This window comes from Muntiacus reevesi, chromosome 7 (genome assembly GCF_963930625.1).
Source record: "Muntiacus reevesi chromosome 7, mMunRee1.1, whole genome shotgun sequence".
Classification (NCBI taxonomy): Eukaryota; Metazoa; Chordata; class Mammalia; order Artiodactyla; family Cervidae; genus Muntiacus; species Muntiacus reevesi.
Window position 1 is genome coordinate 62,920,973 of NC_089255.1, and position 72,089 is coordinate 62,993,061.

Sequence of the window (72,089 nt, forward strand, 5' to 3'; positions counted from 1 at the left end):
ACCAGTGATAGAGCACACACAGGCCAGCAAGGCCACCCAAGTTTGGGGAGCTCGTGGGGAATTCATATTCTTGTTTCCGGAACTGATTCACTGAATCAATATTTATTGAATTAGGGAAGGTGGCAGAAGAACTGAATTTCTGGGCTTCCTGCAACCCTTCCAAACAACGGAGGGAACGTCTTAATATGGATGCAGAGAAGGAGCCCCAGCAACAGCTCAGTTCACTGACTTGGGTCCTCTCGAGACCTGGAGGACTTGCTGGCACCTCATCCCATACCACTTCCTCTCCCACCAACCACGCTCTCTGCCCCTGCTTGGGAAGCTGTCAAACATCACAGTAGGTAGAGCTCTGGGGGGATTTGGAAATGGAAAGTGTTTCCTGAACTGGTTTCAATTAGCCCATTCACTCCTTGAAACTGTTCACGTGGAGGTATCAGGAAGCCCATTCAACGGACCAGGGAGTAGAGGCTCCAAGACCTTAACAGAGAAGACCTAGCCCCATCACCATTGTGAAGTGAGCCACATGTTTTTGTCTTTGGTGGCCCTACCTTTCCAGGAGTCCCCACTGCAACTCCTAAATCCTTTTCAGGTTCAGTGGCTTCCTCCCTCCACCAAATCACAATCAGAGGAAGAGTGGCTACTTGTGAATTTAACATAGTGAGTCCACCTCCTTTAGGGGTATTTCTATTGGAAGACTTCCATCTAGAAAGGGTAGAGTCTTTCTCAGCCCATGTTCAAGAATGTCGGGCATCACTGAGCTGGAAAGAGTTTTAAGAGAAGGGAGCCAGCAAGTTTGGCCCTATCTAAACAGGACTTAGGGAAGGAAGTGGCGTGACTCCTGAGTGTGTGCTGTGTATAAACGCAAGATAACTCCAAAGATAACCCGAGAAATGAAAAGCAGTGTGAGATCTCAAATTACTTGATTTCTCTATTTCCTTCGTTGTAAAATAATTATATTTGGCTTGCTGTGAGCATTAGAGATCATTACGTTTTCAACAGTCAATGAAAATTGTACTTGATGCAGAAAATGAGTCACTCTCAAAAACCCCAGATGTTTCCTTTTGTGAAATGGGCAGCCAAAGTCAATTTCTCCCCAAACAAGGCCACAAACAGGGGTAGCAGTCATGTACTACAAGCAGAATTTATTACCCAAATCAGTTTGAGGAACTCCAGGCACTGGTTACAGCCTTCCCTGGTCACAAGAAAACCAGAACCTCTTCAAACTCGCCCGCCAACCCTAGCTGACCTGAGGGGTAGGACTGCAGCCCAAATCATGTCCCAGCTACTGTATCCTCATTCGTGACCAGTAACCTCAAAGTCACAAATGGCATGGTGTGTTTTAGACCCCAATCTTACCCAGGAAAATCCCATAATTAAAACAGACAAGGTCAGAGTTATCACTCAATCAGACAGAAAGGTACCAAGACCCTTAACTGGCTCTGAGGAGGGAAAAAGTTTCCTGCTCATAAAGACTGGAACTAGACAAATTGTCTAATAATCATTAGTGAGCTTTGAGCCTAGAATGGCATGCTAATTCTGTGGGGTAAGACAGGTGTACTGCCCAAACTCTCCTGCGCTAGTCTGAACGCAATTTAAGGTCTACCATGAGGATTCCCAGTGTCTGTCCTTAGGTGGGCACCTCCTGGCTGCCTAGTAACAAAGGAGCCTGCAGTGGCTGCCCCCAAATGTGCAAAAGGGTGCAGGTCAGACACATTGGGAAGGTGATTCTTCACCTTGCAAAATAAGTCACACAGAATTCTCAGGATCTGAAGAGGTAATTCTCCAAGCAGTGCTGCAAAGTTCCTTGTCTATTTCTACAATTAAGGAATACAAGCTAGTTTGATTTCACATGAGATTGCAGTTTTATTTGTTTGATTTTTATATGTCCTAGATCCAGGAAAGTGAGTCCCTTATTCTCCTTTTGTCATCAAACCAAATAGCCCTTATTTCAAGGGAGAGGCACTGTGTTCTAAAGTAAAATTGTTCACAACCTTTTACCCTCAACCCGGAGCTGCAGATTTTTGTGAAAATCAGGTTCTGGGTCACTTAAGTCTTGAAGTTGTAAATGGTCTCTTCTTACCTGAGTTACCATTTTCCATCTGGCCACAGTCACACTAAAAGCAGGAACTCAATAGGCAGATTTCTTTCCTTATTCAACTTCCAGGCACTCCAGGAAGAAGGGGAGTTCCCAGCACTTGCCTGCCAAGCTCTGCTCTACTTGAACTTTGATCAGCATAAACAGGTCATCCTGACTACAAGTTCCCCCAAATTCTCCTTACTTGTGTTTTTAAGGCACAACTCCCCAGCATAAGGCTCTCTGCTTACAATGAATTATTTTAATTATTCTAACTACTCAAAAGAAACTTCCACCATTCCCAGTCAACCATTGAACCCCAACATGCTGAGAGTGGGGACGATGACAGAGCTCAAGTCACATCATGGATTCTGGTCGTTGGGGTCACATTTGATCATGACTTTCAACCCCAAACCCTTTTTGGATGTTTCAAAGGCCTCCAGAGCTTTCTCCAGAGGAAACCGATGGGTGACCAAGGGCTTTACATTCACAGACTTGGATGCAAGCATTGAAATTGCCATCGGCCATCTGAAAAAGATCATAAGCATTACACTCAACCTTCAGGAGGAAAAGAGGAAGGGCCCCAAAACTACCAAGAAAAGATCAGCTTAGCCACACTTATATGATTTTTGTAATTCAGGAGTACAGAATCTGTTCTCAAATGCAACGTCTGCCATGAAGCCTAGAATTTCTCTGGCATGAAGGCCTAAAGCATACATAAGCCACTGTGAAAAGGTAGATAGCCTCAGGGCAGCAGCCCAGGATGATCGAATCACACCGTGTAGCAGTTCATTTGGCAGAGTTCACTGGAAAAAAACAGCACTCTGTTGAGGGGACGGGTACAAACTCTAAAATGGGAGAAAGGGCCACTGGTGGGGACGATGGTCCTGGACAGAGTTCCCCAGCAGGTAGAGGACTGAGCCACAAAACATATGTTGGCATTTATTAAGACCCTGTCTCTTCCCAGGGTGGGACCTGGGGACCGGGAGTGGGAACTCAAGGAACTTGAGTTCTTGTGGTTGTCCTCATTTCTTTCCTTCTTCTCTTTAAAGAGGGAAGGTGGAGATCTGGCCACTTAGAAATGGAAAAGAGAGCGCCTGGGCAATGAGGGGCAGACATTCAAGAGCATGCCTCAAAATCTCCCTCCCTCCCTCTCTCCCTACTCTTTGGAGCCTTATCATATCGCATGGCTTGCAATGCAGCCAGGGAGTGCCTCTCATGAATAAATAGACAGAACCTCTTGGTCCCAGAGGCCGTGGAGGGCCTCCCCTGGACTTGCTGGCCACTTGCCAGCCTGATTCACCCACAACATACTCACGTATTGCAGTATCGAAACACGCCCTTGATGTCCACCTCCCTGGTGGCTGCGTGCACAAGGGGCACTCTGGTCATCTCAGAGCCCAGCCCCACCAGCACCAGGGTCCCACCAGAATGAGTGGCCTGAAGAAGAAGTAAGGACAGAAAACTAAGAAAATGAGAAAATACAGGCCCCACTCACAGTAGCCCTGTTGCCATGTGGATGCATGCGTGCTAAGTCGCTTCAGTCATGTCTGACTCTTTGCCACCCCATGGACTACAGCCTGCCAGGCACCTCAGTCCACAGGATTCTCTAGGCAAGGGTACTGGGGTGGGCTGCCATGCCCTCCAGGGAATCTTTCCAATTCAGGAATTGAACCTGTGTCTCTTATGTCTCCTTCACTGGCAGGCGGGTTCTTTACCACTAGCACATGTGGAAAGCCCACTGTTGCCATAAAAATAGGTAAATATCCAGAAATTTCAGACAGTTTGATTCTTTTTATACAGCAGAACTCTTTAGCATGTTAACCAAACTCAACAGAGCAGCAGAGTGAATGCAGTCTCCTTTAAAGGTCCTGAATGCACTTTATCAGTGGAGGCACAGTGGGAGCATCTCCTGCTGCCCACAGCACCCCAGGAAACAGCAAAGTTTCTCCAGAGAGCAATGAGGATCTCCCCTGCAACCAAGGCTGACTCTTCAGCAGCCTCTGAACATCTTTCAAAGCTTTACTTTGTACCAGATGTCAGTGTCAGCTACTTCCTCCTCCAGAGTGCTCACCCACAAGACAGAGGGTCAGATTTCTAAGGGACCACCAACTACCAAACACTATACCAATGGGGAGGGCATACGAATTGTGTGGTTCAACAACTGCCTTAGGGGCTTCCCTGGTGGTCTAATGGTTAAGACTCCCAGCTACCACTGCAGGGGGCACAAGTTCGATCCCTGGTGGGGGAAATAAAAAATCCCAAAAGCTGTGTGGCCAATAAATAATTAATTAAAATGTTTTAAAAAATAAAAACTGCCTTATACGTGAAGGCTGGCAATTAGAAATCTTTGTTCCAGGGACATTCACCTCAATGGTATGTCACAATGGAGTCATCAATTTCCTCTTTGGAGTAGGCAGGAAAGCAAAATTTCCCCTGACAACCTCCATATAACTTTACGTAAGTGCTGAGCCTGCTCCAGAGATTTGGAGGGATCACTGTGCTCAGAGTAGTGAGAGACAGGAAAATGGATAATTTGCTCATGCTAAGTTTTTATTATAGCTAACAGTAGAAAGCACTTACTGGGGGCCATTCTAAGTGCTAACCACAGAGATTTAAGACAGCACATATCACAGCTTGTCTCCGAGGGGAAGGTTACATCCTGGAGAGAAGTCTGCAGGGTGGGGATGACTCCTGGCATTTGTATTTTTGATCTGTGGGCCCCGAGATGGTGCTGTCAGCCATGGTTTCCTCATGTGTAAGAATAGGAATGATGCCTTCCCATAGCAGGGCTGATGGGGTAACAGTCACAGAGGCTGGCACTAGGATGGGCTCAACGCTTAGTTCATTTTCGGTTTTAAATAAGGAGCAGTCACTTACAGACCACCTGTGACATACAAACTCTGTCAGCCAAGGAAAGGGTATCTCATGACTGGAAAATGTTGCTGTCCTCACTGGAGGGGAGGGGTTCAGATTTGGTGAGTGAGCCACGGAATACACTGAGAAACTTCCCAGGAAACCTGCTGTCCACTCAGCATTTCCTCTCTACCTGGTAAGAAGGGAGAGGAGCACCACTGAACTGGTCATCACAAGCTGCCAGGAGGCCAGTAGCTTACTGACCACAGGCAAAGGAATGCTCAGGCCATTGCTTAGCGGGTGTGACTCTCACAACAAGGAGATGATATCAATTCTACCACAAGCATTTGCTAGGTCTCCTTATGAATATTATCCAGACACAACACGGCAGAAAATTGACTCTAAGGTATGTTCATAAGGTGCCTTCACCTAACCTGCCCACTGGCAGAGTTAGCTGTAGCATTTGGCAGCACCTGTCACGCATGATGGCTCCACTCCCAGCTCAGGACATGCACCAGCTGAAGGCTTCACAAGGCCCTCGTGTCACATTTATTACCTCCACACCCACCTTAGGTAACTGGCAGCTGGGCGCCCACCACCACCACCAACTGGAGATGCCAACTGTCCTCAGATGCCCTCTAGGCAGGGCACAGAGGAAGGAAGGCCTTACCCTATGAAGTCATAACTTTTACTGCCTCTCTGTTGAGTGGGGGGGGTCACTGACCTGTCAACGACTCAAAAACAGTAGACATACCTTACTGGTCAAGCCCTCAAGGTGTCTGGCACAGAACCAGGCATATAGCAGGAACCCAAGACATGCCATGGGTCCACCGGTAACACATAGGCTCAATGCCTGCTGGATTTTGGTTTGTTTCAGCTCCATTCCCACATGGTGACGCTGACCACCTCTGACAGTGGAGCCGAGAGCTGGTTGATTCTGGCTGGAACAGGTCAGGGCAAAAGTGGCACCTGCTGCTCCCTCTCCCGTTGCTTCCCTGACACCCCGGGGTCACAGGCATCTTGGTAGGCAGAGGGGAAGGCAGCTCTGCTTGGGTGCCAGGCTCGAGCACCGTGCCACACAGCTTGAGGGATCAGCTTTTCCCAAATGTCTTGCATGGTGGAAAGTGCCCTTGTGCTTGACTCAGTGTGACTCAGAAGGAAGGGCAGAGGCATGTGCTGTTGTGAGAAAGCAGGCTGGGGGACAGGGCAGGAGTGCCCAGGGGTGGCAGCTGCCACCGTTCTCCCCAGCCCAGCCCCTTCCACCTCAGAACTGGCACCTGGCCCCTCAATCTCTTCCCCTCTGGAGCAGCCAGATGGAGCAAGGAAAGCCCAGGTATTGGAGTAGTGTGCTCCAGGCAAGTCCCTGGGCTTCCCTCATCATAAAATATGTAAAATGAGAACTCACTGTCAGGGCTATTATGCAGATTAGGACCATGTCTATAGAGCACTCAGCCAAGAACATGGCCCATGGTGGAGAGCAGAGCCGAGCTCTTATTCTTTCTTTTCCTCATACTTTGGCAGGGCTACTCCTCCCTGCCCCTCCCCTTCCAACATCCATAAATTACTGGTGGGTTGCTAAGGGGTGGGTCAGGTATTGGCAGCTTATTTGTTCCTAGGGAACAGCAGAAGACAACTGTGACCCTAAAAACTCACCTCACCTTTGTAACTAACTGAATTAGTGCCCGTCACCTTGTATCGATGACTCAAAGACTGCAGTTTTCCTCAATAAAACAAGATAGGGATTTCCCACACTCATATAAGGCATGGTTCCCTGTTCCTCCTATTGATTTTTTTCTTTCTTTTTTTTTTTTTTACCAAGAGCACTACTTGGCAAAATCCTATCCTAAAGGTATGAGTCACTTAACATCTTTGAAGGCCCATGTGTATCTGTGGCCTAGTTTGAACATCACAATGACCCAATGAGGATGTTGGGGAAGTGTCATTACCTTCATAAGAGATAAGAAAGCAGATAACAAGGGATTACCTAATTTTGTTTTGCAGGGGGAGTGGGGTGGGGGGGGGGGTGGGTGTGTACCACACAACAAATCAGTGGAGAAGTCTGATCCAAGGAAGCCTTCTACTGGTTCACCACTCTGGGCTGCTTACCCAAAGCTGCCCACTGGCTTCAGCAACCCTTATTCCTACTGGGCCCCTGATGGCTCAAATGGTAAAGAAGCTGTCTGCAATGTGGCAGACTTGGGTTCAATGCCTGGATCAGGAACAGCTCCTAGAGAAGGGAAGGACAACCCACTCCAGTATTCTTGCCTGGGAAATCCCATGGACAGAGGAGCCCGGTGGGCTGCAGTCCAATGGGTCGCAAAGAGTTGGACATGACTGACTTAACACTTTCATCTTATCCCTACTCACGTAGATTCCGGCCTGGATGGAGGTCTCCACCCCTGTGCACTCAATTGTGACTTCTGGCTTGCTGCCCAGCAGACCTTCCACTTTCTTGGCTATTTCCTGAGGGCTCTCGTTGGAGATCTGGAGGATGAAATCAGCCCCGACTTCCTTGGCTTTAGACAACCGAGAGGCTGACAGATCTAAAGTTGAACAAAAGTTTCTTTCACACTAAGAAACTGGACAGTGTATTAGGGAGCCAAAATGAAGATGCAGATTCTGATGGCAAGGAAGCTCTGTGTAGTGGTGTGGCTGAGCCCAACACACACACTCTTTGAACATACACACCCTCACACACAATCTCTCGATAACTTCTCAAACATGCACACTCTTCTATATCCCCATATACCCCCAACCTACCACATAGCTCTCTAGAGCTACACACATATACTCTCTTACTTCCTCATACAAAACACACAGTGACACCCTTCTGCACCCCATTCCCTTAAAATACTCACAACACCCCATACAGCACACAACTCTACACATTCACTCACACACTCTCAGATTCGTTACACACATACATACACACTCTCTCACAGATGCCTTCTCCACATACATACACACAGCTTCAGTTTATACCACACCGCTCTACACTCACATACTCACATATGCTGTCAGATAACCTCTCCTCACACATACACACTCATGTCTCTCATTCATATCACATATCTCACACATAAACATCCTCTTATAAACATATCACATACCCGACTAACTTGACATCACACACACACTCACACACACACACACACCCTCTGAGTTTGGTCAAACAAGGGCTGAGTCTCTTCTTAGGATCAAATGGGTAGTATAAGTATCTGAGATTCACATATAAAGAGCCAGGTTCTCTTTTCTGCAGCTGCCACCCTCTCCTGGAAGCTTAAAAAGAGTCTCCTCCTGAGCCCTGACTTGATCATCCCCTGGAACCCAGAAGAAAAGAGCAGGAGCCTCTCTAAAAACCCAGTACTCCAGAAAGAAAACAGGTATCATGCCCCTGCCTCAAAACTGTAGACCCAGCTGCTCCTGCCTTAAGGAGATTTAGAAAGAAGAAAACCATATCAGTGGTTTTCTTAAGAAAAACTTACCAGTCACCACCACTTGAGCTGCACCCATTGCCTTGGCTGCAAGCAAACTGACCAGTCCAATTGGCCCTGAATAAAAGAGGAAATAGGAGACAATTCCGAAATATCAAACACCAGCTCTCCCCCTTGTCCAGGCCAGGGACAGGAACTGTATCTTCTGTGGGCCTCTAGCATCTCTGCCCCAGTCCCTGACTTACAGTGAGAACTTAACAACTATTTGTTGAGTGCATGAGTAAATGAACACATGAGTACTTGTTCTCTACCTGGAATCTGCTCCCAGTGCTGGGCTCCTGTTCTCTTTGCCCCCTACCCACCTTTTCAGAACCCCTCATGTCTCCCCAAGGTGAGACGTATCCTTTAAGGTGACCCCTGAGGACCTCCTGTCAGGGTGTCCTAGGTTGACCCAGTTGCTCAGGCAGCTCCAGGATTGCTCGGGTGCCTAAGAATCAGCCCAAAGATCACCTGCTTCCCCATTTTATTGGTGTGCTAGATGGTTTTAACACAAAAACCAGACCACAAATAAAGTTATGCAGAATGCCTTTGAGGATTTACTTTTTGTACACTCCAAAAGTGAGTTAGTGAGTTTGCCCAGAAAGCAAAACACTAGGAAATAGCCAACAAACAGGTTAAGTAAACTATAACAGGATACTATACAGCTATTAAAAAGAGGAATTCCCTGGAGGTCCAACTGTTAGGACCCTGTGCTTTCTCTGCCAATGGCATGGGTTTGATCACTGGTCAACAACCTAAGATCCCACAAGCCATGTGGTATGGCAAAAAAAAGAAAAAAATATATGTATGTCATCTAACTATTGACATAGGGCACGTCTGTTCTACACCCTCACCCCTCATAGGAAGCCCTGCAGTCACTTATTTGGCCCTGACAAAGAAAATCAGTCACAAAGTGTATAAGGATTAACTCAAAATGGATTAATGACTTGAACATAAGACCTGAAACCCTAAAAGTCCTAGAAGAAAACATAGGTAGTAAGCTCCTTGACATCAGTCTTGATGAGTTTTTGGATTTGACAGCAAAAACAATGGCAATAAAAGCAAAAATAAACAAGTGGGAAATTCCCTGGCAGTCCAGTGGTTAGGACTCCATGTTTTCACTGCCAATGGCCCAGGTTCAGGCTTTGATCAGGTAACTAAGATACTGCAAGCTGCATGGTGTGGCAAAAAAAAATAAAAATAAAAAATAAACAACTGGGACCATATCAAACTAAAAAACTTCTGCATAACAAAGGAAACATCAACAAAATGAAAAAAGCAACTTGTTGAGTAGGAGAAAAATATTTGCAAATCATATATTTGATACGGGTATTAATCTCCAAAAATATAAAGAACTTACCCAACTTAACAGCAGAAAAGCAATCTAATTAAAAAATGGGCAGAGAATATGACTAGACATGTTTCCAAAGAATACACACAGATGGGCAACATGAACATGAAAAGATGCTCAACATCAATAATCAGAGAAATTCAAATCAATATTACAAAGAGATAGCACTGCACACCTGTCAGCAAGGCTTTTATCAAAAACACAACAAGTAACAGGTGTCAGGGAGGATATGGAGAAAAGGCAAACCTTATGCATTTGTTGGTTGGGAATGTAAACCAGTCCAAACACTATGGAAAACACTATGGAGATTAAATTAAAAATTAAAACTAGAACTTCCATGCGATCTGACAATTCTACTTCTGCTCAGAAGTAGAATCTTATCCAAAGAAAACAAAAGCACTAACTCAAAATGTATCTTCACTCCCATCATCACTGCAGCATTATTTACAATAGCCAAGACATGGAAATCATCTAAGTGTTCATCGGTGGATGAACAGACGGAGAAAATGTGGTGTACACACATACACAATGGAATATTATTAAGCCATAAAGGCCCTGAGCTCATACTTATGGAGACTAGACTGGATTGCCAGAGGTGGTGGTGGCAGTGAAGAAATGGATGAAGAGGGTCAAAAGGTACACACTTTCAGTTACAAAATAAATAAGTCCTGGTTATCGAATGTACAGCATGGTGACTATACTAATAATACTGCATTGCATATATGAAAGCTGTTAAAAGAACAGATCTTAAAGTTCTCATCATGAGAAAAAACTTTTATAACTATATGTGGTGACAGAGGTTGACTAGACTTATTGTGGTGATCATTTTGCAATATACAGATATAAAAATCACTATATTATATACCTGAAACTAACAGAATGTTATACATCAGTTAAACCTCAATAATAAAAAAAAGTGTACACCAGATCACACCCACAAGGAGTGAAGCATGTTGTCTGGGTCACCTGAAGCAGTCAGAAGCCTAGATGATTCAATCTGAGGTTGCCAGGTTTGTTCAGCTGGGTGGAAGCAGAGGAGGAAGAAGGAGCTAGCTGTAAGCCTATGTGGGCAGAGTGCTGGCTCCCCATGGGCTGGAACTCCTTCCTACTGGTCCTAAGTAGTAGCCATCTCATTCTTGGAAGACTGGGAGACCAATTCTCTGGGATGATCTGAAAGGTCCAAAAGATACCCTTCCCTTTAATCCCAAAAATATTTCTGTAGTTTCCTGCCAAGGGTTGAAAAAATAATCCCAAAATGCACTCTTTAAAGTGAACAAATGAGTTATGTTGCCTAGGAAATAACATTAGTTAGCTACCTTGCCTGCAAATATTTATCTAGCACAGTACTTGTCATTGAAGGAATGGCGCACTGTAATCCTAACTAGAGAGATTCGAGAATTGATTTCAGCCCTTGGATGGGGGATGAGATGGGCAGAGGGATCTCACATTCCCCTTTAATGAACTCATAACCATAGTGACATCTGTTTCTTACCAGCTCCACACACAAGGACCTTGTTCCCCAGGGTGACTCCAGCTCGCCGGCAGGCATGGATCCCCACAGACAGTGGCTCAATCAGGGCCCCTTCCTCAAAGGTGACATTGTCAGGAAGCCTGAGGAGTCATTCAACATACTCAGTCCCTCTAGGTTAACAATAATAACAATAGCTAATATTTACTGAGCTTTTATTTATATGCTGAGCAAAAGTGCTAAGCAATTTACATATATTCTCTCTTGTAAATCCTCAGAATAGTTCTGTGGTAGACATTATCATTCCCACTTTACAGACAAGGAAAGCAAGTTTTGGAGGAGTGAATGACTTGCTCCAAAAGTTTAAAATCAGGGAGTACTGAGAATCCTAAAGGGTTTAAATTGGAAGCCAGGTACATCTGATTCCAGAGCCCGTATCATACTGCCTCCCTCTGAAAATGCCATCCAAGGTTAAGGTGCGGCGTGGCTGTCTTTAATAAATGAAAAGTTCATTTCACAAGGGTTTAACTTAACCACATCCCAGCATTTCATCTGCTTCTCAAACTTATAGCCTTTCTGGTTTCATTTTAGCAAACAACCCAGACTATCAGCAGCTTTGCAAAACAGTGATTAGAAGCTGACATCACTCTGTACGTTGTCCCCCGTATTACACGCTCCAGAAGAACCACGTGCTAGCAGCAGCTGCCTGGCTGTCTCTGGACTGGGTAAGATGGGGAAGGGCCTGTCTCCACATAGCAGATTAAATACTGTGTCACCTTCATCACTGGGTTCTTGGCTTTCACTTCCCTGTCCTCTGGCATCTTGACCCTTTTCAGATACCACTGATGAAGACAGCAAATATTTGCATAATGCTTTACAGATTAGAGAGCTTTCTCCTCCATTATCTCATTTAATCCTCAGTATGACCTTATCAGGAAGGAAGGGCAGGCTTTGTTGGTTTTTTTTTTTTTTGGCGGCTTGCAGAATCTTGGTTCCTCATGCATTCTTAGTCGCTCAGTCGTGTCTGACTCTCTGCAACCTCATGGACTGTAGCCCACCTGGCTCCTCTGTCCATAAGATTTTTCAGGCAAGAATACTGGAGGGGTTGTCATTTCCTCCTCCAGGGGATCTTCTAGACCCAGGGATTGAATCCGAGTCTCCTGTGTCTCCTGCATTGCAGGTGGATTCTTTACCCACTGAGCCATTGGCCGTGAACAGGGATTAAACCCAGACCCTCAGCACTGGACTGCCAGGGAATTACAAGGCTTTGTTTTTTATTCTACAGAAGCAGAACTGACTGAAGCCATGAAATTAAAAGACGCTTACTCCTTGGAAGAAAAGTTATGACCAACCTAGACAGCATATTAAAAAGCAGAGACACTACTTTGCCAACAAAGGTCTGTCTAGTCAAAGCCATGATTTTCTAGTAGTCATGTATGGATGTGAGAGTTGGACCATAAAGAAAGCTGAGCGCCAAAGAACTGATGCTTTTGAACTGTGGTGTTGGAGAAGAATCTTGAGAGTCCCTTGGACGGCAAGGAGAGCCAACCAGTCTATCCTAAAGGAACTCAGCCCTAAATATTCATTGGAAGGACTGATGTTGAAGCTGAAACTCCAATACTTTGGCCACCTGATGTGAAGAACTGACTCTGTTCTTAGCACTGGCAGAGACTGAAGGCGGGAGAAGGGGACGACAGCAGATGAGATGGTTGGATTGCATCACCGACTCAATGGACATGAGTTTGAGTAAACTCCAGGAGTTGGTGATGGACAGGGAGGTCTGGCGTGCTGCAGTCCATGGAGTCACAGAGTCAGACACTACTGAGTGACTGAACTGAACTGAGCAGAACTGAAGCCAGAAGACATTAAGAGACCTGCCCCAAATTACAAGCCTAGTGAGCAAGAAAGTAAGAATTTGAACCCAGATCTCCCGATTTCATATCCTCTGCCTGTCCCACATCAGCTGCCTTGTGGTACAAGCAGTTTTGTAGTTAACTATTGCTAGTTCCTTACTGCCCAGTACTTATTCAATGCTCCCAAAACCTGCACATGCAAGAACATGAAATCCCTCAAGTTCTAACAAGAAATAAGCGGAAGCCAAACTATGGGCTCATCTCCATGATCCTTCTGTTCACAACTCTCCACGAGATAAACAACAAGGTCTACATTCGGCCTGACTGGTGCCCACAACCCCTTCTTTCTCCCCTCCCCTCTGCTTCTCTTACACCATTTCCTCCACCCCAACCCACTCTTCTGCTCTGATTGTCATCATCCCTCTACCCGCTGAATCTATCCCACCAATTCAATATTAAGGAAAAAGCTCTGAAGAGAAATAACAACTTGCAAACTCTCTCAAAGACCCCCAGTCACACACACACTCTCTCCAACAGTCCTGCCTCATCACATTTGGGCCTCGCTCAAAGCTGGTACTGGGACTAAAGAGAGGGTGGCCTGTGGTCAGGAACTATGTGCTCTTCTCATCCTCACTCTGACTTCCCTATGACATGAGAATACCAAGGGGAGGGGCTTCCCTGGTGGTTCAGTGGTTAAGAATCTGCCTTGCAATACATGAGACACCGGTTCGATCCCTGGTCTAGGAAGATCCCACATCCCTCGGAGCGGCTCAGCCTGTGAACCACAGCTACTGAGCCCGAGCTGTAGGGCCCATGAACTGCAAATGTTGAGCCCACCAGGCTACAACTACTGTGCTCCGCAACAAGAGAAGCCACTGCAACAAGAAGCCCACACCTGGGACCTGGAGAGTAGCTCCCACTTTCCACAACTAGACAAGGCCCATACACAGTAAGAAAGACCCAAAGCAGCCAATTAAAAACAAACAAAAACAGAGAAATGGGATTGGAGATGGTGATGAGAAAGGATTATCCTGTGGGAGGTTATTCCACTGATGTTGGATATTCCACTGATATTGTTGGTTATTCCACTGATAAGGCAGATGTTGCCTTATCACACATAGTCAGAGCTGGAGTCCTGGGAGCAGCCCTTTTGCCGCAGACCTGGGAAGAGCTGCTGGTCCGCTTTCCCCAACCTTATTAGGTGAAGGCTGAGGGAAAGAGGATAAGTTTCTTACCAACTCTAACTGTTCCTGATTTTCTAAACACTGGAAGCATGATTTTCTAAATAACAGAGGAGAGTGAAAAAGTTGGCTTAAAGCTCAACATTCAGAAAACTAAGATCATGGCATCCGGTCCCATCACTTCATGGCAAGTAGATGGGGAAACATTGGAGTGGCAGACTTTATTTTCTGGGGCTTCAAAATCACTGCAGATGGTGACTGTAGCCATGAAATTAAAAGACACTTACTCCTTGGAAGAAAAGTTATGACTAACCTAGACAGTATATTAAAAAGCAGAGACATTACTTTGCCAACAAAGGTCCGCCTAGTCAAGGCTATGGTTTCTCCGGTAGTCACATATGGACGTGAGAGTTGAACTATAAAGAAAGCTGAGAGCCGAAGAATTGATGCTTTTGAACTGTGGTGTTGGAGAAGACTCTTGAGAGTCCCTTGGACTGCAAGGAGATCCAACCAGTCCATCCTAAAGAAAATCAGTCCTGAATATTCATTAGAAAGGACTGATGTTGAAGCTGAAGCTCCAATATTTTGGCCACCTGATGCAAAGAACTGACTCATTTGAAAAGATACAGATGCTGGGAAAGACTGAAGGCGAGAGGAGAAGGGGACGACAGAGGATGTGGTGGTTGGATGGCATCACCGACTCAATGGACATGACTTTGAATAAACTCTGGGGGTTGGTGATGGACAGGGAAGCCTGGTGTGCTGCAGTACATGGGGTCACAAAGAGTCGGACACGACTGAGCTACTGAACTGAACTGAAACACCAGAAAATGAGAAGGCAACTTGGTGGTTTTCACAGTGGGATTCAGGGAAGAGAAGAGGCAAAGGTTAAAGAATGATCAAGAAGCCAAGGGGGAAGCAGGAAGATAGAAAATAAGGTGGGTAGGAAAATAAAGAAGCTGTGGTGGTGTATAAATCCTCACAAAGAAAAACAAGAGAAGAGGGTGTGGTCCAGGGCTAGGCTGGGGACACAGACACAAAGTACCCTTGCAGAGGAAGAGAAGTGGGGGTAGTGTGTCCCCTGGAGGCCCTCCACGGCCCTCCAGGTGCCATCGCCAACCAGGACACTTCCTTCCCCACCTTTCCCTACAACCTCTGTTCTCCATTTCCAGTGCAAGACTCCTTTTCAGGCCTATCCTGGTACCATCCCCCAGACATAAGGCCACAGCTATGACGCAGTCATGGCACTGTTTACTGAGCTCCTATTATGTGCCAGGCCTTGTGTTGAGTACCTGATATGCTCTTCCCATTGAATTAATGCACTAAAATGTATTAATTCTATGTATTTCATCATATCGATGCTATTATTTCCATTTTACTATCTAGAAGATTGAGATTACAAAGTTTAACTTGCTCAAGGTCACACTGTTGGCAAATAGGAGAGATCAGTGGTTAGTCTCAAGCTTTATCACTAAGCTCTTCTGCCTTCCACGAAAAACTTGTTGGGCACCTTGACTTGGAAAGGGCCCAGGAAAGGTGGGCTGGTTTAGGAACCATTTGCTCAAAGGCAGACTCAGCCCTTGTAACTTGGTCCCTCCTCGAATGCCAACTTAAATTCATCATGAGGTCCCTGGCCTGTGACTCCTCTCAAGGCTTCCAGTAGGCACTAGAAAACTCAGATCTGTCAGACTGCCCCTGTGACGAGTCCTGGCCTCCATTGGACAAGCCCCATGTTGGCCAAAAGAGCCACTCCTGGGGCCAGGCTGGGGTGCGGAGAACACGCCTGGCTGGTCGGGAAGGAAAGTAGCACACCAGCATCCCAGAGCCCCACGGCCAGGCCCGTTCTGAGGTGGAGCACTCCGTTTCTGCCAGACTCAAGTTCCCCAATCACTTTGAAAGCTGAGCCAGGATAGTGAGGACAGGGCAAGAGCCTGAGAATCACAGCCACCCTGTCTGGACTTCTGGCTCTGTTCTGGGTCCAAGCTAATCAGCCTTCTCCTACCTCTGCTAATTCTCACATAATCCTGGGGTCCACCTCACCATCACTCTTACGGAAGTCAAACAAGCCATGCAGAGAACTTAATAGCACAAGGCCAGGCAGGTAATAACAATCACTGCATCTTTACATGCATGGTAGCATTTAATCTCCAGGTGGTTAAAGAAACTGAAGTGAAGGTTAAGTTCATTTCCACAAAGTCACTCACTAGGAGTGAGTGGATCCAGGGTCCCAAAGCTCATGCCCTGTGACTCGACACCACAGTAAACCCTGGTTGTTGCTGCCATTGTTGTTGTTGTTAAGGTTCCTATTGTTACAAGATATCTTTGTTATAACTGTTATAACTGTTATAATTGCTATAACAGTCATAACTGTTATAACTTGTTATAACTGTTAGTGGAAACCAATAACAGAGGACAATCCCAATAAGTTACCTCCAAGATGGCTGGAGAGGAGTGACTGATTTCAGCAATGATTTTCTATTATTGCTCTATTTGAGGGAAAGTTAGACTGAATGACTAAATCTAAGCACTGAGGGTCAGTCCTATCCCTAGTCAGGTGACCTGTCTTCAATGCATCCAAGAAAGGCAGGCCTGCAGAGAGAATGCTTAATGTCTGGAATTATGAGCGTAAAAGAAGGAAAAAACCACTGCAGGAAACCAGAAGGAACACCAAACAAACATCAGGGAAGAGGTCCCAGGGGCCGTGGCTGGGCCCTGGGCACTGACTTGTAGCAGAAGTTAGCATTGTGCTTGTAGAACCGGCAGAGGTTCCCATCATCGGGGGGCGTGGCGCAGAAGAAGATGGTAGGTGACAGATTGTATCGGCCAATCTTGCAGAACTCATCAGTTTCTCGAGGAGCACCAGGCTCGATGGCAACACGATCACCTGGAGGAAAACAAAACATCCAAACAAACAAACAGAGGGGCAGAGATGCTGTTAAGAGTCACGTGCTCATAGGTCGATGCCAGCAGGGGGATCTGGCTGAATGAGCCTCCCTCCCCACTGGGGACCCAGGGTAGTCCAGGAAAGCCCAGCCTGTTGGTGTCTCTGAAGCAAATACCACAGGCGGCACACACACTCTGGAAGAAAATGACTTCTTCCAGAAATGAAGTCAGAAAATGACCTCAGTCCGCTTCTCCACAGGATGCTTTGGCCTGCCTGCCCTTTTTTCGACTCATGGGATAAGACCTCCAGTTCCATAGCCACCTCCCAGCTTAGGAAACATAACTAGTCTCAACAAGCCAGGTTTTGTTCCCATCTCAAACTGCTGCAAAAGAGGTAGCTAGTGTGTGTAATTTGCAGAGCTTTTCCTTCCCTGTTTTGATAATATGCTGACAGGAGCCATAATGATGGCACATCTTGTGTTCAGCCTCCTAGACAATAACTGATTCCTGGTTAGTGGAACCACTAAGGCAAACAACCCATAGAGGCTTCAGAGTCTGTACATCAGAGCAATACTAAGGCTTGTCAACAGCCAGCTCTACGGTTCTTCTACTCCATGTCTCACTACGTCCACTTGGAAACCCAGGCTTAGACTGGCTCTTCTAACTTCTTAGTATGAAAAATTTCAAACATACAACAAAGTCAAGAGTTTGCATGACTTATCCCATGATAAGCTGAGTTTGCAACTTATCCCATGATAAATTGAGTTTGCAACTTATCCTATGAGTTGCAAAACATACAGCAAAGTTGAAAGAACTGTATGATGAACACCCAGATGTTCTCTACTTATTTCTTCAATTAACATTTAGCTACATTGATTTTATCACATATCCATCCCATCTATCTCTCTCTCTTCCACCCATCAATCCACCTTCTTTTCGAATGTATTTCAAAGTAGGCTGCACATACAAGTACATATCACTCAGCTTCATATCATTATACTGCAGCTTGCATATCATAACTACAGTTCAATACTTGTTTATGGTTTCTTGTTAAGGTAAAATTTAGATGCTGACAAAATGCAGACACATACCTAGCTTCTTCAGAGCTAGTGGATCCCTCCTGGTGCAGCCAGGCTCAGAGGGCCTTGTAACTAACACAGGGTGACACCTCCTGAGAACTCTCTCCTTCCCAGAGAGAATCTGTTGTTTCCAGGCTATGAGGTGGTCTCACCAGGAAAAGAAGATTAAAGCCATAGCTGGCTGTTCCAAGACAGCTTGGATTTAATTCACTGTGTTGGGGAACATCACAATCTGCCATAGCTGAGAATTCCTCCCTGAATTAAGCAAATTCCCAGGTAGCTCAGTGATAAAAAATCTACCTGCCAAGTAGACTTGGACTCGATCCCTGGATCAGGAAGATCCCCTAAAGAAGGAAATGACAACCCACTCTAGTATTCTTGCCTGGAAAATCCCATGGACAGAGGAGCCTGGCAGGCTATAGTTCATGGAATCACAAAGTCAGATACAACTTATTGACTAAACTATAGCAACAAAAAAATATCGACGGTTTTCAAGCCATCCAATAAAATCAATGCTGCATGGAAGGCCCTGGTTCTCAGCATGTAGAGATATTCTGTGGTTTCTGTGGCTGCAACATCTTCCCCTCCCCTTTACCTGGCTTATTTCTTACTTGTCTTCAGGTGTTGAATTAACTATCTCTTCCTCAGCTGAGCCAGGGTTCTAGAGAGTAGTATACACTGATCGCACCCTGTATTCTCCTCTGCTGCCCTCAACACAATTTTGATTAATTGTCTGTCCCAGTTGCCTTCCCCTGTGTAAGATCCAAGTATGTAGAGATTGAGACTGTCTTGTTCACTGCTGTGTCCCCAGTGTTTGCCAGAGGGCCTGGCCCTGAAAAATCACACAGAAATATATGTGCTGAATGAATAGACAAATCCATTGGCAAAAGGGCTTTGCTGACCTGGTTGTAGGTGCCTGACCAATGATCCCACTTTTACAACTGTTCCTGAAGCTTCATGCCCCAGCACCATTGGCTTTTTCACAACAAAATCTCCAATTCGACCATGCTGCCAGTAATGGACATCTGAGCCACAAATTCCAACAGAATGCATCTTCAGAAGCACCTCTGAGAAGAGAAAGGAGAAGGAGAAAACAAGTGAGAAAGGGAAGGACCCCTCTATCTCTCTGAGGTGTTTTTCCTCTGGACAAATGAGAGGGTTTGGTTTCAAGGTCAGGTATAAAACTTAGATCACAGAGAAAAACAAGCTAAAAAAGCAGCTTGACTAAGTCTTACAAGGCCAGAAAGCTTCCAAACAGCATATAACTGCATGTGAGGGCTAATTCTACGCATCAGCTTGGCTTGGCTAACGTGTCCAGCTCTTTGGTCAAATGCTCGATGTTGCTGGGAAGTTACTTTTTATATGTGATTAACATTTAAGCACATTCATGTTCACTGCAGTATTATTTACAATAGTGAAGTTATGGAAACAATCTAAGTGTCCATTGATGGAGGAATGGACAAAGAAAATGTGGCATCATATATACAATGGAATATAATTCGGCCATTAAAAAGGAAATCTTGCTATTTGCAACAACATGAATGGACCTTGAGGGCATTGTGCTAAGTGAAATAAGTCAGAGAAAGACAAATACGATACGATTTCACTTATATGCAGAATCTAAAACCGAAACAAAACAAAAACCTACCAAACTCACAGATACAGAAAATGGATTGGTGGTTGCGAGGCAAGGAGTGGAAGGTGGGTGAAATGGGTGAAGGGGGTCAAAGGGAACAAACTTCTCCTCATAAAATAAATGTTAATAAGTCACAGTGAGGTAATGTACAGAACGGTGACTATATTAATAATACCATGTTGCATATTTCAAAGTTGCTAAGAGAACAGATCTTAAAAATTCTCATCACAAGAAAAAAAACTGTACAATAGCTATTTGCGATGACAGATGTTAATTAGACATTGTGGTGATCACTTCACAGTATATACAGATATCAAATCATCATGTTCACCTGAAGCTAATATAATGCTATGTGTAAATTATATAATACTTTAATAAAACAAACATTTAAACCAGTATATTTTGAGTAAAGCAGATTATCCTCCATAATGTGGATAAACCTTCTCCAATCAATTGAAGGCCTTAAAAAAGTCTGAGGTTTCCTAAAGGAGATGGAATTCTCCTCAAGACTTACCTGAATTTTCAGCCTGCGGGTTATCCCTACTGATTTCAGACTAAGCAGCTCCTCTCTCTCTGTTTCTCTCTATATAATAAATCTAATAGAAATCTAAATAGAAATCAGTTCTATTTCCCTGGAGAACTCTAATACACCAAATAAAAGGTATTAGTAGGAAGAAGTGTGTCAACCACCTAAGAGGAAAAAAAAAACTTTTTTGAGGAGATAACTGTTTCCAGACAATTAATATGCTATGCTTGATTCTTGAGCTTCCCAGGTGGTGCTTCAGTGATAAAGAACCTGCCTGCCAATGTAGGAGATTCAGATGTGGGTTCGATCTCTGGGCTGGGAAGATCCCCTGGAACAGGAAATGGCAACCCACTCCAGTCTTCTTGCCTGGGAAATCCCATGGACAGAGGAGCCTGGTGGGCTACAGTCCATGGTGTTGCAAAGAGTCCAACACAACTTAGCAACTGAGCATGCATGCCTGATTCTTATCATCGTGAGAAGGAGGCTGGTACAATTCAGGCTTGGCAATACTTTGTGTGCCATCAGGCTGAGTTCTTCATGCTTGTTTTGCTCAAAAGTGCAGCTTTAATTTAAACCATCCCAAGATTTCAACTGGCATTTCTCCTTCACAGGTTTGAATACAGTGAGATTTGGTGATATTGTTGTTGTCAGTTTTCCAAGTTTAAAATAACGATTGACCTGAGCCCCTTTGCTGAAATAAATCCTAAAGGATTACTGGCCTAGTGTGACCGAGTTTACCACATTACAAAGTATCTCCCTGAGAAAAAGCTCTGCCCTAGAAAGACAAAGAGCCCAGAGCTCTGCTCTGCACTTGGATGTCTTACACACTGCCCTTGTGACAAACCATGGGAGATCCACCAGGTGTGGCTCCATAGAACTTTCTCATCCTTGGTGAAGAGAGTAAGAAGTGGCAGGGCACATCCTGGGATCAAAGATAGGGAAAAGTCATTTGAGTCATGAAAATTATCTCAGAGTTTCCTCTCTGAAGTTAGCAATTTATAACATGAGATTACATTTGAGATGCTGGAACGCTAGCTGAAATTTACCATCATTTCCCTTTTCAACTCAAGAGTGGCAAGGGATAAGAAAGTGAGAGCAGAATGCTACATCAGAGAGAGAAAGTGAAAAGGATCCTCTGGGTCCAGAACAACCCTTTTCTTTTCTTTCTTTCTTTTTGCCACTTCTGGAAACCACATCGACTTTTCAGAACACAATGAAGTGCCCTTTCACTTCTCTGAATATCATATCTCGGTAGACACACTTGAGCCTTAAATATACATTACTTGCTTAACACTGATAAAAACGGCTATTATCTGTCTTCTTATTACTATAAATCAGTAACCCAACTGACCTTTGAGTAACAAAACTCCAGAGGCTCCAGGAAAGCTGCCTTCAGTCTGATGTTCACACAGAAGCTAGAGTTCTGGGGTTAGGCAGGGAAGCATGCATCCAACTCATCAAGGACAGAAAGAGACCCAAGTGACTGGGTATGGGATGAGTGATCTATAGACACTTTGCCCCTTGCCACCTGCCTCACTTCCTGCTGTGGGACCCCAGGGAGGAAAGGAATGGGGAAACTGTCAGTTGGAAGCTGCCACAGCTAGGAGGGTGGCATGACCTCCCCAGGTAGAGACATCACCCCGGGAAGTGTGCGGGTCAGCTCGGCTGGGCAGGTTTGGCCAGAAGGAATGGAGCAAAGGTGGCAGGAACCCTGCCCCAGTGTGCTCACCCACTTTCTGCTCCTGTTTGATTAGGGTAGTAGGGGAGGGCTCTATGCAGCTCCTCCCATCCCCACTGGACAGAATGTCCTGGTCTTCAGAGACCATCCTGGATGTCCCCTTTTGTATTTACAAGATTAAGATCTATAGACTCACGCCTTTCCAAAGTTTGGGTTAGAGTTAGGACATGATTTGGCCACCCAAATGGCAGTTTATAGAGGACAGAATAACCTAACTCTGTCATTAGTTCAAAAGAGGGACAATTTTGCCTTTGTCCATAAACTGAAGAATTTTATGTCAAATTCTCTGGGACAAGTCAGCAGTTTGATATGGTAACTTCTCTGGTTCTATCACTGTTTCTTTTATTTCATATAGCAGCCAGGTTGAATCTATCCAGTCATACTGTGGACAACAGAACTAGGTTGAAAGCCTAACAAAAGCATAGTTTTTTTTTAAATTAATTAATTTAATTGGAGATAATTACTTTACAATATTGTGATGGCTTTTGCCATACACTGACATGAATCAGCCACGGATTCACATGTGTACCCCCATCCTGATTCCCCCTCCTATCTCCCTCCCCCACCCATCCCTCTGGTCTTTTAATGGAGGTTTTTAAGTAACAAACAGTAGGAAAAGAGGGAGAAAGGAGCAGCGTACGTGTCTCTCCAGGGTAAACAACAGGAAACAATAAAAGACAGGTTGAATATTCCACAGACCTACCGTTTGGGCCTGGTTCAGGGATAGGATAGTTTTCCTAAAGGAAACAAAATAGAAAAATCATTTAGCATGTACAACAACTTTACCTTCTGAACATTTCAAAAAGTTTCATTCAAATATTTCTTCTTATAATTAACACAGATTCAGACCATCCTGCTGCTGGGTGGATGTCTGTGGGGCTACCCTGAATCCTGCTGACTCCAACTGCTGATCTCACCCAGCCCACTGGTGAAATGGGCCATGGACCAAGAAAAAGTATACAACTTGCACACCCTGGCAGAAAGGATACTTCTGGGTCTCTAATATTGGATGTGGATAATACATTCTTATGTAGTTTTATTTGGTCTGGCAAACTTGTACTGGGAAAGGATGAGGTGTTTCCGGCAGTTGCACAGGAAGGCTTTTGTCTCTGGACAGGTTGGAAACTGTGTGTGCTCCGCTCATTCAAATCAGTGCACAAACCAACACTTGTTGCTCTCTCTCAAAACCTCCCACATGGAGTTTTAGTTTCGGGGGACACAGAGGACCTGCATTTGGCCCACGCTCACTGGATTAAAAAGTAATCTGGTGTTCACAGCTATTTATGATGAGGATAATGATAATTTACCAAGCTTTTTTCCCATTGCCAACTAGCTAGGAAGTTCCTAATGACAAGGTGGAAGGACAGTGAATGGCCAAATCCAAATGTTCATTTTATTAATCCTTTGAAGGCAGCCAAGCAAGAAGAGGGAGAAGGGATGCAAATAAACCGTTCACTGGACATACCATGTGCCAGACAGTCTACTGGGCTCTACATACATCATAGCACATGGCCTACCACTTGCAGATGGGAAACCTGAGATTAACAAGTTAAAAAACTTGATCAATGTCATAGGACCAGAGTGGACAAACCAGGTCTAATCCCAAGTGTGTCTGACTCCCAAGCCTGCCTCATTGCATTCCACTGTACCCTCAAAGTGGAATTTGCCTTTTCTCCTCTAGGGGTGATGTAAGGAGCAATCAGATGATGAGAATTTTGGAACTGGGCCCAATGCAGAGTGTTCTAGATGGAAGCATGACTCAAAGCTTGAAGCCTTCACAAAGCCTCACCCAGATGCTTTTATGGGAGCAATAAATAATCCTAGGACTATTTTGCTAACATGATAAGAACCTTGTTGCCAATGACTATGCCTTCAATCTCTGGCACCAGATACAGTGCTCTGCCCCAAACCTGGGAGGCTTGGTACTTGTTAAATAATCACTCTCCATAACAGTATTTCCACAGAAAGTCTGAGGTTCTTGCTCATCCAAGATTACCAGTCTTTTCTGTTATAACAGCTCGATGCTTATTTGAACTTCCTGTCTCCATTGAAACAAAAGGTCAAAGGGTTAATGCTCATGCTCATTAATTAACACTGACCAACTTCTTTGTGCCAAGTCCTGAGATAAATGCTGCTCATGCATCACCTCCACTCATCCCCAGGACAACCCTATGTAACGCCTTTATTATTATCCCATCTTCGGTACGATGAGGTTGAGGAACAGGGAGATTTAGCAATCTGTTCACAGTAACAATAAGGTAGTAAATGATGGAGCCACACCCAAAGTAGCATGATGTGGGGACAAGAGGCAGTTTTTTCATCTCTTAATACATTTGGAAGGAGAGGAAAGGAGAGGAGGAGAGAAGGGAGGGAGGGAAGAAAGCCGTCTAGAAACGGGCAACTCCGGGTGGCTGGCTGTCACCAAAATCTTTCTCAAAGTTGCTGGTCCCACACCTGACATTATACAGCATCAGGGACTGCTGTGTAAGGTTATGTTTCTGTTATACGGAATGAAAATTTAAATTACTTGTTAAAATGAAACTAAGACTAAGTAAGCCTTTTTATTCCAAACATGGAACTACACCCTCCCCATCCCCACCCACTCCCTATCCCCTCAACCCTCTAAAGGCGCTAGTAGACAACTTTCCAGGCACTGGGAAGTTTGGATGGAAAGATGGTAAGATCCAAACTCAAAGCAACAGTTAGGAGCACCAAGTTGCTCTTTGGTCACCAGAGATTTCTATTGTAACTGTCTGTGGGAGTTAACAGAGCTCACCAACTTTGGTCTTACCACATGGGCAAAGGGGCAGCGTCTCTTCTGGACACTAGAGGGTGCTGTGCCAATAACCTGCTTTTTCCTTAGTAGAACAGACATTACGGGGAACTTAAATACCCCTTCCTGAAAAGCATCGGTCTTTTTCTGTTCTCTTTCTTGCTGATTCTAAAGACTCTTACAGCTCAGTTTTGGCTCTCCTCTCCCTTCTCTGCAGGAGACATGCCACCCGAGCACAAGACCATGTTAAGATCAGTCCTTAAGTTTGTAAATATTATCCTAAGCATGGCTGCTGGGCTCACAATGTTTTCGAAAGTTATTACAGCATGGTTACTAAAAAAATCTTGCTTTTCACTTATGGTTGGTTCCTTGGTATGATGTTGGCTAAATCCTGTTTACTTAATCTCCTTTTTTGTCTCATATTACGGCGGTGATATTAATTTATTCTATTTCTCATGTATCAAAATTTCTTAGCTCCTCTGAGATCTCGAAATTTCACTTTTAACCCTGGCCCCTAAAAAAAAAAAAAAAAAAACCTGGCCCCTTTCTTCATTCCCAAATGTTTGTCATCATGCATATTCAAAGTCTCTTGAACAGGATTTCTTATCTTTCTGTGAGTGATAGTAACCAGGGGATAGAAAGGAGTTGAGTAACATTCTTTACTGAGTTATATAAATTTTACAGCATTTTCACTTTGAGTCCCTTCTGTGCCCTTCAGGTCTTCCCCCTCCACCACCTCCACAAATAAATCATGGAAATACTTCAGGAAGAACTCTGTGGGAACACAGAATTATCTCAGGGGAATCTCACATCTGAAATGTTATCTTGCCTTTCCTAAATATATTTTCTCAAATTAGCTTAAATATATATTCCTTGAATATGCCCTATTGGCCCCCTTTCCTCAACTTACAGTTGTCCATCTGAGTACATCTTGCCTGGATGGTAGTAATGATCTCAGGATGAGGAGAAATTAGGAGAAGGTGCCCACCCCCTCCTCCAGCCAACATGACTCTGGAATCACCTGTCTGTGTTGAAATACAGGTCCCCCTCCAGGAACTGTGTGTCCTTGGGGCAGTTACATAACATCGTTGTGCTTTCAATTTTCTTCCTCTGTCTAATGAAGATAATCATAAAAGAGAGAGCCCTTGGGAATTCCTCAGTGGTCCACTGACTCCAAACTCTCTCTGCCAAGGGCCTGGGTTTAATCCCCGGTCAGAGAACTAAGATTTCACTAGCTGTGCAGCTCAGCCAAAAAGAAAAAAAAAAAAAAAAAAAAGACTGCCTGACTTGTAGTAAATGTTAGCTCTTATTACAAAAGAAATAAAATCAAAATCCTTTCTGTATAATCAGCTCACAACATGGTTGAACCAGCTTTAGACAACCGTGTCCTTTTTCTTTTGAAAGGGTAACTTTTAAAACTATTTTGGGGAAAAGCTGTATTTCTCGTTTCTCATGTCAACATTAAGAGAACTTGACTGCTTTTGAAAAGGCTGGAATTTAGAAGAAAAGTCAAGTAGGATTCCAGCATTTTTTAGGCTTGATTCTAACAGTTGAGTGTAAAGACCGTGCCCCCTGCCTCAGAGTAAGGGACAACAGGCACGGCTGGGAGAAAGGGGCCATTCTCACCCCAGGTCCTTGCAGCCAACCTTTGCCACCTGCTCTACCAGCCAGGTCTCCTGTCAACCTGCTGGCTGGCTGCCCTGCACCCTTAAGGAGACCAGAGTGGACAATCTTATTTTTGCTTCCCTCACTCCTCAACTTTCCCCCTCCCCTGAGGGCTTGAAAGGTGTTTTGAGGGTATGAGGAAAATTCAAAGGCTTTCCATTTGGCCACTTTATCCTAAGAGGCTTTGTTCTAGCCGGCACTGGTCCTGGCAAACTCGAGGTCAAAGTAGAAGGGTCAGACATTCCTGCAAAGTTCACTAAGCTGGTCTCCAGCCTCCAGCCCAGGCTCTCTGGGCTCCAACCAGCCTTCTGCTGATAACAATCTTTTAAATTGCAAATTCATTTAAAGTGCCCAGTGATCCTGCAAAATCCTAAACCCCCTCATTTCGCAGGCTATCTACCTCCTTGCAAGCCTCCTGCAATTCCCAAACCACCCCATACTCACCCCCTCACCTCAAGGGGGCCATTTCTCCACTGGTCAATCCTCTTTTTTCTTCCTTGAGATCCCAAAGGAAGTGAGAAGTGAGGGGAAGGGAGTCATCTGGAATGGCTTCCTAATTCCTGTGGGAACTCAGGGAGATTTGAGGTTTGGGTGTGGAGAGACTGCAGTGTCAGGGACATCCAGGTGGGGTTGTTCAATAGATGGTTGCACCCCTGGGACTGGCATGGCTGAATCATGAACATGGAGAGAAACACCTCCTGCAAAAAAACTTTCTCTATCCCCACCACCCTCCCTCCCCTGAGCTTCCGCAGCACCTACAATTGAATCCATACACGATGGTTAAAAGATTCTCAGTGGTAATACTTAAAAAAGATTCCTCCTGATTCAAAACATATGGACATAACTACACATGAAGCTATTAGGTGGTTCTTTATTTACTGATTAAGTGCTCATTGTGTTCAGGTCTAGGTAACTGAACATTAACATTTCTAAAAAATTATTGAGCTGAATATCACTTCACAAAATCTGACCATATTTTCTCCAATAATTAATGTTCTTCATGTAAATTTGGTTTGGGGAAAACTGCCAGCTTTAACAGCCACACTAAAACTTATGAAGTGGACATCAATGTTATGTATGAGTATACATTTCTCCTCCTTAATTTCTCTGTCATGCAATTTTGAAAGAAATTTACCCCACACCCACTTATAATTCTAGTTTTCCTACCAGAACAGGGTTACTTTTACCAGGTTTCTTAGTAGTACTAGGATTTAGAATATAAAATATTAAAATCCTGTTTGTGGTATTGTTTACTGCTCTTCCTGCTCTTAGGGGAAAATGTTAGCTTTGTACTTCCTGGCCTTTTGCATTTGGCCTTTGGCATTGCCCTTCCATGGCTTCTGTTGGCACAGATGGTGGTATTTGCTGGATTTAATTGCCTGTTTTTATCTGGTTTGGTTTTGTTTTATTGTTGGAACATAATTAAGATTAAAAAAAGAAAGGAGCTATTTCTTTGGCCTATTTGCTACTACCCCATTTTCCTGTTTTCTGAAGGAGTTTTAGATTCAGCTTCAACTGCCTCTGACTGATAAGTCTAGCTCAGGTATTAAAGGGTTAAGCAGCCTCACTTACAGTAATCTCCCAGTTTAGCCCAGCTGCTCCTTTAAGCCTTTCAGGGCCCTTTAATTTAATCCTATAGAAGCTGGCAGGCCTACTGGTAGCAAAACCAGGGAGAGGGACCTGACATTTAGGATCACCACAGCTGCCATGTGTTCATACTCCCCTGTTTCTACAATTCTCTCCTCCTCACCCAAAATCTTAACAGCAAAGTGTATATGTAAGAAAGAATGTGTATTACAGACTCAGAATTATCTTACTTTTTAAAATATAGATTCAAAGGAATCATATAGATTCAAAGGAATTCTTTTGACATCAGATATAACACATCTCCTCACAGAGCAAAAACTAAGAAATATCTTCAAGGTGCTCTGATTAAAATTTAAACTCGACGCTGATGCACTATTTTCTCTGCCCTTTATAGTTGAACAACATCAACCCATCACTCTGAAATGATTATTTTCCCTTAACCAGTTCCCTCTTCATACAGCTAATCATAAACAAAAGAATCTGACTACATCCCCTCCACCAGGTGGGGGCTGTGCTGTTCTTGTTTTCCCTGTCCCCAGACTCCTATCTGAAATCTGAAAGAGCCGGTCGGCAATAATAAGGGAGATAACGTGTTCTCAGCATGGTCGATGGACTGCTGCTGATAGGTGATGCAATACGTACAGAAACTATTGGCAGGGGCATTTAGAAATGTTTACAGCATTTTGACATTGCTACAACATCCAAATGCAGTGATACAAACATATTGATCCATGACCAATTGGAAACAAAAATAAAATTGGTCCTTTATCTCAGATAGTTGGGGAAACACAAACTATCCCTCAAATAGCTTCTTTGGGGAAAAACTAATTAGACTATTTTATATCCCAACTCCATGAAATAATAATTCAGAGAAAGAATTCTGTAACGTTGCAGAATTTACCATCCCAAAATATGTCTTTTGGGCATATTAATTATTTTAAGCTGGTTATTTTTTTAATAAGTTCTGAAAACCCAAGTGACACATTTGTAAGGAAAATCTCCATTTATAAGGGTATCTCCCTCAATATACCAAATAGAGGAAGATGACCAAATCTCTCGAAACTCGTCAGTGGAGACGGCAATGACTTAAATCTGTATGATAACCTTACCCTTGTTTTCTGAGCTTTCCCTGGCAACCTCCCATAACTGACTCTCCCCACCCTCAACATTTTCCTTTCTCTCTCTTTTTTTTTCCCCCACTTATTCCTTTCTCTTTAGTTGTGGATGGTGTTTAAGGTGAGGGCTTTGGCCATTTTGGCAAGTTTCTCAGTTTTCCTGGGTCTCTCTCATGTATGCACGTTTAATAAAATTTTGTTTGGTTTTCTCCTATCTCATGTCAAGGTCCTACCTCAGACCAGCCAGAAGAACCTAGAAGGGTACAGGAAAATTTCTTGCTCTCCAATACTATCTAATTCTCACACAACTCCGAGGTGAGTACTACTATCATCCCCATTATAAAGACAGGAAATTGAAATGGAAAGTAATCTGGCAAGTCACACAACCAGAAGCAGTAGAGCTACTGGTCACTCTAGCCCCTACTTGGCTTGTGATCTCATTACTGTCTCCATTTGAAGAGGACTTCAGCGAGCTGACAGTGTTTGCTGATAAGCTGTTTGTCTCTGTGCAACAGCTTGATCACCTCTTCCATTGTTTCTTTCAAGTCCACATGTTCTTTATTTAAAATGGTGGGGGTAAGGAAGAGTAAAGGAGTGAACGGTCTAAGTCCTTATTATAAGGAATTATAAAGAAACCCGCAATCTCTAAGTATATATATGTGTGCGCACTCCCACTCTGATTTACACAAATGCCCCAGAGCCCAAACCACAGTAGAGGCCCAAGTCCCCAGGCCAAGGAGTACTGACTCCTCCCTTGCTGTGACTGCGGTGATCACTAGTTACCTAATAGTGAAGGAGTTTAATTTTTCCTTCCCTGCAGCCACAGCTTGGAGAAAGAAAAGGGAATCCTGCCTTTTTCACAGACAGGTCAGAGGAAGGCAGAGGGTATCAGGTTTCCTTCCTGGTAGGCAGGCCACAAGTTTCAAGTGGCCACTGAGATGTCTACTCCCAACTCAACCCCAAACCACTTAGCCTATCTGCTTTAAGGAAGGGGGTGCAAGGGCAGATATATCCCACCAGTTGGCTCCCTCTGGAGGTGCTGGGGGACAAGCATGCTCAGGAGGGAGTGGTGAGGGCCAGAAGGGTCTGTGTTGGGTTGCACGTGTTTGGGGAAGGAAATGGCAACTCACTCCAGTATTCCTGCCTGGAGAATCCCATGGACAGAGGAATCTGGGAGGTTCTCAGAGACACCAAAATGTCCTGTCCCAGAGACATCTTAAATTCAAACCCAAACTTATCATTTTAATCTACTCTCTTTTGTCCAGTAAACAAACCCCATCACCTTCAAGAGTTGGGGTCTTCCTGAATCCACCCTGAAGCCTTTCACCCAGTGAGTATACCAACCCCACCACCATAGGCTTCATTCTTCAGCCTATCACATTCTCATCTCTTCTGGATACACTCACCCCATCCCAGCCCCTATTTTGGGCAGTGGGTGAATCCTAAGGCACAGTTGATAAAACCAATTTTAGGTGAGCTTCCCCACCCTCATCTATGTTCTATGCTTAGTTCTACAGAGCCACATAAACAGTTTGGCTGAGCAGTGGGAGAGCCTGAATTTAGAAATTAAGGCAAAGGAGAGCCTGGGGTTGTAATTACAGTTCTGCTTATTATTAGGTACACTGACTTTCCTTAAGGCAGGCCCTGGTCATTCAGTGCCTGTGTGATAAGCTGCTTCATTTGTGTCTGACTCTCTGCAACCTTATGGACTATAGCCCGCCAGGCTCCTCTGTCCATGGGGATTCTCCAAGCAAGAATACTGGAGTGGGTTGCCATGCCCTCCTCCAGGGGATCTTCCTGACCCAGGGACTGAACCCGCAACTCTTATGTTTCCTGCCCTGGCAGGGGGGTTCTTTACCACTGGCACCACCTGGGAAGTCTGAGCATTTGGTACATCACATATTTACAAGACCAGAAAAGAGAACACGCAATTTTGTACTGCCCTTAGTTTGTACTTGTTTTTCCACTTATCTGAATATCCCCTAGTTTCTGTCCTCAAGTAGCATCCATCTCCTCTAGGGCCTCTTCCCTGGGCTAAAGGCCCCTGTGAGGCCTTGACTCTCTGTGGCTTCCAGCAAAGCCCTCACACTTGTATCGTTTAGTGCATCTGTCTGAGTGTCTAGAGCAGCTTGGGTGTCAGGGTTGTGTCCTCCTCCTCCTCTCTGAGCCCCCAGCCCAGTGTATGGCACACAGCAGGATGCCTCTCATCCAGTAAGTGTTTGCAGGATGCAGGGCTGAGTTTGAGATCACTCTGTAAGCTGTGTATAGCTGTACCACTTTCCTTTCTTCCTAATACCATCTGGTGTTTGCAGCAATAAAAACTAATAGTGTCACTTTAATTCAGGATCTTGGCTGGAGGCTCTAAGGGGAGTAGAAAGAGCACTGGAATAAGAGTCTGGAACCCTGGGTTTTTCTGGGCTCTGTTAACTAATGAAGCCTGTCACCTTGGGGATGGCACTTTCCTCAACTGAGTTGGCTCTGGGCAGGCATTCTTAGTCTGGGGTCCACAGACCTCTAGAGGGTCTATGAAGGAGGGCCATAAAGGAAGTCCATGAACTCTGAAATTGCTGCCAAACTCAATCTGTTTGCATTTTATGGGGACAGAAACCACAGATTATCAAATGGTCAAGAACTACTAAAGTTGGATAATTTTCCAAGTCTCTCCAATTTAGATCCTGGTGCATATTCTCTTTGAGGGGGATGGAAGTACTAGGGAACAGGAGAGATGGCTGGCACAGGACCCGTCCCACATACCAACTACCCAGCTCCATCTGAGACGGACTTTGTCAAAGGAGCCCTGGCACAACTACAGGGCTGACTCCGCAGCTCCCAGAACTTTGGTCCCATGAGCCAGGGAGCAGAGGCAGGGTCTGGGGTGGAGGAGACACATACATATTGCTCTTAAAGGGACAAGGGAGAAGGAATGGAATGGAAAATGGCTGAAAAAGAAACCAGGTGTGGACTAAGAGAGGTAAGGAGGAAAGGCACTTTAGAGACATGAAGACTATCAAGATCCAGAAATCTGGCACAATCATGGCGACACCAAGAGTCCTGGAGATGGAGATCTGTGCTGGCACTAAAGGTGGAAGAAGCTGGCACTTTCGGAGTACCTATTAGGTGCTAGGAATTCTGCTGATCATAATAATCCTGCAAAGGGTGTGTGTGTGATCAGCCCCAAGCAAGAAAGATTAAATACGAGTTCCACAGTTTTTAAATGTCCCTCTGACCCTCCTTTCTGCCTGCACTGTCTACCCAGAAAAGAAGCCCAGCACGTGTCCTAAATGAGGCAGCCTGTCTGATATCACTTCTGCAAAATGCAAGGACAAGGGGCAGGGCTACGAACCCGAAGCTGGCAAAGGAGGGCTTCAATTGTTTTGCAACCTTCCTGGGCTCTGGCCACGTGCCGGCCACGGGGCTAGGTTCCGGGAGGCACCTTACAAGAACCCTGCTCACAGCACCTTAGGACCAACGGCCAACTGTCCCCCTCCCCCCAACATGGTAACCAGCTCGACCGCCGGGCCAGGACGCACAGTGTGGGGCCCGCACCGCGCTGGAACTGGCGAGCTGAGACCGCGGCTGGGCTTGGAGGCGAGTAGGGCAGGAACACGCTAGTCTTCCCACTCCCGATCCAGTTTTACCAAGCGCAAGTCTCCGGGTCCGTGCACCACCAGGGAGAGGTTCTCGGGCTTGGCCGCCGCCATGTCTGTCGCTTTCTCCCTCTCGAGTCGGGGCCGCTGTCCGCAGGTCGTGAGGTGGCTTGGTTGGCGGCCCCTTGGACGGTTGGGGGTGAGGGGCGGGAGGCTGGGCTTTGACTGGGAGCGCGCGCCCGACCCGGGGAGGGGCCTCCTTGTCCCTGACAGCCGGGGCGGGGCTAGCGGAGAGGGGCGGGGCTAGCGGAGAGGGGCGGGGCTAGCCTTCCCCGGGGCTAGCCTGGGGCGGGAGAGGGGAGGAGGAACGGGTGAGGGGAGAGTGTGAAGGTTAGAGAGTGAAAGGAGGGGGTAGGGAAGGGATGGGGAGAGGTAGGAAGCGGGTGGGGAGGGGTGAAGAAGACCAACCCAGCTCCACCTGCAGTGCACAGTTGGTCTGTCTGACATCCAAAGGGACCAGTCTGCCCTGAATGTAGTCTGCAAAGGCAGCACCCCTCAGACCAGAGTTCTCAAGCTTTAGCTGCCGAGTAATGAGGATGGGCAGTGTGGGGCAGTTTCTCAGGACCAGCACAGAGATTTTGATCCAGTAAGTCTAGTCTCAACTGAGGCCTTAGGGTCTGTATTATTAGCATTGAGATTGCTGAGGCTGCAGGTGTCCAATGGTATACAAGTGGAGAACAGGTGCTGCACTGATGCAGTGTCTATGTTGGCCGCATATCCCCAGAATCTAGCAAAGTTCCTGGCACCAGAAGTGAATGAATAAAACGGTGCATCACCCAGTGGGCCTGATGCGTCAGTGTAAAGAAGCCATGCAATGGAATCTGTGAATCCCTTTCTCTTGCCCAGCTCTGCTTTTTACATTAGAAGCAGGATTTCTGCCCAAATTCTTCCTTTAAGCCTCTCTCCCCTTCAAGACACAGTGAAGTTTAACTCTAAGGGGAGAGAGTTGCCCTTTGGGACGGCCTAAGTCTGCAAAGACCCCACCCTGCTTTGAGGACTTTGAAGACAGTGTATGGATTTCAATCCTTACACCTTTTCTCCTCCTCCAGATGCTCTACCAGATCCTCTCACCTACTGCTGGACACTTTCCTCAGCACCTTATTTCTTGAAGATGTCTCAGTGTGGCACCTACTCACATATGGGGCATGGCCTGTCTTTTCACTAGTAATCATCCCTTCCTTAGATGTACTGGAAACCCACTGGGGCTAAGGCCTCATTTCTTAAACAGACCCTGGTAAACTGGTCTATACAATGAAGGAGCTCAAAAAAGAATATTTGATGATGAACATGGATCAGATTTTGGAATGCCAATAATGACACAAAGGGAAGTGTGTGTGTGTGTGGGGGGGGGGAGTATTACAAGGTATAACAAGGCAATGGGATGGATTTTGTAGGGGACTTACAGAGTCAGTCATGTTTTTGCTTTGAGACACCTCCCACAAGGTTGGGCTGTGCTTGGCTGGCTCCCCAGGCTGCTCCTGCACTCTGCTGAGCAGGCTGTAGAGAGATGACTAACTAGGGGTTGGGGTTGCTTGCCTTCACTCGTGCACCTGAATTTAAAGCTCAGCTTCACCTTCTTGCTTTGTATCATTTCATCAGTCTCCCAGAAGGTTTTTCCAGTGAGTAAAGCTGAAGATGGTGAAAGCCTCAGGAATGGCTGAAGAGCTGAAGGCTACTTTGAGTTTTAAGAAAATAGAACATCAGAACCAAAAGTCACTAAAATAATGACACAACTGCCACACTTGGAGTGGTGTTTGTTTTCTCCCGAGCAATAGCACTTTGAAACTCTCTTGAAGGTTGTTGGCCGAAGACCAAGAGATTTGGACGGGCAGGAGATACTTTCTGTTTTTTTGGCTGTGCTGGGTCTTCCTTGCTGTTGCGTTGGCTTCCGCTAGTTGTGGTGAGCAGGGACTACTCTAGTTGTGGTGAGTGGGCTTCTCATTGCAGCGGCTTCTTTTGTTGCAGAGCACAGGCTCTAGGGTGTGCGGGCTTCAGTAGTTACAGCACACAGGCTCGGTGGTTGTGGCACAGGGGTTTAATTGCTTGAAGGCATGTGGAATCTTCCCAGACCAGGGATAGAACCTGTGTCTCCTGCATTGGAGATTCTTTTCCACTGTGCTACCAGGGAAGTCCAAGAAATACACTTAAAAATATATTCTATGACTAGGGCCCTTTATAGAAAAGTTAACAAGGTGAGTTGATAAAGATTCTTAAGAAATTGACATTTTTAAGACAAAAAAAGTCCTTATTACAGTATTTAAACAACTAGTTGTCATCTTTCTATGTAGTTTCCTAACAGCTTTCACAGTGGTAAGGAATAGATTCTTTTTAGGCATTTTACTGAATAAAGGATAAAATGCTGGCTTTGCCTTTGCTGCTGGCCTGCTTAGAACAGCTTCTCTGGGCCTGGGCCTAACTTTCCCAAACAGCACAGCACTTTTAGGCACTCTTTCCGCTGAGTACAACTTCAACAACTTGTCAATAGAATTCTGCCAGAAAAATTTAATTTGAAATTTAAAAATTAAATCACAGGATGCATATCTTCTGGGATCACATATCCAGAGAAAGGGGAAACATCCTTCACTGATACTGGGTCACTACAGATCTGGAATTTTGCACAGTGCATTAACAAGAAAAATAAGTATGTCGCAAGGCCTTAGTGTTCCAAAGGTCAAAACAGTTATAAAATCTCTGATTTACAGACTTCTCCATTTTGTCATCAAGTATTCAATTACTCAAACCTGGTTATTTACAAGAGAAAGAAAGAAAAAAACAACCACAAAAGCAGCCATGAGATTTCCTGCAGATCTTACAAATAAGGTTACTCAAGAGAGTTAAACCAGTAAAATTCATATGCAGCGGGTGAGATTAATGGACTTCCCCCAAGGAACTGGTAATATATCTGCCATTAACAAATCTCAAGAAAGAAAGGTTAGAGAAAAAACTAAGAGAGCAGGGAACTTCAGTCTAGAGCTACCCAAGGGAGAGAGGCACTTGGTGGGAGTGGTAGCAGTGCAACTGGGACAGAGAAGTGGAAGCAAGTGGACAGTTAAGGTGACTGCCAGATGTCAGCTGAGGGTGGTAACTTGGACTTAGACAGTTGGTGGAAGGGAGATGGAGTGAAGAGGACAGATCCAAGATTTTTATTTTTAATAATTTAATATATTTATTATTTCTTTTTGGCTGTGCTGGGTCTTCGTTGCTGTGAGAACTGAAGCAATATGCTAACTGCTGGCTTTCATGATAGAGAAAGTTGTCAACAAAGATGCAGCTCTGGATGCTAGTAAAGATGACTAATTAGATTCTCCCAGAGAGACTCAGGAGGAAGCAGACACCTTGATTTTGGCCCAGAGAAACTGATTGCAGACTACTGACCTCTAGAATTGTAAGAGAATAAATGTGTGTTGGTGTGTTTTTCTGGCTTTATTGAAATATTAATTACCTATAACATTGTGTAAGTTTAAGCTGTACAATGTGATGATTTGACACATTTATATTAGGAGATGTTTAAAACTGCAGGGCTAGTTTATTAGCTTTAGCTCATCATTTAGCTCATGTAATTACCTTTTGGTTGTCATTGTTTTGGTGAAAACATTAAAGCTCCACTCTCACAGCAACTTTCAAGAATACTTCAAGTTGCTTGCTGTAGTCACTAAGGTGTATATTAAGATCTCCAAAATTTACTCATTTTGATTTGCATTATGTTGAGCCATTCTTGCATCAGGGATTAAGCTCACTTGATAACCGTGAATGATCCTTTTAATATGCTGTTTAATTTGGTTTGCTAGTGTTTCATTGAGAATTTTTGTATCTATATTCATCTGATCTTTGGGATATTGGTCTATATCCTGTAATGTCTTTTTTTTTTTTTCAATTGGGCCGCAATGCTTGCAGGATCTTAGGTCCCTGAACAGGGATCGAACCTGGGCCCTGGGAGTGAAGGTGCCAAGTCCTAACCGCTGGACCGTTAGGGAATTCCTTCCTGTAATGTCTTTATCTGGCTTTGGCATCAGAGTAATGTAGGCCTCATAAAATGAGTTTGAAAGTCTTCCCTCTTCTTCAAGTGTTTGAAGAGTTTCATAAGAATTGGGGAAGAATTCACCTATGAAGCCATCTGGTCCTAGGTTTTTCTTTGTTGAGAGATTTTCAACTACTGATTCAATCTCCTTACTTGTTATTGGTCTATTTAGATTTTCTATTTCTTCATGATTCAGACTCAGTAGATCATATGGTTCTAGGAATTCATCCATTTCTTCTAAGCTATTCAACTTGTTGGAATATAATTTTATTTTCCTATTACTAGTTAACATCCTTTCATTGAAGCTTGAAGAACTCCTTTCAGCATTTCTTATACATAGGTCTAGTGGTGATGAACTCCTTTTGGTGGCACCAGGACCGGGGGTCATGGTGACTCATTTCTCTCAGTCCGTCAGGGTCCACAGCCCTGGACAAGTGATATTGGGAGTCCGCAGAGACTGCAAGGGCTGTTGGGGTCCTCAGCAGTGTCTCCAGATCCAGCTGCTATGGACCAGGGCAGCAGCAGTGGTGGCTGGATCTATGCACACAGGCAGCTTCGGGGGCTCGCTGCTGGCGCCTGCAGTGGCAGGGGGTATTTGCAAACACACATGGAGTTGGTGGGACCAGGGCAGGCAGCAAGGGCCGGGGCCGACTGTGTATGCCTGGCTGGCTGGTGCACTCCCATGGCTGCGGGGGCTCACCACCAGCATGTGGCAGTGGGGCCCACCTGGGATTGGGCTAAGGGCACACAGGTACACATTTGGAGGGGTTAGATGCAGGTGAGTGCCCTGGTGCAGGCCAGTGACAAAAGACAGAGCCTGATCCAGGCCCTCAAGCAGCTGCATGGTCCCAGGTCACTGGCACGCTCTGCCTTGGCTTCACAGTCTCCCCATGGACATCCATATAATAGTGGAGTCTGGTGACAGGCGTCAGGCCTGTGACATGCAAGTACACAGCTAGAGGGGCTTTTGTCAAGTGCACGCACAGTGGCGGGGATGAACTGCAGAGGTCTAGCCTGGCGTCTTTGATTCATGCAGCTGTAGAGGCCTGGGCTGGCTGCCAGTGTGGTTCCTGAGCTCCAGTGGCAAGGGGAGGGACTCAGGAGGTTGGCATTAGCAAATCCAACTACCTTTGGACAAATGCCAGTGAAACCTGCAGAGCATCTCCAGCCGCTGTGCAGGCTGTCAGTTTCTTCAGTGTTGAAAGCTTTTGGGCTCACCTGCAGAGCAGGTTACTGGGAAGTGTGGTTGCCCTGATTGCGTGACTACCACTGGAATCACCCACTTTTCTTCCCCCAACTTAGCTATCTTCATACATCTCAGCTTTGCCAGTCTCTGAGTAGGGTGAAGTGAAGCAGGTCCTTCCTGTGGACCCTCAAAGGCAGGAGAAGCTGGTTGGTCACCCCATTCTTCCTTTCCTGGTGAGTTCTAATTGAAGAGGTCTGTCTTGGTGTTGAGCAATGCCAACTTGTGGGATGGGTTGATGCAGACAAAATGAAGCTGCCTTCCTTCCTTTTTGGTGTGGTTATTCTCAAGTTGTTTTTTATTTTCAAGTGTTGCTGAAATTTCTTAGGTGAACTCCAGAGCTGTTATTTATTCCTAAATAGCTATTTAATTGTTGATCTTTGTTGGGGATGGAAGCAGGAATCTCCTACTCCATCTTGTTGCTATCACTCCCAAATTTGTATGATTTAAGAGAGTAAGTTTGTGGTAATTTATTAGAGCAACAAAGGTCTGTCTAGTCAAAGCTATGGTTTTTCAAGTAGTCATGTATAGATGTGAGAGTTGGAATATAAAGAAATCTGAGCGCCAAAGAATTGATGCTTTTGAACTGTGGTATTAGAGAAGACTCTTGAGAGTCCGTTGGACTGCAAGGAGATCCAACCAATCCATCCTAAAGGAAATCAGTCCTGAATATTGATTGGAAGGACTAATGCTGAAGCTGAAACTCCAATACTTTGACCACCTGATACAAAGAACTGACTCATTGGAAAAGACCCTGATGGTGGGAAAGATTGAAGGCAGGGAGACAAGGGGAAAACAGGATGAGATGGTTGGATGGCATCACTGACTCGATGGACATGCATTTGGGTAAGCTCCGGGAGTTGGTGATGGACAGGGAAGCCTGGTGTGCTGCAGTCCCTGGGGTCAAAAGAGTCGGACACAACTGAGTGACTGAACTGAACTGATTAGAGCAACCATAGTAAACTAATACACCCAGGAAATATTCTAAAGGCTTCCCTTATATTATTTCATCCGATTCTCATGTTTTTCCATCTCCTTGTTAATCAGGGAGAGGTATATTAGTAAATAGATACTAATTTACCACCCTCCCCTGGTCTCACCACACTCTGTACCCACACACCATCAGGGAGAGGTATAGTAGTAAATAGATACTAATTTACCACCCCTTCTCCTCCTCCTCTCCCCGCACCCCTACTGCTGGTCCCACCACATTCACCCTATACTCACATGCCACACGTGCAGAGGTTCCTGAATGTTTTATTCTGGGACAGAGAAGAATCTGAAGAGCCTTAAGCCTAGGGTTTTTCGTCAAGTCACTCCTACACCAATCCCATAACCCAGGGTCCAGAATAAGATGGAAAGAAGTAGCAACAGGGGAAAAAAAATTATATTTTTGTTGACTTGTTTTGTAAATCTGGATTTTTTTTTTTATATTAGGTTAAGATAATACAGCTGTGTCTACTATGTACCTTAAGGTAGATTATGGTCCAAGATGGATCTGTCTTAGACTTTATCCATCAGACCTTATTCTAAGTAATATCCCTGATTTGAACCCACAGGACAGTCTCAAACACATGCACAAACACATACTCATCAGCCATGGGCGAGTTCTCCTAGGAAAACCTGTTCTTTATGCCGTCGTGGGAGGAACAAAGGGCAGCAGCAGTGCTGTCCTTTCTGACATCTCTCTGCCTTGTAATTTTGTTTCAAGAGATATTCACTTAACATGCTTCCTTGAGGCTTCTGGATGGTGATTTCTAATGACAGATTTGAGATTGCATGTTGGCTTTGCCTTGGGTAAGCTCTCTGTTCCCTACATTCTTCATCTGTAGAAAATAGGATGATATCTACTGTCAAGATTATTATAAGGATTAACATGAGATGATATAAGCGAAAAGGTCTTGTTTATAGCAATCACGGTAACTGGGATACTCACAGCCCTTGTTAAGCGAGAACTTGGCAGCTTTGTTGGTCCACAGTTGATTGGAATGTCACGCGAGTGTATGCTCCTCGGTTCTTTGTCTCGTCACAACAAAAATTTGGAGTGACGGACATTAAAGCCCCTTCGGTGGGTCACAGCTCTTGGAGGACAGACCGTGTTATAGGTTTTAAATAAATCAGTGTTACAGCGCTATTTATTTAGATAATAGCAGGAAAATCCATCTTCGAGGCATGAGGGCACGTTGATCCAAAGACAGGAAGAGAAGAGGGCCCCATCCTGCAGGAGAGAGAGAGAGAGAGAGAAGAGGGCTTTGGCTCCTCTTTTTATATGTTTTTTTTTGTTCCCCCTGGGCCTCTCCTATGCAAACTGGGCTTAGGTAGGAGCATTGTTTGTTTTACCTGAGGTTCTTACTCCGGTCCTCAGACCTTCCTTTGTTCTATTTTCCCGGGCTTTCCCCTTCCAGGTCTTTTAGCCACCGCCATTTTGGACTCCTTTTTCCTATTCTAACTACCTAACAGGACCATGTGTGGACACCCAGTCCCCCAAAATCAGCCAGATCCACGGACTGATCAGATACTAATGGGGCAGCTCAGTGGACAAGATTGTGCCTAAAAAGTAAAGTAGCAGCAGGTTGCTCTCTAGAATCTGAAATGGGAAACAAGAAGAGAACCAGGAAATTAGGGGCAGAAGTCAAAGTTAAAAGGATGTAAGGAGGGAGGAAGTTGTGGGGCCAGACGGAAGTTGTATTTCTTGAGTAGGGCTAAGTTATGAGGAAACGGAAACTGAGTAAACAGAAGTGAGAACATCCCTAATAGATGAGTCACATAAATGCAGAACAGTACACTGAAGATCCTTAGTTCCTGCCACCGAGATTCCTGGAGTTGTCTTACACCTAGAAGAGTTCCTGTTTTTTGATTTCCATGGTTTGCCTAGCTTCCATATTGACTTGCATGCTCAGTTGCCTCAATCGTGTATGACTCTTTGACCCTACAGACTGTAGCCCGCCAGGCTTCTATGTCCATAGGATTTTCCAGGCAAGAATGCTGGAGTGGGTTGCCATGCCCTCCTCCAAGGGATCTTCCCAACCCAGGGTTCAAACCAGCATCTCCTGCTTCTCTTGCATTGCAGGTAGATTCTTTACCACTGAGCCACTAGGGAAGTCCCTTTATTGACTTGTGCCATCTTAAAATAAGCTTCCATTAATCCTCATGTCTTGCAAAAGAGCTTAATTAAAACAAAAAGAATCCACGTGGTAGTTTCATTTTTAAAAATGGATCATGAAACAGTGGGGCATAAGGGAAACAGGAGAATATTCCTGGCAAAGGGAATACCAAGAGTCAAGTCTTGGACTTCCCTGGTGGTCTGGTGGTAAAGAATCTGCTTGTCAATGGAGGGGACACAGGTTCAATCCCTGGCCCGGGAAGACTGTACATGCCACAGAGCGACTATGGCCACGGCTACTGAAGCCCATATGCCCTAGATCCTGTGCTCTGTGACAAGAGAAGCCACTGCAGTGAGAAGCCCTTGCACAGCAAGGAAGGCACAGAGCAGCCAAAAACAAATAAATAAAAATTTGAAAATAAATAACCAAGATGGAGGAAAAAAAAAAAAAGAAAAGTCAAGGCTTGGAGAGAGTATTAAGGGTATTGGTGGGGGAAAAAAAAGGGTATTGGTGGGTGAACAGAATCTGAAAGCATGAGTAAGAGCGTTGTGATGGATCAGAACCAAAGCTAAAAGCAGTAAGGCAGGGTAGGGCGGTTGGGAACCTAGATGCCCATGATGGGCAGATTTACTGTGTTATCAGTGGAAGCTCCTCCACTAAGGCTTTGTTATTCTCACACCCTGCAGGGTTTTACTTTAGTAATTCAAACAATCTTAAAGATTTTTAAAGATCAGTCAACAACCCCCACCTTGGGCAAGCAGTGTATCAACCTAACTGATAAATGATCAAAAGCCTAGTTATTATTATGGAAGACTCCACCAGACCAACTCCTTATCTTTGACTTTCAGAAACTTCAAGGAAGCTGCTTGAAAGAAATACAGAAAACAAGCCAAGTCATGTTTGACCCTGTGACCTTAATCACAGGGAAATGCAGTAAGGAGAGAGCCTCGTTTTCCATCTGTGGCCAAATTCTGACTCAGCTCAGACCCAGGGGACGACTGAAGTCCGTGGGGGTTTGGATCCAGTTCAGTTCAGTTCAGTCGCTCAGTCGTGTCCGACTCTTTGCGACCCCCTGGACTGCAGCACACCAGGCTTCCCTGTCCATCACCAACTCCCAGAGCTTACTCAAACTCATGTCTATCGAGTCAGTGATGCCATCCAACCATTTCATCCTCTGTTGTCCCCTTCTCCTCCTGCCTTCAATCTTTCCCAGCACCAGGGTCTTTTCTAGTGAGTCAGTTCTTTGTATCAGGTGGACAAAGTAATGGAGTTTCAGCTTCAGCATCCATCCTTCCAATCAATATTCAGGGCCGATTTCCTTTAGGATAGACTGGATCTCCTTGCAGTCCAAGGGACTCTCAAGAGTCTTCTCCAACACCACAGTTCAAAAGCACCAATTCTTCAGTGCTCAGCTCTCTTCATGGTCTAGCTCTCACATCCATACATGACTACTGGAAAAATTATAGCTTTGACTAGACAGACCTTTGTTGGCAAAGTAATGTCTCTGCTTTTTAATATGCTGTCTAGGTTGGTCATAGCTTTTCTTCCAAAGAGCAAGCATCTTTTAATTTCATGGCTACAGTCACCATCTGCAGTGATTTTAGCACCCAAGAAAATAAATCTCTCACTGTTTCCATTGTTTCCCCATCTATTTGCCATGAAGTAATGGGAGTGGATGCCAAGATCTTAGTTTTCTGAATGTTGAGTTTTAAGCCAGCTTTTTCACTTCCCTCTTCCATTTTCATCAAGAGGTGCCTCAGTTCCTCTTTACTTTCTGCCATAAAGGTGGTGTCATCTGCATATCTGAGGTTATTAATATTTCTTCCGGCAATCTTGATTCCAGCTTATGCTTCATCCAGCCCAGCATTTCACAGGATGTACTCTGCATGTAAGTTAAACAAGCAGGGTGACAATATACAGCTTTATAATTTATGGTTACTAAGAAGGAAAGGGTGTGGGGAGAAATTAGCTGGTTCATATACACACTCCCAATTATAAAAAGATCCAGAATCCACTTTATAGCATGCAGAACCCTATTCAACACTCTGCAATAACCTATATGGGAAAAGCACCCAAAAGGAACATATAGATGTCTAGACATAAGTGAATAAGTGAGAGTTGCTCAGTTGTGTCCGACTCTTTGCAACCCCATGGATTGCAGCCTGCCAGGCTCCTCTGTCAATGTAATTCTCCAGGCAAGAATACCGGAGTAGGCTGCCATTTCCTTCTCCAATAAGTGAATAAAGTTATATCTATTGGGGGAAAAAATCCACAACATTGTAAATCACTTATATTCCCCAATTAAAATGATACAATTGAAAAAAAAAAAAAAAGGACATGGAAATACTGACTCTAGGCCCCTCAGACCTGGTGACCTAGGCTAGTGTCATATCCCTGGAACCTGAGCAGACTTGGGTCCCAAGGCTGGAGTGTCTTGGATCTGAGTGGGCAAGGAAGATATGCCTGGCAATGAGCCCTCTACCAAAGGACCTGGAGAATCTCCAGCTCTGGGGGGTGGAGGGAGGTCCTTCTGCAGCTAAATCAAGCCTACTGCACCCAAAGGATGCTGGAACTTCTGGGATGGAAGAGTTTCGAAGAGTTCCCTGGGCTTCAAGACTCCTGGTGGTGGGGATCCCAAATCCAGCCTCCTTTCTTAGGGTCACCCCACCTACGGATGACATCACCCTCCGTAGAGTGGACTTGCAGGAATTAGCATGTGTCCAGGAAATAAAGGTTAAGGGGGAAGAAATCAGGAGACACAATACAGCCCTGGCTGTTTGTTACTTCTGTCACAGCTGAAACTGGACAATCCAGGAACAAGGCTTTCCCTCAGGCTCTGGTTGCCTAAGTAACCAGAGTTGGGTGGGAAGAAATGCTGTCGCCTAGTGGCCATTTCCCATAACAACAACTTTCAAACTGGTGCTAATGACTGAATACTCAGGATGCATGCAGGGTCGGAAAGGACACCTGCCCTCAAGTCCTTGGGGTAAATCACCAAAAAGCATTAAAAATAAGGTGGGTGTTCAAGAAGCCAATTTCAACAGGTAATCTGTACTCACACTGTATAAGATCAAAAAACGCACGGAAACATATTCCAAATGATTAATTATCAAATTGATGCAAATCAAAACACTGAGGCATCACCTCACCACTGTGGTCAGAATGGCCATCATCAAAAAGATCCACAAAGAATAAATGCTGCAGAGGTCAGAGACCAAAAGGAATCTGCCTACACTTTCGGTGGGGGTGTTAGTGGGTGCAGCCACTATGGAAGACAGCATGCAGGTTCCTTTAAAAACTCAACACATAGGTACCATGTGATCCAGCAATCCCACTCTTGGGTTCAGACATGGAAAAAAAAATCATAATTTGGAATAACTCGTGCACCCCTATATCCAGAGAAGCACTATTTACTAGAGCCGAGACAGAGAATCAACCAACAAGGCCAAAGACTGAAAAATGAAGACAAAGTGAAGCAGCTAGATGCTGGAAAACTGCTCACTCATAAAACAGAATTGTAAGGCGAGTGCAGAGAAAAAGAGAGTGAGCCGGGCAGTCAGGCAAGAAAAGGGAAATTTATTAGACGGAAACCAGAGGGTGACTGGCCTTTAAGGGGAACCAGTGTCCTCCCTTTCTGACGGGGTCTTTCTTATACCCCACCAATGAAAAATTCTCTGAAGGGATGGTTAATGTTTTGCCTGTAGTTGAGTCCTGTGGTCATGTAGCCAGAGGTCTGGAAACTGGTGGTCTTGTAGCTTTGAGAAGGTAGGCACCAGTGAGAAAACAGAACGTCGTTTGGGCAATTTTTGGTCAGTCTCAAGGGTCACTGTGATTTTATTCTTTGTTTGGGAGGTCACTATAACGAGCCATCTTAACAATGAGCCCCCATGTGGATCTATCAGTCCTTACCCTCAAAGATAAGAAATGTGAATCTGTAATAGATAATCCATAAGAAATATTCTTTTCTCTCCTTCCATCCTTACTTCCTTGCACAGAGATACACAGAAATCTGTAACTCTAAGAGATAATCCACAGTAATTATCACCTAAATTCTTTCTATGTATACACAGTAAAGTATAACTGAGATAGAGAATTCAGAAGGACCTGATGTTCAGGACTCTTCTCATTCTTCTATGGCAAAAAAAAAAAAGAGAGAGAGAGATCCCACCCCATAAGTACGTGTGCCTGAGTCAGAAGGCTGTACGCTGACAACAATCACAAGACTGCAAATCAAGTGTATTGCACTGCAGCATCGACAAGACGGTGAGAAAAGGAGAGGAAAGCAGCGCCTATTTTCTTATCTCCGACCTCCCTGACCTGGGATGCCATCACATCCCTGGAGCCTGGACAGGCTTGGGTCCCGCTGCTGAACGGGGGGTGGCGGACACAGCCTGGCAGGGTGCCCTTGGTTGACCCTTCTAAAGGTCTACTCTCTCCTACATTCTGGCTGGGACCAGAGTCCCGCGTGGCATCAAGTCCCCAAGGGATCTGAAAGCAAGGTTCAGCTAGCCTCAACCTCTCCTGGTGCTGGGGGTCCCAGCTCAAACCTTGTTCCTCAGAGTGCAGCCTCCTAGCACTGGCACCTAAGCACCCTCAGCAGTGTACTGTGGTCCTGGAAAGATGAGCCAGGGTGGGCTGTTTGTGCGATGCTTCAGGGGGAAAGATAACTGAGACTCGAGAGACCCAAGTCCTTTCGGGTTAGCTCAGGCACACTCCTCCCTATTTCATTGCCCGAGAAGCAAACTTTCCCTCAGATTTTGGTTACCCCGGGAACCAAAGGTAGGCCTGGATGCTGCTGCCCCCTTGTGGATACTTTCTGTAACTACAACATTTTCTCGGGTGTTCACTGGCAGCTCAAATCACGAGGGCTGGATTTCTGTGAATGACAGAAATTAACATTACCCGCCTCAGGAAATGTCCTGGGGTGGGTGATGGAGAAATAAATTCCAAAGACAGTCGAATTTCAGTAACCCAACTGTCAAAGGTAAATTCTCTTGACAACCTTTTAGGGGGAAAAAAAAAAGCCAAAACAAAATCAAACCTCCACAACAAGACATTAAGAATCCCAATTGCTGGAGGAGTGCCATTCAAAAGGACAACGGGAAATCAAATCCCACCAGAAACAGTGGTCATCATCACCAATCTACAACTGACAAATGCGGGAGGCAGCCTGGAGGAGAAAGAATCCTCCTAAGCTCTCTCTGGGAATATACATTGGCAACAGTCAGTATAATGGACAGTTTCTGAATGCCTGAAAAAAAGCTCTCAGAGAGATTAAAACGAGAATCTGACATCCCCACACCTTGGCCTATATCCAGAGAAAACCAGTGAGCAAAAGTCATGGACACTCCTACAGAGCTTCAGCACTGCTTCCAATAGCCTAGACACGCTATCAGCAAAATCTCCAACGAGGGCTTAAAGTCTAAACAAGGTGTGGTACATATACACAGTAGACTATTTCTCACTCATAAAAAACCATCACTGAAATTAGGTAATTATGACAGTAGTAGCCACAGGGATGGTCCTTGAAGGATCATACACTAAGGGAAATCTGTCAGGCAGAGAAAGACCATGGTATATGAGGTACCTTCCAGCCAAAATAAAAGTAGACATACAAGGCAACAAACTTACAACCCAAACTCAAAAGAGACTTTGAGAATTCAAAGTCAAATGAAGGATTCCAGAGAAACATAGGTGATGGCCCAGGAATGAATTAAAATGTCGGTGCCTACATACACAAGAAATCTGTATTGTAATAGATAATCTACAGTGATTATCCCCTTACTTCCTTTCTACCTTCCCTCCATATATAAATAGCAATCTGTATCTCTAAAGACAGAAAACTCTAAGAGATAATCCACAAAAATTATCTCCTAACTTCCTTCTTTATGTACATAAAAAAGTGTATCTGAGATATATAATTCACAAGGACCTGATGCTTGGCACTCTTCTCGACTTTCTATGGTAAAAAGTTCAAAACTGCAATAGAGATACACCATGGATATGTTATACCTGAATCAGGTGGCTGTACATTGAAGATGAGCACAACACTGCACATTGACTACACTCGAACATAGCATCGGCATGATGTTAAAGAAAAAGAAAGAAAAGCAATGCCTCCCTGACTTGGGATGTGATTCATCCTGGAGCCTGTGCAGGCTTGGGTCTACAGGCTAGACTGCTGAGTTTTTAAGACAGCCTGGCAGGGTGTTCGTTGAGCCGTTTTTAAGCATATACTGTCGGCTGTGCTCTGGTTGGGACCAGAGACCCGAGTGGGATCAAGTCCTCGAAGACCTTGGGGGCAATAGTCACCTAACCTCCATGTCTCCTGGTGCTGGAGTTCTCAGCTCAAGCCTCCTTCCTGAGAGTGCAGACTCCTAGGCACTGAAGCTCTGTCAGCAAGGTGCTGTGGCTCCCGTCGGAATTAGTCTGGAAGCCGTGTGTGTGTGTGTGTGTGTGTGTGTGTGTGTGTGTGTGTGTGTGTGTGTGATGCTTTAGGGGGAATAAATAGTGAGACACAAGCCCTTAAACGCTCGCTCAGGTACATTCCACTCTTGTTTCACAACCCTGGAAGCCCACTTTCCCTCATGCTGTTTGCCCCAGGAACCAGAGTGGTCATCAAAAGTGCTGCCACCTTGTGGCATTTTCTGTAACTACAACTTTGCCAAAGGCATTTACTGGCACCTCCAATTCACAAGGGGGCGGGGAGGAGGGGTGCTGTTAAGACAGCTTGCCTCAAGAAAGGTCCTGGAGTAAATATGAGAAAAATAAATTGCAAACACACCCAACTTGCAAGATGCCAATCGAAACATAAATTTTCCACACATGCCTAAAAGAAAAAAAAAATGAAAGAAAAAAATACTCTAACCACCACAAGACAAGATGCTCAGCATCCTTAATTATTGCAGAAGGAATGCTAATCAAAACGACGACAAGAAATCAAATTCCACCAGTCAGAACGGCCAATCTCAGAAGTCTACAAACAATATATGTGGGAGAGAGCAGGGAGGGATGGGGAACCCCAACATGGTCGGCAGAAGGAACACTGGCAACAGCCACTAGAACTGACAGCCTCTGCATGGCAGAAGAAGAAAAAAATCCAAGAGAGCTAACCCTAGGATCCGACGTTCCCACATCTCAGCCTATATCCTGAGAAAACCATTACTGAAAAAGTCACACGCACCCCAACATTCACTTCAGCACTACTTACAAGAGCCAAGACACAGACCCAGCAAAATGTCCACTGACAGAGTAAAGCTTAAAAAAGACCTGGTACTTACAGACAATGGACTATTATTCAGCAATGAAAAACGGCACTGCAATTATGAAATCATTCCACTTGTAGTCATAGAAATGGATGCTGGAGGATCACATACTAAGTGAAATCAGCCGGACAAAGGAAGACAAGGCTATATGATGTCCCTTCTAGGCAAAATTTAAAAAGAGATACAAAGGAATTAAAGTACAACACAAAAATTACTCTGAGAATTCAAACACAAGAATTTAAAAAAATAAAGTAAAAAAGGAAAGGCCAAGGAATTAATTAGGAGGTTGGGAATAACACACACATAGAAATTTGTGTCTATACTAAATACTCCACAAGGATGTGATGATCAGCACAGGGAACCATGCTGACCTTCTGCAAAAACCTCTATGGCAAAAGAAAACAAGTAGAACAGATATGCTATATGTGTGTGTCATAAATGAATCAGAAAGCTATACACTGACGACAAAACCACAAAATTAATATACTCTAACATAGCATAGACGTGAAATTAAAATAAAAGTATTTCCTTGTTTATTCCCTCCAACCTTCCTGACTTGCACTGCTATTCCATCCCTGGAGCCTGAGCAGGCTTGGGTTCCATCGCTGGATTGTGGAGCCGAGCAACAAGCCCTTAACTGAGACCCCTGTTAAACTTCTTCTGTCTGGTCTCCTGACTGAGACCAAAGTCCCCAGTGCTCCCAAAGGATGGGGACCCAATCCTCTATCTTCCGGGACCTTGGAAATGTTACCTGGCCTCCAGGACCTCTGGTGCTGAGATCACCAACTCAAGCTTCCTTCTTAAGAATGCAGCCACCTAAACTCTCTCAGCAGGGTGCTGTGGCCCGGTTGGAATGAACCTGGAGGGGAGGGGTGAAGTTTTAGGGGCAAGAAGTGAGACAAGACCTTAAGTTGTTGCTCAGGCATACTCCACTCCAATTCACAACCCAGGAAGCCAAGTTGCCCTAAGGCTCTGGTTGCCCAAGGAACCAGAGGTGGCCAGCGGGAAGTGCTGCCACCTTGTGGACACTTTCTGTAACTACAACTGCACCTCCGGGGCTTACTGGCCCCTCTGTTTCTCTAGCGTTGGGGTCTATTAATGATAGCTGTCCTCAGGACACGTCCTGGGGCAGGAATCGCAGAAACAAATTCCAAACACAACCAGGTTTCAGGAAGCCAACTGCCACAGGTAAATTTTTCTCACACCATTCATGGAAAAAAAAGACCCAAACCTCCACCACAGGAAAAGATGTTCAGCATCCCTAATTACTGCAGGAATATCAATCAAAATGAAAACAAGAAATCAAGACCCATCAGTCCCACCAGAGCATCCTCAGGAGGCCATTAACACTAACAGCATGAGAGCCTGAGGAAACGGAACGCCCCTACACAGTAGGTGGGACGGCACATCAACACCCAATGTAATGGACAGTCTCTGAATGCCTGAAAATACACTGTCAAGAGGCTAAGTCTAGGATCGGACATTCCCACGTCTGGGCCTAGATCCCGAGAAATCCATCATTCAAAAGGCACATGCACCCCAACTAGCAATGCAGTACTACTCACAATAGCCGACAGAGAGACAGCAAAATCTTTGACAGATTAAACTTGAACAAGATGTGCTACATATATACAATGGACTATTAACCATTGAAACCAAAACTGAAGTAAGGAAATTATGCCACTGGTAGCCACAGGGATAGATCTAGAAGGATCATACCCTAGAGGACCCTAAAGGAACTCAGGCAGACTAAGGAAAGCAATAACACACAATGTCCCTTCTAGGCAAAATTTTAAAAGTGAAACAAAAGAAAGAATTTACAACCTGAAGACTGAGAATTCATATTCAAACCAAGAGTTCAAGGAAAAAGTGAAGGGCCTGGGATGAATTAGGTTGGGAATAATATAAACACAGATTTTATATTATAAAATCTATAGTAATATTCCACAAGGATTATCAGCTTCCTTCCTTTCTCCCTTCCACACACACACACAGAAATCTCTCTCACCTAGAGACAGAAACATGCATCTCTAAGAGATACTTCACATAGACTATTTTCTTCCATCCTTCCTCATATACACAGAACATTGTATGTGAGATAGATAACCCACAAGGACCAGATGCTCAGCACGTTGCTTGACCTTATGCAATAAACCCTAGGGCAAAAGAACCTAAAAAGACCAAATATACTCCATGGACACGTCGCACCTGAATCAACCGACTGTACACTGACAAGCACAGAGTGGCAGATGGACTGTACCCCTACATAGCATCGCATGAAGTCAAAGGAAAGGAGAGAAAATCAACTTTATTCCTTCCCGCCTCGCTCATTTGGGCTTCTATGGTATCCCAGGAGCCTGAGAAGGCTTGAGTCCCAAGGCTGGACTGAGGTAGGGTCCAGACAGCCTGGCAGGGTGTCCTTCACTGAGCCCCTTTGAAAATCACTACTGTCTGCTTGTCTCGGCTGGGACGAGAGTCCTGAGTGGGATTAAAGCCTGGAGGATCGTGGAAGCAATAGTCACCTAGCCTGCACATCTCCGGGTGCTGGGGTTCTCAGTTCAAGCCTTCTTCCTGTTAAGATCAAACACTTCCTCAGAGTGCAGCCTCCTAGCACCTAAGTACCTCAGCTGGGTGCTGTGGCCCCAGTTGGGATTAGTCTGGGGGTCGGGTGTGTGAAGCTTTACGGGGAAGCAGCAGTGAGACACAAGGCTGCAGGCATTTTGCTCTGGCACATTCCACTCCCATTCTCAGCCCAGGAAGCCCACTTTCCCTAAGCCTCTGGTTGTTTGAGGAACCAGAGACGGGCGGGGGAAACGTGCTGCCGCCACCTTGTGGAGACGTCCTGTAATGACAACCGCACCACCTGCGCGTACTGGCACTTCCACTTCAAATGTCCTCGTTGTTCAGTCACTCGATCCTGTCCAACTCTTTGCGACCCTGTGGACTTCAGCACGCCAGGACCTTCACCATTTCCCGGAGCTTACTCAAACTCATGTCCATTGAGTCAGTGATGCTATCCAACCATCTCATCCTCTATCATCCCTTTCTCCTCCTGCCTCCAAACTTCCACAGCATCTGGGTCTTTTCCAGTGAGTCAGTTCTTCGCATCAGGTGGTCAAAGTATTGGAGTTACAGCTTCAGCATCAGTCCTTCCAATGAATATTCAGGACTGATTTCCTTTAGAATGGACAAGATCTCCTTGCAGTCCAAGGGACTTTCAAGAGTCTTCTCCAACACCACAGGTCAAAACATCAATTCTTTGGCACTCAGCCTTCTTTATGGTCCAACTCTCACATCCATACATGACCACCGGAAAAACCATAGCTTTGACTAGATGTGCCTTTGTCAGTAAAGTAGTGTCTCTGCTTTTTATTTTTATTTTATTATTTTTTTGTGTGTGTCTCTGCTTTTTAATATGCTAAGTTTGTCATAGCTTTTCTTGCAAGGAGCAAGTGTCTTAATTTCAAGGCTGCAGTCACCATCTACAGTGATTTTTTTTTTTTTTTGTAACTTAAAAGCTTTTATGCAACTAGAAACAAATCTAGTTACACAGTTACAGATGCAGGGAGCAAAGAGCAAAAACAAAACAATCAGAATTATTGCAATTAAGATAGTTTTCCACCATGGGGAACTAGTTAATGTCTCCCAAAGTGAAGCGATTGAGGCTTCAGGAGTGTCTATGGCCCCAATCATCTTGTTCATGTGTTTAGTAAAATGAGTAACATTAGTGCTCATATCAGGTATATATGTACAGCATTGAGTATGAATGATGGCACAAGTTTCTCCTTGCGCAGCTGTCAGAATATCTAAAGCCAATCTGTTTTGTAAAACCACCTTTTAAATTTGTGCTTGTTCAGCATTAAGAGCTGAAATAGCTTTTTGAGAATCTTGTAATGCCTGTTGAGTAAAATTAGTCAAAGCATCTACTCGTAGCATAACATCTGTAGTTCCCAAAGAGGGGACAAACACTTCAGCCAAATAATCATACCAGTGAAATACAGACCTTGCCCACCGAGTTTTAAGGTGGGGTAAATTAGCAGGCTTTTCTGGAAGCTCTGAAAATATAAAGCCATGAGTAAAGGCTAGACCCAGGGTGTATCTCCCTATCTAGCCAGGGGGAAGCCAAGCCCATAGGTAAGAGCCACATATCTAATAAGTCCCGTTTGGAGCAAGCCAGCGTGACTGAGATACCCAGTCCCAATTAGTGCCTGGCCAGACAAAGGAAGGTCTTGAACTGGGGTTGGAAAACACGGGAATGATTACGTTATATATTTCTTGAGGCAAGAATCTCAATTGTTTCCAATCAGTGTAATTAAGTTGCTGGCTAACTTTGGAGGATGGCTCTGTTTGCTCCCAGCATATAGGGGCAGTAGATATTAGACGTCCCTTTTCAAGAGTTAGCCATATAACCTCATCCCATATTTGATAAACATCAGGTAAAAAACCATCAGATCTAGACCTATTTGTCTTATGTGCAGCAAAATAGTGATTAAACTGAGACAGTGTATAATCAAAATTAAAAGTCACATTATGTCCATAGTTAAGGTATAAAGTATTGCACCAGTCCATTTTAGGGTTGTTAGATGTCATCAGACAAAGAAGAGGCATTACATGTGATTGTTGTCGAAGGTATTCGCAGACTTGGAGAAAGTCTTTTCCTTGAAGTGGAGATGTTCAACACGGGAAGCCTTTTACTGATGAAGAGGGGAGTGCTCCGCAGACCCAGCAGTTAGACCGGTTGTGAAATGCAGCATAGGAGTGAGCCCAGGACAGGAAGGCATTGTCTTGAGGATCAAAGGGCAGACTCAGGATTTCTGGAGTCAGCAGAAGTAGGCTCACATAGATTATCAGGCCCATCTTGTCCTGAAGGATCCCGGACGAGCCCCCAAGATGAAAGGTTGTTGCTGAACGATAAGACGCGGGATTCTTGGCCTCCGGAGGAGACGAATTCAATCCGGGGCCAGAGACGAGGCTGGATCGCTCAGAGTTTTTGTGTAATAAAGTTTTATTAAAGTATAAAGGAGATGGAGAAAGCTTCTGACATAGGCATCAGAAGGGGGCAAAAGAGTACCCCTCTACAGTGATTTTGGAGTCCAAGAAAATAAAGTCTGTCACTCTTGCCATTATTTCCCCATCTATTTACCAGGAAGTGATGGGATTGGATGCCATGATCTTCATTTTTTGAATGTAGAGTTTTAAGCTAACATTCAAATGTTTTGGGGGGTTTTAATGACAGCTGCCCTCAGGCCATTTACTTGGGTGGGCTTTGCCAAAAGAAATTCCAGACACAATAGACTTTCAGGAAGGCAAGAAGAAAGGGAAATTTTCCACACACCCTTTAAGGAATAAACAAAAGAATACAAAATCCAAATCTCCACCACAGGCCAAGATGCTCTGCATCCCTAATTACTGCAGGAATGTCAATCAAAAAATGACAACCAGAAATCATACCCCACCCTTCAGGTTGGGAATCCTCACAAATCTACAAACAATAAATGTGGGAGGGAGCCTTGAGTAAAAAGAACCCCTACACAGTAGGTGGGAAGGATAACTGACAGTCTACAAAAGCCTGAAAATAAACTATCGAGAGAGGCTAAGCCTAGGATCTAACATTCCCCCATCTGGTCCTAGGTCCCAAGAAATCCATCATTCAAAAGACACATGCACCCCAACGAGCACTGCAGCTCAACCTAACAGAGGCAATACCCATAAACAGCAAAATCCTCACCGACAGATTAAAGCTTCAGCAAGATGTGCGCCATATGTATGATGGACTCTCAGTCATAGCAAAACAACACTAAACAAGGAAATTGTGCCCCTGGGAGCTGATTGGGCCTACATGGGGGCTCATGGTAGAAATGGCTCATTATGTTGACCTCGCAAACAAAGAATAAAATCACATGACTCCTGAGACTGACCAAATTGCCCAAACGGCATTCTGTTTTCCCGAGGGTGCCTACGTTCTCAAGGCTATGAGACCACCTCATTCCAGACCTCCAGCTATGTGACCACAAGACTCAACTACAGGCTAAAAATTAACCATCTCTTCAGAGAATTTTTCATTGGCGGGGTATACAAAGACCCTGTCAGGAAGGGAGGACAGTGGTTCTGCTTAAGGGCCAATCGCCCTCTCGTTTCCCTCTAATAAATTTCCTTTTCTTCCCTGACTGCCCGGCTCGCTCACCCTCTTTTCTCTGCACTCACCTTACACTCCGGTGCCAAAACCCGGGAGGGAAGATCCACAGCAACTGGGTGGGGTGGGCCCCTCCCTTGGACCTTGCCGAGAAACTGAGGCGAGCTCAGGACGGGGCTCTCCACTTGCCTTGCTGAACTGACATCCACACACCGGCCCACATTTCATCCATCGGTTACGAGGGTGAGTGTTCCCTGGGCTCCTCTCTCTCTCTCTCTCTCTCTCTCTCTCTCTCTCTCTCTCTCTCTCTCTCTCTCTCTCGCCTCCCTTCCAAGTCCCAGCCCTAGGCGGGAGGATCCCCACGGCCCTCGGACGCTCAGCCTTGTGCCCTGTCTGGCTCTGAAACAGGGGATGCCCATTTCAAAGTAGACTATTATTCCTCTCTGAGAAGGTCCTGAAAACGGGGATGCCTTTTCTCCCGCTTTCTCCTCCTTTCCCTTTCTCCTCGCTTTCCCTCGCCCTTGTCTGGTGCTTCAGTTGCTAAGTTGTGACCCCATGGACTGTAGCCCACCAGGCTCCTCTGCCCACGGGATTTCCCAGGCAAGAATACTGGAGTGGGTTGCCATTTCCTTCTCCAGGGGATCTTCCCAACCCAGGGATTGAACCCAGGTCTCCTGCATTGCAGGTGGATTCTTTACCAGCTGAGCTACAAGGAAAGTCACCCTTGTCTACCCTTCCTATTCAGCCACAGTGGGAAATTCTCAATCCCAGCCCTCAAAATCTACTCCTCTAGGATGCCTTCTCCGAAACCTAAAAGCCTTGGGCTTCCGAGGAGACATAAGACCAAAAAGACTTATTTACTATTCTAACACTGTCAGGCCACAATACAGACTTGATAGTAGGTTCCAATGGCCAGAAAACAAAACTCTCGATTATAATACTGTATGGGACCTCGGTGCCTTAGGCCGCCGCAATGGGAGATGATCAGAGATCCCTCATGACCAGGTGTTCTTGGCTCTTTGCTCTCGATCCTCCCTCTGTGAATCCTGTTCTACTTCTCAAATACTCTTAGCCCACTCTGGGCCACATCCTCCTAATACAATGTCTCCCGATTCCTGTTGAGACTTTTCTTCTTCTTTCAACCCTTCTGACCACAGCCCACACCCTATCTGCTCCCAATCCCCTCCGGATCCAATTTCACAACCTCCACCTTACATTCCTCCCTCCCTCCCTCCCTCCCTCCTTCTCAAGGGCAGGTCCCTCCCTGCAAGCTCTGAGACCTCAGCCCTACCCTCTACCCGGAGGGTTCCAAGGCTCTACCTGGACCTCCCTAGATCCCCTCCCGATAAATGGTCCAGACTACATTAAAGCCAGAAGCTTCACAGCAAGACCTCGCTCTTTCCCTGATCCACTTCTCCCCTTATGGGAAGTAACTGAAGCAGAAGGCGTTGTTTGGGTTCACGTCCCATCCTCCCTCACCGATCTGTCTCAAATTGAAAGGCGTCTTGGCTCCTTCTTTTCAGACCCTGATAATTATATAAAAGAATTCAGGTATCTTACCCAGCCTTACGACTTAACCTGGCACGATATTTACATCATACTTTCCTCCACTCTCCTCCCAGAAGAGAAGGAATGAGTGCGGCGAGCCCCTCAGACTCACGCTGAGGAGATACAGACTGACAGTAAGCCCTAGGGGCAACGGCTGTCCCCCGAGATGATCCCAACTGGGGTTATCAGGCAGGGAGACCTGGACAAGCAGCCCGTAATCATATGGTTGCTCGCCTCACTGTGGGCCTTCAAAAGGCCTTCTCACAGTGGCAGGTAAGCCGATCCCTTTTCTCATCAACACAGGGCCACTTACTCTGCTCTGCCTGCCTAATCCAGAAAAACCAAGGCCTCTCAGGTGTCTGTTATGGGGGGTGGCTGTTTAATGTCTACGCCACGAATAACCAAGCCTCTACCTTGCACACTTCAACATACCCCATTTTCCCATTCTTTTCTCATACTCCCCAAATGCCACATTCTTATTCTTGGAGAGACTTTCTCTCAAAATTCAAAGCTTCTGTTACTATCCCAAGCCCATCTTCTGATGTAACCTGGCTACTGCTCCTCAACCCCACCTCCTCTTCCCCCGCCCCATTGCCCTCCTCAACCATAAATCTTATAGTTTGGGATACAGACAACCCATCTGTCACCTCTCACCATGTTCCAATTCATATCTGCCTCAAGTGAAAGTGAAAGTGAAGTCACTCAGTCGCATACGACTCTTTGCAACCCCGTGGACTGTAGCCCGCCAGGCTCCTCTGTCCATGGGATTCTCCAGGCAAGAATACTGGAGTGGGTTGCCATTTCCTTCTCCAGGGGATCTTCCCGACCCAGGGATTGATCCTGGGTCTCCTGCATTGCAGGCAGACGCTTTAACCCTGAGCCACCAGGGAAGCCTCTAAATTTCCCAGTCAACCACAATACCCAATCTCCCAAAAACATCAAGGGTTAAAGCTTATTGACACTAAACTGCTACATCAGGTCCTCTTGCGGTCAAGCCACTCTTCCTATAACACCCCTATTTTCCCCCTCAAAAAGCCAAATGGCTCCCATCACCTGGTCCAGGACCTGCGACTTATCACTGTGGCTGTTACCCCATACATCCTGTAGTTCCAAATCCCTATACTCTCCTCTCATTCCCTCTTCCACTACGCACTTCACTGTTCTACACCTCAAGCATGCCTTCTTTATCAACCCTTTGCACCCAAACTCTAAAGACCTCTTTGCCTTTATCTGGACTGATCCAGTCATCACTCCCAACAGTTGATAGGGACAGTCCTCCAGCAAGGCTTTTGTGATAGCTCTCATCTCTTTGGCCAAGCTCTAGCACCAGACCTAACCTCTCTTGACCTTACTCTGAGTACTGTCCTCCAAAATGTGGACCATCTCCTCCTTTGTAGTCCTTCGCTTACACACTCTCAACAGCACACTATCAGTCAGTTCAGTTCAGTTCAGTCACTCAGTCGTGTCTGACTCTTTGTGACCCCATGAACCACAGCATGCAAGGCCCCCCTGTCCATCACCAACTCCTGGAGTTTACTCAAACTCATGCCCATTGAGTTGGTGATGCCATCCAGCCATCTCATCCTCTGTCATCCCCTTCTCCTCCTGCCCCCAATCTTTCCCAGCATCAGGGTCTTTTCTAATGAGTCAACTCTTGGCATGAGGTGGCCAAAGTATTGGAGTTTCAGCTTCAGCATCAGTCCTTCCAATGAACACCCAGGACTGATCTCCTTTACGATGGACTGGTTGGATCTCCTTGCAGTCCAAGGGACTCTCAAGAGTCTTCTCCAACACCACAGTTCAAAAGCATCAATTCTTTGGCGCTCAGCTTTCTTCACAGTCCAACTCTCACATCCATACATGACCACTGGAAAAACCATAGCCTTGACCAGATGGACCTTTGTTGGCAAAATAATGTCTCTGCTTTTTAATATGCTATCTTGGTTGGTCATAACTTTTCTTCCAAGGAGTAAGCGTCTTTTAATTTCATGGCTGCGGTCACCATCTGCAGTGATTTTGGAACCCCCCAAAATAAAGTCTGACACTGTTTCCACTGTCTCCCCATCTATTTCCCTTGAGGTGATGGGACCAGAGGCCATGATCTTAGTTTTCTGAATGTTAAGTTTTAAGCCAACTTTTTCGCTCTGCTCTTTCACTTTCATCAGGAGGCTTTTTAGTTCCTCTTCACTCTCTGTCATAAGGGTGGTGTCATCTGCATATCTGAGGTTATTGATATTTCTCCCGGCAATCTTGATTCCAGCTTGTGCTTCTTCCAGCCCAGCGTTTCTCGTGATGTACTCTGCATATAAGTTAAATAAACAGGGTGACAATATACAGCCTTGAGGTACTCCTTTTCCTATTTGGAACCAGTCTGTTGTTCCATGTCCAGTGCTAACTGTTCCTTCCTGACCTGCATATAGGTTTCTCAAGAGGCAGGTCAGGTGGTCTGGTATTCCCATCTCTTTCAGAATTTTCCACAGTTTATTGTGATCCACCCAGTCGAAGGCTTTGGCATAGTCAATAAAGCAGAAATAGATGTTTTTCTGGAACTCTCTTGCTTTTTCGATGACCCAGAGGATATTGGTAATTTGATCTCTGGTTCCTCTGCCTTTTCTAAAACCAGCTTGAACATCTGGAAGTTCATGGTTCACGTATTGCTGAAGACTGGCTTGGAGAATTTTGAGCATTACTTTACTAGCGTGTGAGAAGAGTGCAATTGTGTGGTAGTTTGAGCATTCTGTGGGATTGCCTTTCTTAGGGATTGGAATGAAAACTGACCTTTTCCAGTCCTGTGGCCACTGCTGAGTTTTCCAAATTTGCTGGCATATTGAGTGCAGCACTTTAACAGCATCATCTTTCAGGATTTGAAATAGCTCTATACAACTCCTCAATTTTCTAGTCGAGCGAGGCTATCGAGCATCTCCCACTAAGGTTCAGCTTTCTCTTCCTAGAGTCACCCATCTTGGAGTCCTTTTAACACCAACAAAAAGATATATTACTACCAATAGAAAGTCCCTTATATAGACCCTACCACTACCTACACTCGGCTACATGACCACAGGACTCAACTACAGGCTAAAAATTAACTATCCCTTCAGAGAATTTTTCATTGGTGGGGTATACAAAAGACCCCATCAGAAAGGGAGGATACTGGTTTTCCTTAAGGGCCAGTCACCCTCTCGTTTCCCTCTAATAAATTTCCTTTTTCTTTGCCTGACTGCCCGGCTTGCTCTCTTTTCTCTGCATTTGCCTTACAGTAGCCGCAGGGAAAGATCTAGAATACTCATACACTAAGGGAACTCATCTAGACAGAGCAAGGGAAAAACTCAAGATGTCCCTTCTAGGCAAAATAAAAAGGAAGTGAAAAAAAGAACTAATTTACAACTCAAAGAGATTTTATTGAGTCCCAGCTCACTCTGCTCACCACAAAGTGATGTCTCTGCTTTTAAATATGCTGTCTAGGTTTGTCAGAGCTTTTCTTCCAAAGAGCAAGCATCTTTTAATTTCATGGTTGTAGTCACCATCTGCAGTGATTTGGGAGCCCAGGAAAATAAAATCTGTCACTGCTTCCACTTTTCTCCCTTCTGGTGGTTCAGTCCCTAAGTCATGTCCAACTCTTGAGACCCCATGGACTGTAGCCCACCAGGCTCCTCTGTCCATGGGACTTCCCAGACAAGAATACAGGAGTGGGTTGCCAGTTCCTTCTCCAGAGGATCTTCCCAACCCAGAAATTGAAACTGGGTCTCCTGCATCGCAGGCGGATTCTTTACCACCTGAGCTATAGGGAAGTCACCTATTTGCCATGAAGTCGTGGGACCAGATGCCATGATCTTGGTTTTTTGAATGTTGAGTTTTAAGCCAACTTTTTCACTCTCCTCTTTCACCTCCATCAAGAGGCTCTTTAGTTCCTCTTTACTTTCTGCGAGCAAGAGTGACTTATCTTTAGGAATGCAACCAAAGCGATCTATCACATGAAAGATCAGAGGGGGAAACCACTGTAATTTCTATGAAAAATTACACTTGAACCATCTACAAAGAAGAGATGAAAGGCATAAGAATTGGAAAGTAAGAAATACAAAACCATCATGTATTGTATACAATACGATTGTGTCAAAAATCCAAACAATTTTTAAAATAAATTTGAATTTAAGATGATCACTGGATGTAGGTCAGTGATCCATTATATTCCTTTATAAAAAGAAATTGGAAACAATTTAAGAACTTTAAATATGATTTACCAAAAATGCATAAAAGACCAAATACCTAGGAATAAATCTAGTACAAGTTAGACCACAAACTACAAAATGCTTTTGAAGAAAATTAAAGGGGAAACATTTTAAAGCCTAAATAGAGGATATATCAGATTTGTGGATTAAAATTTTTAATATTGTAAAGTTATCAGTTCTCCCCAGATTGATCCATAGATTCAATCTTAATTAAAATTCCAGTAGAATACTCCAAGAATTTTTTTTTAAATCCCAGTAAAAGCTGTTGTGGAAATTATCAAGATGGCTGTAAAATCATGTAAGTCAAAGGGTTTAGCATGTCCAAGCAAGAAGAACAAACTTGGAGAATTTACATCATCATCTATGGAGAATTTTTATTATAAAGTAATTAACACAGTAGAAAATTGATCCATGGAGAGAAAACCCAACTAAGGGAAGAGAATTGAGAGATCCAGAGAGAATTACCTGATTTATGATAATAGGGACAGTGTAATGGAAAGAGTGATTTTTTAATGATGGTTCTGGGTTGATTGGCTCACTGTAGGGGAACAAAATGCCTTGAAACCTAGCATAAAAAAATATTGTTGTCCAATGTATTCCAGGTGTAAAAGGGAAGCATGGAATCATGTGACTACCTGGGAGTATTAAATATGCCATAAACATTGTTGTATTACATTGGTTCTCCATTTCTCTTTATGATGTGTGCATGGGTGTTCAGTCATGTCTGACTCTTTGAGGTACGTACTAACTACTTGTTAACTGAATGAAGCAGTGGTTTAACTCAAAAAAATTGGAGTATCACATTCCTTCTTTGTAGAAAATATCTATAACTCCAACTATAACATTATTAGTCTTTTTGCTATAGACATCTTTACTGTGTGGTATTTAATGAGGCGACTCTTTGTGACTGCACAGACTGTAGCCTACCAGATTCCTCCATCCATGGGATTTTCCAGGCAAGAATACTGGAGTGGGTTGCCATTCCCTTCTCCAGGGGATCTTCCCAACCCAGGGATCAAACCTGGATCTCCAACACTGCAGGCTGATTCTTTATCAACTGAGACACCAAGTGTAGTATAAACCTGTGTGGCTCCAGATGAATTTTAAACCCCTTTGCTGGAGGTAGAAATCACGCCTATTTACCAATAATCTAACATTATATTTTGGACATAGCATAATTTAATTGGTTAGTTACAAAGACTGATCAAGACTGAGCTCTCTAATACATGAAACAAATCTTCAAATATTAAGAACAATATCTCTTGAAGATATAGTAAAAGTTATAATTAACTTCCAAGTAATGGAAGTCACAAGCAAGTCTGGGGTTGAAGAACAAAAATAAAACCTATTCAAAAACAAGTAAATGAAATTGCTTATAAACATTGAGATGGTAGAATGCTAAAACATAGTGAAAAATCAAACCTGCTCCATTTAGTTCCTGACATATTTCAAAAAGGCAGAGAGATCCAATAGGTTTCATCAACCAGTCAGTTGCTAAGCAACTCATCGCTAAGATGGATGTAAAGTGCCTTGACACAAACGTAGAGAAATACAAAAATAAAGAAGGATAAACACTAGGTAGTCCTCAGATGCTAATCTCAAACGACTGACCTTTGAAAAGGTCTTATGTCTTAGCACAAACATAAGTACTGAACACTTGACCATTTCACAGCAGATATTCTTCATTACAGAAGTACTTCATGAATTACAAGAGTACTACGAAAACAATCTGAGTAATGACGTGCTTAAAATAAAGCAAAAATCTTCATTGCCATCTCCATTACCATATTTTCAACTTATGTTGTAAAGTAGTATGCTTAAAATTAAATCCCAAGTTCTCAATTTATTATCACTGTCATTTTCACTGCTGATGAGTAAAAACTTCATTTATGATTAAAAAAAAAAAGTTCTAAAAAGTGTACTAGTTGGATGGGAAGGTTTTTGAAAATGCACCAGGTACCTTTTACTAACTAGTGGCAATTACATTTTTTATAATTATACTGTCATGCAGAGAAATAAGAGCATACTGAAATTAAAGAGAATAATAAAATAGCAGAAGTAAAATAAAGTCGTAATTGCCAAAATGTAAAGACAGATTCTGCACCCCAAGGACTTCTGTACTGGCTTCTCATAACAACTGATGTGCAAAGAGGACAAATCAGTCTCTGGTCCCAGCACAAGATGGAGGGTTTAAAGCCGAGGGGGAGTGGCGAGAAGCCTTGAGCTGTATGCGCCTTTCCCCTGATCATAAATTTTCAGGAGACACAGATGGGGACCCTCTACAAATTGATGACAGCCCGAGATAATCTTGTGGCTTCCCCGGTGGCTCAGGCGGTAAAGAATCTGCTGCAATGCCCGAGATCCAGGTTAGACCCTGGGTCGGGAAGATTCCCTGGAAAAGGGAACGGTAACCCAGTCCAGTAATCTTGCCTGGAGAATCCCATGGACAGAGGAGCCTGCTGGGCTACAGTCCATAATCTGGCTGAGTGAGCACATGGCCATTAATGTCATGAGTCGTTTCTGCTTTGGGGTTCACCCCAGAGCGTTTTACATGTGAGTGTCTTATATATAACAGAGCAGACTTCAAAGGAAAATGAATGGTACTCTTCAATTTTCTTCCTCTCAGGGTAATTTTAAAATTGTTTTCATTCTGATTTATTTATGGTCTCGAAAGTAAATTAGACCATCTTACTACTGACACGAGTTATCAAGAGCTACACAGAACAAGGTTGAAAAAAGATGGGACTCAAAGAAAGTGTAATTTTTTAAAATGTATTTTTATAATTATAAAAATTATGTATTTTTATAATAGGTACATCTTTCACGGGAAGTTTTCTAAAAGTTACATTTGAATCTCAATTTCTAAAGATAAATTTTTATTTTATTTGATAAAATTTTAAAATTTAACAAAAAACTAAATTAAAAGTGAAATGTCTTTGATAAATTAATTATGTGAACACTTGGAATACAGAAAAATGATAAGCTAGTGTTCATGGCGTTGACTGAATTCACATGTCAGCTGTCAGGTGCAGTGTGAGCCTCTGAGCTGAGAGCTCTCTGTTGTTCAGTAGTTCAGTCGTGTCCACCTCTTTGTGACCCCATGGACTGCAGCCCACCAGGATCCTCTGTCCATGCGGTTCTCCAGGCAAGAATACTGGAGTGGGTTGCCATTCCCTTTTCCAGGGGCTCTTCCTGACCCAGGGACTGAACCCACGTCTCCTACACTGGCAGGCAGATTCTTTACCACTGAGCTACCTGGGGAGCCCCCAGCAGCTTTGAGCCGAGATCTCTGGCCTGCTGTCTGTACATTCGGTGGAAGCTGAGATGGAAACCACAGCCAGCTCCCTGCCCCTCCTCAGTCCGCAGGCCAAGTGGGCAGCTCACACCTCCCCCGCCATCATGCCTCACCGAGCATCCTGTGGCCAGCATTTTTCCACTGGAGCCACTGGACAGGCCATTTCCAAATATTCTGTGTGGATTAAGTACAGAGCACTGTGCACCTCCATTAAAATGGAAACCTAACTGTTCCGGCATTAATAAACATAAATCAAGTGTTATTAACAAATAAAAAGACTAACACCTTTGGGAGATGCCAAGGGTTTTCATAGATTTCTACCTTCAAAGAGTCAGTTCTTCTTTCTCCCTTTCCACTCCATTTAATCAATTAGAAAAGGTAAATCTGCTTATTTTCAAAGTCCACATTTACCATTAGGAAATTGAAAGCCCAGAAAACAATTAGGAAAAACGGGGCAGAACCAACCACTGCAGTCATTCACGCTGTTTGAAGTTTTCCTGAACATCTGTTTTCTGTTGCTTCTTTCTCACTTAAATGGGTTATACTCATGCCCTCAAAAAGCTAGAGTCTGGAGTATGAAGGATTGTTTTGGCTAATACAGAAAGTACTTCCTTACAATACCAGAACTGAAGATCAGAGTCTTAGAGAGTCGGCAAAAGCATCTTTTCTCTTTTGGACTTCTAATTTCTTCAGTCTGATGAAGGATGATCTGATTTCTTCAAGCTGATTTGGTCCAAATCAAAAATAGAGCTAATGCACATAGTTTTAAATTTGAAGTATTAATACATCAGTTTTGGCTCCTAGCTACTGTTTTACATATCTCGCAGGAACTTTCACCAACTGATCCATAAATAGGGTGACTAGAGTTTTGTACTGTATGTTTTTGAAAAATGATTCATCACCTACAGGCAATTGTATTACGGCTTTATGTTGAGAAATATTAGTTTGGATTATTTTAAATCAGGACACAGTTGAGAAAGGCCCTAATACTGCCTTTCAGAGAAGTAAGAACTCTGTGCTGCCGTACCGCGCTCTCTGCCCAGCACCATGGAGACAGAGCTCAGCGCTGGAAGAACTGTCTACTGAACTAGATCTTTTCTGTGCTCAGCATTAGCAAGAGCCCCAAGGTAACAACGAAGATGGTGTCAAAGTCTAGCTGGGAATCTGTTAGTGATTCTTAACGACGTTGACGGCAGATTTACAGTCATCACTTTGAAACTGGTAAGCCGGAGTTTTGGTAAGAGTGTATGCTTTCTGCAGATGTGTGAAGAAACGCTTTGTGCTGTGGCTGTGTGTGTCTAAAACCTGTTGAAATAGCTGTGTGACTTGGCAAATGCACTCAATTGTACATTTAGGTAACGCCACAAATCAAACTGGTTATCTCAGTTTTTTTTTTAATCTCAGTTTTTAAAAATGAAATTTTCAGGGGCTTCCCTGGTGGTCCAGTGGTTAAGAATCCACCTTGCGCAGTGGGATTCAGGTTTAGTCGCTGATCGGAGAACTAAAATCCCAAACACCAAAGGGTAACTGAGCTTCTATGCCACAGCGACTGAGCTGCAGAGCCACAACTAGAGTTCGCCCAGCAACTCAAAAGATCCTGCATAACACAGCAAAGATCCCTTGTGCCCCAACAAAGACCTGATGCACCCCAATAAACACACAATAAATAAATAAATAAATTCTTTAAAAAGGTGAAAATTTTCAGCCGTTTCGAAGAATAATACATTTGAAATCTGTGTGAGTTAATACATTTCTGAAAGAGCTGATTTTCCTGCACCACATGAGGAGGCTTTAAAAAGTCCCAAGAGAGTGGGATTTACGGGAAACACGGGGTTAAGAGAAGGCCGCTGTAGCTGGAGACACAGGCTTGGAGGTGGCCAGACCAGACCACAGGGACGAGTGGTTGAGAATAGAAGCTCAGTTGTGAGGATGCTACCATCATCACTGCTTCCTGACAGAATTTAGAAGCTTAGGAAAGAGTTTTCTCACTCTCTCTCTTGATAAGATGCTTGGGGCAGGTTCTCTGGGAGTTCAGTGTCTGCAGGATGCAGACGGAATATCAAGGGCGCTGAGGGCATCAGAAGGCTTGACTGGAGCTGGGGCATCCACCTCTGTGTGGTCCAGCCTCACGGGTGAGGGCAAGAGGGAGGCCCCACTTCCGGGTCACCTGTGCCTTTCCAGAGCTGCTGTGTCCTCCTTCATGTGGCAGCCACTTCCCTCAACAAGGGCGCCAAGGGGAAGTGGAGGAAGTGGTCCTTTCCATATCAGGAAAAGACTACATCAAGGCTGTATATTATCACCCTGCTTATTTAACTTCTATGCAGAGTACATCAGCAAAATACTGGGCTGGATGAAGCACAAGCTGGAATCAAGATTGCTGGCAGAAATATCAATAACCTCAGATATGCAGATGATACCACCCTTATGGCAGAAAGTGAAGAACTAAAGAGCCTCTTGATGAAAGTGAAAGAGGAGAGTGAAAAGTTGGCTTAAAGGTCAACATTCAGAAAACAAAGATCATGGCATCCAGTCCCATCACTTCATGGCAAATAGATGGGGAAATAATGGAAACAGTGACAGACTTTATTTTCTTGGGCTCCAAAATCATTGCAGATGATGACTGCAGCCATGAAATTAAAAGATTCTCACTCCTTGGAAGAAAAGCTATGGCTAACCTAGACAACATATTGAAAAGCAGAGACGTTACTTTGCCAACAAAGGCTCATCTAGTCAAAGCTATGGTTTTTCCAGTAGGCATTTATGAATGTGAGAGTTGGACCATAAAGAAGGTTGAATGATGAAGAATTGATGCTTTTGGACTGTGGTGTTTGAGAAGACTCTTGAGAGTCCCTTGGACTACAAGCAGATCAAACCAGTCAATTCTAGAGGAAATCAGTACTGAATATTCATTGGAAGGACTGATGCTGAAGCTGGAGCTCCAATACTTCGTCCACCTGATTCGAAGAGCCGACTCATTGGAAAAGACCCTGATGCTGGGAAAGATTGGGGGCAGGAAGCGAAGAGGGCAACACAGGATGAGATGGTTGGATGGCATCACTGACTCAATGGACATGAACTTCAGCAAACTCTGGGAGATGATGAAGGACAGGGAAGTGTGGTATGCTGCAGTCCATGGGGTTGCAAAGAGTCAGACACAATCGAACAGTGAAGAATAATGCCTGTCCACTGCCTCCCAATGTTAATGGCAAAGGTGAGCAACGAGCAGAGAAAAGAGAAAGTGGTGAAAAGTCAGGACTGGAAAGGGAAGAGAAGAGCCCGTAGTCAGTTATTGAACCAGACCTTTGGCTCTGTGGGCTGTTGTCACCATCATTCAACAGGGAGGAAGGGCACAGGGACAGAATTCATTAAAGAAAGGAGCTCAGAATCCGCTTGCAATGCAGAAGACCCCGGTTCGATTCCTGGGTCAAGAAGATCCCCTGGAGAAGGGATAGGCTACCCACTCTAGCATTCTTGGGCTTCCCTGGTGCTCAGCTGGTTAAGAATTCGCCCACAGTGCGGGAGACCTGGGTTCGATCCCTGGGTTGGGAAGATCTCCTGCAGAAGGGAATGGCAACCCACTCCAGTATTCTGCCCTGGAGAATTCCATGGACTGTGTAGTCCATGGGGTTGCAAAGAGCCAGACACTATTGAGCTCTGGAAGTCACAGAGATTCAGAGCTGTTAGGAGGTGAGAGCTTCCTGTCATTCCTGAACCCCTAGTCCTCTGGTTGATAGAAGGTTATGCTCAATGACATATATGTACATCAGTGACCCTTTCAAGTTTATGATGTGTATTATGCGTCAGCAGCAGTGAACTCAAGTCTCGCAGTTTCTTGTGAGACAAATCACTTACCAGACTGTCTTAGGACATCTCAAGTGTCTCTTTTTTTCATTCTCTTCTATCAAACTTTCTGAGCCTAGTGTGCAAAAGCACTGTGGTTTAGTTTCTCAGTGAAGAGTTCAAAATAAATGGAAAGATTGTTTCAAATACCTCTGCTCTTTTAACACAGAAATGCAAGATCGACCAAAGTTTGGGTTATTTCAAAATCATTCCTTTCAAAAATAAAGACCTAACTACTTCCAAATAATTTGGAACATGCTATTTCATAATCAGATTTCTAATTGGTGGTATTATTTTTGTTCTGCTAATGCAGATGAGGGGCTTCCCCAGTGGCTTAGCCGGTAAATAAAAAAGAAACAGAAGTTATGTCTCTAGAATTTAATCAGAGTACAATGGTGAGAAAGCAGAAATAACAGCAAAAGAGAAAATATATTCTCTTTTCACCTGCCACCGACAACACGTTGTGTATCTATGTCACTGTAACATGGAATAAAGGTCAATTTTAAAAGAATACTCAAGAAAAACAGAAGCTTTTACGCGTTCGTTCAGGTACATTCCACATTAAATTACAGCCCTGAATTAAAACTCTCAAAAGCTTTCATTTCCCAGGTAATCACAATTGGGCTTGAGAAAAGCCTGCCCCCTTGTGGCCATTCCCTGAAATAGCAACCGTAAAAGTTTTGCTTGTGAGTCCTTGTTCAGTCGCTCAGTGGTGTCCGACGTTATGATACAAATCATTCATAGTACACACAGCTTACTGTGGGGCTTCAACGCAGTGGGTCGCCAGGTTGGGCCAGGCTCCAGGGCAGGGAAAGCAGGTCCAGGGTCCAGAAGAAAGTCTTTCAGGGGAGATGCTCAAGTGCACTCCCTGAATAGGATTCAATTTAGAGAAGTTGCCTCTTCGAGGATATTGGGAGTTTTCCAGGCAGTCAGGAAAGATCAACGTGTGCAGAGGTGATGAACAGAAATAATCACAAATGACTCTGCGTACCTAAGACGAAGAAGTGTTTGGGTATAAGAGAAGGTGAGGGGGGGTTATAAGGTTTAGATTAGGAGCATTTCTGTGTGTCATTTCAGAGGCTTTGAATTTTGCACATAGGAACTGAGGAAACACTGAAACTTCAGAAGGGGTGGTTGATGTTTGACGGAAGACCCCTGAAGACAGAAGGCTTCTCATGGGGCTGATCTAAATGACCCCAGTAAGACGTATTTTGTTGTTGTTGTTTTTTAATTTTAAAACTTATTTTATTACTTTTCCAGTTTTACTAGGAAATAATTGACATTCAGTTCAGTTCATTTACATACATCAATGAATTTTGACATACATCAATGAGCAATTGACTTAACTGTATAAGTTTAAGGCTTACAGCATGACAGTTTTGATTGATATGATGTATTGTGGAATGATTACCACAGTAGGCTCAGCTAACATCCATCTTCTCATTCATCTTTTTCTTATCTCATGAATTATGCTTTGAGTACTTCATAAGGCTTTAGAAGATTCATAGATCTCTAGCTGAGCTGTGCTCATTCTAATGCCTTTAAGCAGAATTTTAACAGTCATTATTTTTCTTCTTTGTTAGTGGAGTATATAGTTACTTTGCACTGTTGTGTGAATTTCTGCTGTGAATCAGCCACATGTATACACATATCCCCTTTTTTGGATTTCCTTCCCTTTTGGATTTTCCTTCCCTCACCACAGAGCACTGGGTAGTTTCCTGTGCTATATAGTAGGTTCTCGTTAGTTATCTATTTTATATATAGTAATGAGGGCTGAGGGTTAACATCGTGTCAAGGCTAAATACCCTTTTCTTTTTTTAACCATTCACTATCTGCCTCTGAAGTCGCACCTTAGAATGTGAGTTACCACCAGCACGTCAACTTAGAGCGACCATGTCATCCTAACCCTATCCTGCTGAGGCCCTGCAATGACACCCACATTCTCCTGTGATCCCCACTGAAATGGGGCACAAAGCCTTACCAGTAAAATTCCACCACCTGATTCTGGTGACTCAGCCCTGACATTAGGAAAGTCAGCGTCAGGCTGTGGATGAAACTGTTTCAAAGGCTGAATGCAGCAATTAGAGCCAATATTCAGTCTACACACTATTTAAACAAAAAGTGGGCACTCTCATCTCCTCACAAATATGTTTTTATTGATTCTTCTCTTTTTAAAATCTTTGTCCTTTTTATTTCAGTACTATAAAATGGACATTAAGTCGTTCGTTTGGAAGGCTGTTTTCTTTTTCATGCTGTTTTTAAATTGTCTTCTGAAACAATATCATGTTTATTCATGCAAAACAAATGCCATAGTCAAACGGTTTAAACTGGTGTTTATTTTAAAATAATTTCTGCTCTGTTCTCCAGATGATTGTACAGGAGACAGTGATCAAGACCATCCCCAAGAAAAAGAAATGCAAAAACAGTTGTCTGAGAAGGACTTACAAATAGCTGAGAAAAGAAGAGAGGCTAAAGGCAAAGGAGAAAAGAAAAGATATACCCATTTGAATGCAGAGTTCCAAAGAAAAGTAAGGAGAGATAAGAAAGCCTTCTTCTGTGATCAATGTAAAGAAATAGAGGAAAACAATAGAATGGGAAAGACTAGAGATCTCTTCAAGAAAATTAGAGATACCAAGGGAACATTTCATTCAAAGATGGGCACAATTAAGGACAGAGATTGTAAGGACCAAAGAGAAGCAAAAGATATTAAGAAGATGGGGCAAGAATACACAGAAGAACTATACAAAAAAGATCTTCATGATCCAGATAATCACGATGGTGTGATCACTCACCTAGAGCCAGACATCCTAGAATTCGAAGTTAAGTGGGACTTAGGAAGCATCACTACAAATAAAGCTAGTGGAGGTGATGGAATTCCAGTTGAGCTATTTCAAGTCTTAAAAGATGAGGCTGTGAAAGTGCTGCACTCAACATGCCAGCAACTTTGGAAAACTCAGCAGTGGCCACAGGACTGGAAAACGTCAGTTTTCACTCCAATCCCAAAGAAAGGAAATGCCAAGGAATGTTCAAACTACCACACAATTGCACTCAGCTCACATGCTAGCAAAGTGATGCTCAAAATTCTCCAAGCCAGGCTTCAACAGTATGTGAACTGTGAACTTCCAGATGTTCAAGCTGAATTCATAAAAGGCAGAGGAACCAGAAATCAAATTGCCAACATCCGCTGGATCATAGAAAAAGCAAGAAAATTCCAGAAAAACATCTCCTTCTGCTTTATTGATTAGGTCTTAGTCTTCTACTGTGTAGATCACAACACGCTGGAAAATTCTGAAAGAGATGAGAATACCAGACCACCTGACCTGCCTCTTGAGAAACCTGTATGCAGGTCAAGAAGCAACAGTTAGAACCAGACATGGAACAACAGACTGGTTCCAAATTGGGAAAGGAGTATGTCAAGGCTGTATACTGTCACTCTGATTATTTAACTCATATGCAGAGTACATCATGCGAAATGCCAGCCTGGATGAAGCACAAGGTGGAATCAAGATTGCTGGCAGAAATAGCAATAACCTCAGATACGCGGATGATACCACTCTTATGGCAGAAAGTGAAGAGGAATTAAAGAGCCTCTTGATGAAAGTGAATGAGGAGAGTGAAAAAGCTGGCTTAAAACTCAACATTCAAAAAATGAAGATCATGGCATCTGGCCCCATCACTTCATGGCAAATAGATGGGGAAACAATGGAAACTGTGACAAACTTTATTTTCTTGGGCTCCAAAAACACTGCAGATGGTGACTACAGCCATGAAATTAAAAGATGCTTGCTCCTTGGAAGAAAAGCTATGACAAATCTGCTGAGGTCCAGCCCCAGCAGGACCAGGAATACCCAAGGGATGAGTGGCGTCGGCGAGGAAGAAGCCAGACAGACAGACACACACACAGAAGGTTGCATAGAAGAGGTAGTTTTTTTTTATTTTTAGGATAGCTCAGTTTTTATAGAATGAACGTTACCTCCCGCTTAGTCACCACATATTACATCAGATATGGTTTCATGCTTCCGTCAATATTTTTTTCTCCATGTTTTTCCCCTATGCATTCATCTGGAACTTTTCTGATTACAGAATTTTTTCTTAAATGTCCCATACATGGTCTTCTTGCCTCAATGGCCTGACATTTTCACTCTAACAAAAACAATGCTCCATAGATTCCAGATAGAGTAGGAATTCTTCGGGTAATAAAACAATACATGGGAAGGGTCACAGTAACATGTTTGACATTTTGAGAATAGTACCATGAGAAAACCCTGATATTTTTCTTTACCTGAAATCACAAAATCTCAATTTACAATGGTTAACTATTAAACAGCAAAAACACCTCTAAAGCAGCAAAACACCACTGTTAACAGTGAGATAATGGCAGTGAAGCTGGTTAATATAAATCTTCTATTGAAATCCTATGTACCCCATTTCCTAACTCTACAAAAATACCCATAATTTTTCATGTTGTTTAAAGAAAGGGAAACAATGAACAAACAGCAGCAAGGAAAGAGC

The 72,089-nt window shown here is 44.3% G+C and overlaps 1 protein-coding gene across 2 annotated transcripts; it reads right to left on the reverse strand.

Moving 5' to 3' along the window:
* Nucleotides 1–1,128: 1,128 nt before the first annotated feature.
* Nucleotides 1,129–33,106, reverse strand: SORD (sorbitol dehydrogenase). 2 transcript variants are annotated; one of them, XM_065941217.1, is made up of 9 exons: nt 32,897–33,106; nt 22,822–22,855; nt 19,121–19,285; nt 16,981–17,140; nt 11,247–11,365; nt 8,416–8,481; nt 7,298–7,473; nt 3,393–3,514; nt 1,129–2,602 (listed from the first exon to the last, which is right to left on the reverse strand). In XM_065941217.1, exons 1-9 carry the CDS (start codon nt 32,957–32,959, stop codon nt 2,437–2,439), a joined length of 1,071 nt encoding a protein of 356 aa, XP_065797289.1. In that variant the 5' UTR covers nt 32,960–33,106; the 3' UTR covers nt 1,129–2,436. The 2 variants fall into 2 exon arrangements, with proteins under 2 accessions (XP_065797289.1, XP_065797290.1); XM_065941218.1 differs by having other exon boundaries at nt 32,789–32,942.
* Between the last annotated feature and the right edge of the window lie 38,983 nt (nt 33,107–72,089).

Coding starts and splice junctions, on each gene's coding strand:
- SORD (XM_065941217.1), bottom strand. CDS start 32,959: ATGGCGGCGGCCAAGCCCGAGAACCTCTCCCTGGTGGTGCACGGACCC. Junction 19,286..22,821: donor CCCTGAACCAGGCCCAAACG/GTAGGTCTGTGG, acceptor TTCTCTTCTCAG/AGGTGCTTCTGAAGATGCAT. Junction 17,141..19,120: donor GGTCAGGCACCTACAACCAG/GTCAGCAAAGCC, acceptor GTTTTCCTCCAG/GTGATCGTGTTGCCATCGAG.